The sequence below is a fragment of the Dasypus novemcinctus genome, chromosome 26, assembly GCF_030445035.2.
Source record: "Dasypus novemcinctus isolate mDasNov1 chromosome 26, mDasNov1.1.hap2, whole genome shotgun sequence".
Taxonomy (NCBI): domain Eukaryota; kingdom Metazoa; phylum Chordata; class Mammalia; order Cingulata; family Dasypodidae; genus Dasypus; species Dasypus novemcinctus.
Window position 1 is genome coordinate 9,323,373 of NC_080698.1, and position 66,361 is coordinate 9,389,733.

Consider the following 66,361-nt stretch of genomic DNA (forward strand, 5'->3'; position numbering starts at 1 on the left):
TCCTTCAGATTAAATTGCCGCATAGAAAAGTTATAGCACTCTGGAAAGAGTGAATGTGAGTTATTTTCTTATCCTGGTAAATGCAAATTGCTCTTGATCTTTCCTGATAGAGATGGAAAATTATTCATTTTTTTCAGATAACTGGCTGCATACCACTTGGCAGAGTCTGGGTTGACCTGTCCCTGTGAGGTTCACACCCCACACAGGGGCTGCTTGTGGGGCAGCCACATGGCTAAGGTTATGGCGGTGACTGTCATCTGCTATGTTCTATGCAAGGGCCACACTGGGGCCATCACGAGGACTACAACCCTTTATCTTAGGGCACAGACTTACCTAGATGCAGTATGAATATTTTGTTCACTCAAGGCAGTTTCAGGGACATACTGATGGTCCTTCTTATCCAGTGAACCTAACTTTACATGGCATAGATCTGTATGAGTGCCCTGCCAGCTGCTAGCTATGGCCCTTATAACTTTATAGTTACAGACCAGGGAAATGACCACAGGACAAGGCCACAGAACCATTGGACCCAACATAAGATGGACTTGGGCCATGCATCATCTGGTCTCCACATGCTAAAATTTAATATGGAGGCTGTGTGGGACTTTATGTCACCCTAATGTCAGGAAGAGCTCATTATCGATATGCAACAGCCCTCACCAGATCTGGGTATAATGCTTTCCCCAGGGAATAGTCACTTGGGTCTGTGGCCATAGGTCCCCCGGGCAAGGACAAGAGATATATGTCTTATATACCTGCAGGAGCTTTGTTGATTCCATTCTCGAGGGCGCCCAGATGCCTTTTCAAACGATGGGCTTTGTGTCTGAAAACTGGTTCAGATGTAAGAGTTGTTGGCAGGAGTCACAATTTTCTGCCTGAGGGCTGACGTGAGTCTTTGGTGCTCCCGCTCCTTTTCTTCCCGTGGTGTAGAAGACGAGCTACAGCATCACTGGCCACCCACCTAATCTCATCCCTAGGACAACAAGTTCTTTTTGCCACTGACACAAGTCCCTGTGGATCGAGGCCCCCAGGTTACAAATCCAGCCTTATTTCCCTTTGCAATTATGTATTTGTCAGTGAAATGTTCCCAGCTGGCCCTCTCATGTGGCATTCTGTCATTCCCAGGGACTCCAGGGAGCTGACCATTTTAGCAGCGCTCAGCTAAGACCTTCAGAGGACAGAGGCAAAATGCTGAGATTCTCAGTGACTCTGGGACTTCCTTACTAGTGCATTCCCTGTGGCTTTTGTGAGCAAAGTGCCCCCTGGGCCCCCTCCAGGAACACCATCAGCCGGTGGGTCCTCAAGAAGCACATGATAATTCAATTCTTAATGTCTCCTTTGCTGAAACTCCTGGTCGCTCCCTCAGTATTTGCCGAGGCAGCTCCAGCAGTGGCACAGCATTCACGGTGTCACCATCATGTCGAATCATCAGAGAACCTTCCTAGCCGGGCTCAGGGTCTGCTGCCCGTGTCTCTGCAGCAGGGTTTTTACCCTGTTTTGTCCCACAGACCCCTTTGCCAGTCAGGTGAAAACCACGGACCCCTCCCCAAGTCCACATTATACTGTGCATTATTTAATGAATAGATGACACCCGCACCAACACATTCCCCCAAGAATAATGTTTCTTTGAATTTCAATTCACGCTCACGGACCCCTTGTTAAGAACCCCTGCTTTACAGGACGCTAAATCCCCAGTCATCGAGAGTTGCCCCCATGTCAATAACCACGTCTCACCCAGCCCTATAGTGCACAGCAGATGAAACCCTCACAATCTGCTTCTGCACTTGTTCCCCCAATTCCCGAGAGCACAAACTAGCCACATCGTGCAGCTTGTTTGGTTTATCAGCTCTTTCCTCCCATGGTAGTGATTTACTTCCTCACCAAGTCTCTGTTGAGACCTGAACCTAGTTTTGGTCTAAAGGCCTTGAGGAAAGACTCAGGTGAAATTGAGGCAGATGAACATCATCGTGTGAAGCTACCACTTCAGATGGCCTCTCTATGACGGCAAGATGGTGGGAGCCGGCTCTCCTCTGGCCAAGAGAAGAGAATTGCTTCTACAGGCCTGAAGGATTTTTTTTAGGGTAACCTAGAGGCTCAAGTTCCCAGGAAAAGCCAAACAATTATGCCTTAGTTTTCTACAGCTGCCATAACAAAGCACCACAAAACAGGCGGCCTACGACAGAAGCGTTTGTCTCCTAGTTCTGAAGGGGAGAAGCCGGACATCTGTAGGGGAGAATCCTTCCTTGCCTCCTCCTAGTTTCCGGTTGTTTGTGAGGGCTTACTGCCAGCAAAGCAGTCCTCATCATCTGACTGACAGTTGGCCCCTCACTTCAGCAATAGCCTTAGGTTTGGTTCCCTCAAAGAAGAATCTCAGACGAAGACTTGAACGACATACTTTGTTTGGAAGATGGTTCCAAGAAACACAAGTGAGGTTGTGGGGGAATGGCACAAGGGAAGGCGAAAAGTCACCCAAGGTGGGTGCTGAGCAGGTCACGACTCACCCCCCAGGGGGCTCTCTGAGAAACCACGGGGAACAAGCTCCAGATCATCCCAGTTGAGCACTAGCTCCCATAGCCCGTTGTCTGAGGGGAGCCCCCGGAAGCGTTTAGCCCTGGTTCCTGTGCGTGTGCAGCCGAGCAAGCTCATGGGGTGCCAAAGACAGCCTCAGGCCGAGAAGAGGTTCCCAGACCTGGGGCGTGCAGAGGTGACAGCACCTGAGTGAACTTGGACGGACCACGCAGATGGAAAGGGGCATCCGCAGTGTCTGCTGCATGTCACGATACAGTTTGGTGAGCAAAACTGAGCTTCCGTCCCTAGAAGGATGACTGATGGAACCACTGTTCCTCTTAATTGTGCGCCTGAGAAATGTTACTTACGAGCCTGCCATATTACTTATAAATCTGTTTAAAGATCAGAGCAAGTTCAGAGAATCATATCTGTTCTAAATCTTATTCATTTCAGGAAAAAATCATTTTGTCCTTGAAAGGTATTTAACAGGGTTCTTTAAGATTAGGAGATCATATATGTCCGCCGTGGGTGATCTATACTCGCTTGGTTTAAGAGTTGCTTGTTTATTTCATTAGGAGTATGGGGCAGGCCAAACTGAGATGGACTGAAACATCTAATTATGGGGAGAAAGTATGGGTTCTCCTAAATTATTTTTTCTATAAGAGGGAAATTATATAGGCAATAAGTAGAAGTACAGTTTTTAGAAGGTCAGTATTAAGAAAAATACCTTGGATAACGATAGGTAGTTCCAAGGGACAAATTAAATACCAATTTGCAATAATTGAATAGAATTTTCCATCAGAATAACAACAAAATTAAATTTCAACAGTTGAGTGGATGTTATCTGGAGGAACATTGGCAAAATCATACTTCCCCTTCCATATTATAGAGACAGCATCACCAGAGCAGCTGCCCAGGCAGGAGTCACAGGTTTTCAAAGCCCCCTGCATTTAGATGGGGCCATCTGAAAAGCAATCACCCCTGGCTGGGAAACCAAGTCCTGTCCGACCCTGCTGGGCCAGAGTGGGTAAGGAATGGGTGTGTCTTCACCACCATTTCTTTCCATCCCTCCTGCACGGAGTGGAGGCTAGGTTCTTAACCTTTGTTGCTCCATGAACCCCTTTGCCAGTCAGGTGAAAACAACCGACCCCTTACTAAGTCCACACTCTACTGGCGGATTACTTAATAAATAGATGACACCTGCACCAACACATCCCCACAAGAATGTTTTTTTGAATTTCAATTCAAGCTCACAGAGCCCTTGTTAAGAACCCCTGCTATGTAGGAAGTTGGGGCCACCTCGGACTGCAAGTCAGAGGGAGATAAACTTCTCCTGTGTTAACTCACTGAAAATGTGGTGCTTCCTTTTTCAGGAACTAGAGTACCAGTTGCTGATATCAGAATTGTCAACCCTAAACCTAAATAACGGCTCTTGGGATATGACTTTGGCAGACAGTTCAACAAGGTCTCCATTCCCATCTCTCTCCTCAAATCCTCGTGGAAACGTGCAGGAGAGCAAAAGAAATGTCAGAATGATTATGCTTTAGATATGATGTAATTTTTCTGTCATTTTGCAGGTTTGTGTTTATCTTCACAATCCCGGCAGCAAAGGATAGTTTCTCTCTCCTTAAATTATGGATCTGCAAACTTTCAGGAAGTTTTTACTTTTCATGAAAATGGAATAGATTTTTGAAAAACAATTGTTTTAAAATCATGGTTGACTCCTGTCCCATGCTGGGGGGAAGGTAACGCTGAGTTTGGCTTAGAGAGAGGCCACAAGTGAGCAACAAGGAGGCCCTCAGGAGGTAACTCTCAGGAAACATATAATACTAGGCTAAGTTTGAATTTCACAAGAAAAGGTTCATAAGTACAATCATCAGTATCAAGCACAGGCGTAATGGTCTGTCCTTCACCAGGCACTGCCCGTGCACTCGGGGGATTCTGGCCATTCTATTAGAGCATGCAGCAGGACTCCCCAGGATGGGAATTCCATGTTCTTTCCGTTATTGTGTGGGTCTCCACCCACCGAGACGATGCCCCTTGAACACGTGAACACATTCATATGCCTTAGAGGCATGCCCCAGGTGAGCCCCTCCCCAGGCACCCCCCATCACCAACGCCCTCCAGCAGTGGTCCTCCCCTGCCTCGGTTGTGACCCTTCTGTGATCCAAAAGCTCTCCAAAAATGAAGCCAACAAAATAACCAAATAAAATTAGTAAGAAAATGAAATAATCATAGTTTCAAAAATAACGAAGAAAATACCAAAAAAAATTTTTTTAATTTGAAATCATAAAAATAATTGCTTAGACTTTGTGTCTTTCATCACTGTAAGGTCTGTTGTCTTGTATATACAGTAACATTCTCTTCCATCTATTCCCCTAGTGTCATGTTTTTCATTTTATCTTCAAAGAAGCTCTAGGTTCTTTGTCACATAGAGAAGATAAGGGATTCCCATTTTCCCAACGCCCTCCCCTTTTCCCCCTCTCCCCTATTAATAACATCTTACATGCGGATGGTACATTTGTTACAATTATGTACAAATATTGAAGCATTGCTACTAACCATGGTCAAAGGTTTATATTATGGTTTATATTTTGGACTGTACACTTTCATAGGTTTCGATGAAATTTAAAATGGCCTGTATCCATTAACACAAGGTCTTGTTGAACAATTCTAATGCCCTAAAAATGCCCTGTGTTCCATCTGTTCTCCTGGGGATGAGCCTCCCTGGCACCAAGAGATTATGACCAAGCATCAACTAGCAATGCATCTGGAAAAAGATCTTGACCAAAAGGGGGAACTATTAAATACAAATGAGCTGTTTTTTAAAAAATTTCGCTCCCCTTCCCCGCCCCCTGTTGTCTGCACTCTGTGTCCATTCGCTGTATGTTCTTCTGTGTCCACTTGCATTCTTGTCAGCGGCACCGGGAATCTGTCTCTTTTTGTTGCTCATCTTGCTGCATCAGTTCTCCGTGTGTGCAGTGCCACTCCAGGGAAGGCTGTGCTTTTCTCACGTGGAGCAGCTCTCCTTGCGAGGGTGCACTCCTTGCGTGCGGGGCTCCCCTATGCGGGGGACACCCTGCGTGGCACAGCACTCCTTGTGCACATCAGCACTGCGCGTGGGCCAGCTCCCCACACGGGTCAGGAGGCCCTGGGTTTGAACCCTGGACCTCCCATATGGTGGTGGACACTCTTATCAGTTGAGCCAAATCCACTTCCCTACAAATGAGATTTTATGGCTCAGAGATTTCAAAGTGAGTTGGGAGGTCATTCCAGCCATTACACTGGAATGCAAATCTCAGCAGGATCTCATTGACTGCCACCTAAACACTGCCTCAAATAGCAGGGCTCCTGGGGGCGCTAGAGGCATCCAGGCACTATAAGCCGGGTAGACAGCTCAGGAATTTGGCACTCTGTCAGCGGGCCTTATTTGGAATTTATGCTCCCCTGTGTAACAGACTTAGGCTCATTTATAGTTTCCTACACATGGCTCTTCTGCCCCTTTTATTTGAACACATAATTAGCACTATACTTGATATATATATATATATATGTCCCAGAGACTTAAAGCCTTGTTCCGTCCATGTGCCAGGTGAACTGAGCCTCAGCAGAGTTGCAACACCTACTCTCCAGTTCATTGGACTCACCCAGGACAACTAAGAAGGAGATGGTGATGGACAACTCCCATCCCAAGGAATGGAGAGTGTCTACAACTGCAAGCAAGATAGTTCCAGCCATCTGCCCCATGGGATCTAAGCCCCGTCTCAATTAGAAGCAGAGTGGGCATCTCCATTCCAAACTCCTCAAAATCGGGGAATGTACAACGGACTAAAGTAGCCTTATTCTAGTATAGATTTATTATTCTAGCAATGGAAGAACTCTTATCATTGATATAAAGTCTGTGACCACCAGAGGTTCTGAGGGATGGGAGAGGGAAGAATAGGTGTAATATGGGGGCATTTTCGGGACATTGTCCTGCAACATTGCAATGACAGATACAGGCCATGATATATTTTGTTATAACCTACAAAATTGTGCGGGACAGAGTGTAAACTATAATGTAAACTATAGTCCATGGTTAGTGGCAATGCTTCAATATGTATTCATCAATTGTTTTGGTTTTTTTAAAAGATTTATTCCCCTCTGTTCTCGGTGTCTATTTGCTGCGTGTTTGTTGTCCATGTCTGTTGTTGTCAGCGGCACGGGAATCTGTGTTTCTTTTTGTTGCGTCATGTTGTGTCAGCTCTCCGTGTGTGCAGCACCACTCCTGGGCAGGCTGCACTTTCTTTCGTGCTGGGCGGCTCTCCTTATGGGTGCACTCCTTGCGCATGGGGCTCCCCTACGCGGGGGACACCCCTGTGTGGCAGGGCACTCCTTGCGCGCATCAGCACTGCGCCTGGGCCAGCTGCACACGGGTCAAGGAGGCCCGGGGCTTGAACCGCGGACCTCCCATGTGGTAGGTGGACGCCCTAACCACTGGGCCAAGTCCGCTTCCCTGTGTTCATCAATTGTAAGAAATGTACCACATTAATGAAAGATGTTGTTAATGTGGGAAAGTGTGGGAGGGGACTCCCCTATATATTTTTATGTCACATTTATGTAGTCTAAAGCTCCTTTAAAAATTAAAAAATTAATTAAAAATATATATATTACTACAAAAAATTTTTAAAAGGTGAACATTTAAACAGAAGGCAAATTTGAATTTGAAGTTTATTCAAGAAGCATCCCTCTCTCCCCTCCCCTTCCTTCCCCTCCCTCCCCCTCCGTCCTCCTCCTCCCTCCCCCTCCCTCTCCCTCCTTCGCTCCCTTCCCCCTCCCCTGCCCCGATTCCGCGCGAGCCTGGCTGGGGCAGGCCGGGCGCGGGGCCGCGGGGCCGCGGGACAGCTCGGCCGTCATTGCTCGCATCAGCAAGGAAGAGGCGCGGCCCGGCTGAGGGGCAGAGGTGCTCCTGGCTGCGTGTGCCCGGGGCTGCGGGGCCCTGCCCGGCCACGGCGCGCCCTGCGGGTGGGGGAGAAGGGCACCGCGCCCCCGACCCCGGGCCAGCACGTGCCGCCCGAGGCCGGGACCCTGGCGGGGTCTGTGTGGTCGTCGCCGCGCACGTCCCCGCGGGGGCCGGCGGGCGGGCCACCAGCGAGCGCGCGGGAGCGGCCATGGGGCTGCCGCGTGCGTCGCGTGTCCTCCGGGGCGGGGACTCCGGGGAGGGGCCGCGCGGGCTGAGACCTCGGGCGGGGGCTCGTCCTGGCCACTTGCCCTGCGATGTCGTCCAGCCGCACAGCGCCGGGCCGGTGTCCATGTGGAGTGACCACGCGAGGGACGCGGAGCTGCGCGACCTCCATCCCTTCCTCGAGCACCTCGGCCGCGTGGACGATGCGCCCTCGGTGCTCCTGCGGACCAGCCTGGGAGCCAGTGAGGCGCGCGGGGCCAGGACCCGCCCCTGCCCCGCGCCCGCACCCCTTTCCGGGACCTGGAAATTGGGGGGAGGGAGGGAAAGGATTTTTACATTAAAAAAAAAATTACTATATTCTAAACGGAACAAGCTGAACAGAGGGGCCCCAGGCCCTTACACCCCTTTGGTAAATTCTTTCAACCACCATCTATTGAGCACCTTTTCTGCGCCCAGCTCTGTACTAGGCCCACCAGCCGAGGGGGTGGGGGTTGCCTCTATAACACCTGGTTGGTGCCTCCCCCACCCATCCCCCTCTTCACTGGTGCCTTTGGTGGATCTGCAGGAAGTGGGACCCTTTTTGTGGAGCTTGGGGGTCTCCAAGCTGCCCTCCTCCCCGGTGCCAGCTCCCACCCAGCAGCCCCTGCCACCTGGTGGCCGCTCCCCAGACATCCACTTTCTGGCTCCAACTCCTCTATCTGCTATCTGGCACCCTTCCCCCCCTGCGCTGTGTCTGGAGGTCACAGCCTTGGGTCTTCTCCAGGCCTAACAGTTAGGGAAACCCACAGACCAGCGCCAAGGGGGACATCAAGGGGAGATGTACCGTCCCCCAAGAGAAAGTTGGTGGGGGCGGGAGGAGGGATGGCCTGAGCCCGCAGTCCTCCGTTCTCTTACTGTAAGCCCCACGTGTGGTGAAAACTAAAGAGAAAGCCAGACCCCATCCGCCCCCTCCAGAAAAGAAGCATACCATTGTCTAAGGCATTGTTTTATCAGTTATACATTGCTCCATACAAACCACTCCGAAACTTTGCAGCTTAAAACAAATAAGTTTATTTAGCTCACTTTTTGTGGGTTGGCAGTTTGGGCTTGGCTCAGCTGAGCTGTTCTTCCGATCTGCTTATGGCCTAGCTCCATCTCAGCTGGACTCACTTATCTATCTGCAGCAAGGTGGCAGGTCACTTGGGTGGCGCTTTTCCTGAGTGGCCTCACTCATATGTCTGGAAGATGGACCATAGTCCACTCATTTAATGGGAGAAATGAGGTTAAGTGTCTCCATCATCCCAGGCTACCCTGTGTTCTTCACTTGGCATGGGCATGGTTGAGACAGAGAGAGAGTGAGCAAGCGAGAGAGAGACCTTTTGAGGTGTGAGCTCTGAGATGGCACAGTGTCACTTCTGCTGCTTTCAACTAGCCAAAGAAAATCACAAAGCCTGACCTGATTCGAAGGGTAGAGAAACAGACCTCCTCTTTCTTGATGGGAGGAGCTACAGTCTTGTAGAAGAGTTCAGTGCTTGGTACAGGAGTGCACTTACAAGTAGGCAAGGATAGTTGTACCTATTTTTGCGACCTACCCCAAGTCTAGATTTTCCTCTTTCTCTTCTTAGAAACAACCACCTGTGGGCTTTCATATATTTTCCATCCTCTATAAGTAAGCCTTTCCCTAATTTTCATATCTCCTCCTAGAACATCAAAAGCCCATTCCCTGTGTAGAGCTGTCCTGTGACTCTCCATAGTCACCTGAAAGAGCCCCATAGAGACCTCATCCTTAACTCCATGGACTTATCAACTATTTACCTGTGAAATGTAGTTCTGTTCGGAAGAAGGCAGGAGGTGGGTTGGGGTTGTGTAGCAATACATATTATATACTTTTGGATATTATATTGCCTTCTCTTGAGCAAAAATATCTAATTCTACAATACTACTGTATTTTTTTCCATAAAAGAATGGGAAAACAACAAACCCTCTTCAACTCATGTATCTGGATCCTTACTGTTACTTCATCTATATTTCTGTTGGGTGTGAGTTGTGTTTATCTTGCCCTTTGGAATATTGCTTCTAGGACAAATGAACATGCATAGAGAATGTTGAAAATTCATGTAACCTCAAGAGAAGTGATTTTTTTTCCCTGCCTTTGTCAGGCAGGAGCTCCTCTGTGGTAGCACTTCAATGCTTAGAGCATATGTCACTCTCCTTGGCTTAGAACATCTTCATTCATCTCTTCATTTGTCAGATCATAATTAAATCTTACGTGCCAGAAACAAGTCTGCACTATGTTGATCCAGAAGTGAACCTGAGAGACAGATTTCTTTCATCAAAGAAATTATATTTCATGGAAGGAAAGAGACAAACAGATAAATAAGTAAGCTTATTTAATAATTTATTCACAATTTAATTACACTTGCTATTAAGGGTTATGAGGACAATAAGACAGCATAGTGCACAGAGCCAAGCTTGATGGGGAGGGCTATTTAAGGAAAAAATTTATATGGAGATAGTATTTGAGATGGAATGTAAAGAAACGGAGGACTGCAGGAGAAGATGGGGAGGGGTAAGATTAGGGTTCCAGCAAAGGGAAATGAGAAAATCTAGATTTTTGGCTCAAGCAAGCAAATGAATGTAAGTAACATTTCCGAAGAGCAGGAGCACAGGGGAAATGTACATTTGTGGAACCATAAAGAATTCTGTTTTAAATGTGGAATTTGAGATGCCTTTTAAGCACCAAGTGTAGATGTTAAGGACCGCACAGGTTACCTCGTTTTTAACTCACATTCAAGGACAGAGAAGGATTTAGAGATATGGGAATCATCAGTATATAACTGGCTAAGACTTAAAGCCAGAACTCCAGACTTCCTTTCCTGGCTAGGATGAAGTGGTTTGTGGGGGACTTATGCTCCATGAAAAACAGATTAAAAGGGAAATAAGATTAAAAGTGAATCTGCGTGCCATCATCAGAGAGCTGCCTAGGCAACTCGGATTTGAGCAGGCAGGATGCTGAAAGGAAATGAACCAGGATGGTAAGCCAAAACTCTTTATCTGATTTTTCCCCCAGGAGCACTTAGCTGTTAATATCATGAGGTGGAAGCCTGAAAATCCAGACATGGGATCTGGAAGAATTGCTGCTAAGAGGCAGGGACGTGAGCAAAATGAAGTGGAAAACTTGAAGTTTGTGGAGGGCAAGAAAGCCAGGATTGGGTGGCCAATATTCCAGTAAAAGAAGGTGGAAGGACGTGACCCCTACATTTTGTTCTCCCCTTCCCCTTGAGGCATTTGCCAGATTCTCGGGGGATAAGAAGTTGAGCAGAAGGCCTCTGAAGGATGTAATGCAATTCCCACAATCTCTCAGTGCTGAAGAGGAAAGCATTGAATTTCAAGCAGCAGCAAAGTAGAGGGACCCCCTGGTAAACACACTACACCCGATTTGGGACAGCTCATGGTACACACCGGAAGTGATCCAGAAATAGATGGAGCCTTAGAACACTGCAAATCTTCCTCCCTTCTTCTCAGTCCCTTATCTTCTTAATATACCCTTCCCCTGTCTGGATGAAAAAGTTAATAAATTTATTACTTAAATAGGTTAATGGACCATAATAGAGTCCAGGACAGATCAACATATATACCATCACCTGATTTTTGACAAAGATGTCAGCAACATTTCATAGGGAGAGACTGGCCTTTTCAACTATGGTGCTATGCCAGTTGGAGATCTATGCACAGAAATTAATTCATGCTGAATCACAGATTTACATAGGAAAGTCAGCAATAAAGATTCAAGCACAGGGAAGTGGACTTGGCCCAATGGATAGGGCGTCTGCCTACCACATGGGAGGTCTGCGGTTCAAACCCCGGGCCTCCTTGACCCTTGTGGAGCTGGCCCACGTGCAGTGCTGATGCGCGCAAGGAGTGCCGAGCCATGCAGGGGTGTCCCCCGCGTAGGGGAGCCCCACGCGCAAGGAGCACGCCCCCTAAGGAGAGCCGCCCAGCGCAAAAAAAGCGCAGCCTGCCCAAGAATGGTGCTGCACACACAGAGAGCTGACACAACAAGATGATGCAATAAAAAGAAACACAGATTCCCAGTGCTGCTGATAAGGATAGAAGCGGTCGCAGAAGAACGCACAGGGAATGGACACAGAGAGCAGACAACTCGGGGAAGAGGGGAGAGCAATAAATAAATAAATCTTTTTTTAAAAAAAGATTCAAGCACAAAATAGAGAATTTTTTCTAAGCGACTAGGTAGTAGGCAAATGTATCTCAAAAAGCCCACTCCAGGTTGCTCATGTGGCTCAACAGTTGAGTGCTGGCTTCCCACGTATGAGATCCCAGGTTCAATCCCTGGCCCCTGTACCTAAAAAAAAAAAAAGCACACTCCATTCAGGAAAAAATTGATAAATTGGACTTCATTAAAATAAGAATTTGTTTATCAAAAGTTACCCCTGAATGAAGGGCAAGGGGGAATTTTAAAGGGTAATGGAATTGTTTTATAATTTTATTATGGTGGTGATGACACTACTGCATACGTGGCCAAAACTCACAGGCTGTCCAGTAAAAGGGTGGATATTGTCGTCTGAAGAGTGGCCTTAATAATGATACGGTCACCATGAAAACAGAGCAGCGGACGCCGTGCTTTCCAACCCAGAATCCCTTTCGGTGCTGAAGTTCCTATTCCCCAGCCGCCGGGAGCGCTGTCGGCAGCGGGATGCGGGATGCGCGCCCTCTTCCGGAAGTGCTCTCGGCTGAGTAGAGCTGCTTTGGCCAGGCCATGCTTCCCCTTCTCCCTCCTAAGTGCAGTCTGCATCTATCCCTAGTTGGTGCAAGAATATAAATCCCCACCCCTCCCTCAGCTGTTAACAAGTGTGAAGAGCCACCCCAGCTTCAGGCTCCCCCAGAGCTGGCCGAGGCCTCTGTGGGGACTGCCCACAGCCCAGCTCCTCCCTCTCTTCCATCCTGCTTCCTCTCCTCCTCCCAAAAGCGTTACCCCTGAGAGCGCTTCCCAACGCACTTCTTCCAAACGCTCCATCTCAGCGCCTGGTACCAAGGAGCCTGACAAGCAGCAGGTGGTATAGGGAGGTGAATCCAATCCTCACCCGGGGGCTGGTGCTGGCCTTACAAAGCCCTCCCTCCTGGCAGGTGGGGCTCTACCTGCCCTTAGCACAAGAGAAGCACAAGGATTAAAACTTTCAACCGTGGTCAACAGGGATGTACACCAGGGTAAGGAAAAGCTCCAGAAGGTCAGACATTTTTGAACTCCGGGAAAAATAGTAATCATGAAAACAGTCCAATTAGGTGGCCGTTGCTTGGGGCAAATGTTGCTTTGGAATAACGTAAGGAAAGGTGGAGAGTGCCTCGTACTCTAAGGTTCTTTTCTTACTCGCATAAAGTCCAGAGCAGGTTGAACCACATCCCTGGTTTGCTCCCCTCCATGTCATGACTCAGGGATCCAAGCTCCCTCCAGAGTGTGAGGCACATTTCCAGCACGTGCCTTCCTGGTTTACATTTGTAGAGAGAGCCTGGAGGACTCACCCTGCTCTTAAATTCTCCAGATCAGAAACTGATCCATGTCACTTCTGCTTCTGAGACCCTCGAGGGAAAGAGTCTAAAAATGGCACCCAATGCAGAATTATAATGATGATTTTGGTAATGGATGGTGGTGATGGTAGCACAATGATGTAAATATAATCAACAGCACTGTATTATATATGTAAATGTGGTTAAAAGGAGAAATTTTAGGTCATATATATGCTACTAGAAAAAAGTTTAAGGAAGCGGATTTGGCTTAATTGATAGAGCATCCACCTATCACATGGGAGGTCCAGGTTTCAAACCCAGGGCCTCCTGACCCATGTGGTGAGCTGGCCCATAGGCAGTGCTGATGTGTGCAAGGAGTGCCGTGCCATGCAGGGGTGTCCCTTGCATAGGGGAGCCCCACATGCAAGGAGTGCGCCCCACAAGGAGAGCCGCCCCATGCGAAAAAAGCGCAGCCTGCCCGGGAGTGGCGCCACACACACAGAGAGCTGACACAAGATGATGCAACAAAAAGAGACATAGATTCCCAGTGCCACTGACAAGAATGCAAGTGGACACAGAAGAACACAGAGCAAATGGACACAGAGCAGACAACGTGGGGGTGTAGGGGGGAGAAATTTTAAAAAATCTTTAAAAAATAATTTAAAAGAAAAAAATGGCTATACAACACAATGAATCTTATTGTAAATGATGGACTGCAGTTAATAGTAAAATTATAAAAATGTTCTTTGATGAATTATAACAAATGTACCTCACTAATGTAAAGCGTTAATAATAGGGTGGTGTGTGGGAGCTCTGTATTTTTATTTATATATATATTTATTTCTCCCCCCTCCCTCCCATTGTCTGCTCTGTGTCCATTCGCCATGTGTACTTTTTATATTTTATGCATGATATTTCTGTAAACCTACTTCTCTAAAAATTTATTAATAAAAATTTAGTTAGCCATAGAAGTGAGGGTTTATTTCTGAATTCTCAACTTTATAACATTGGTCTATAGTTGTCCTTGTGCCAGTACTACACTTGGATTACTGTAGCTTTGTAGTAAATTTTTTTATGTTTTATTTTGTTTGTTTTTTCCCCCTGCCCTCATTGTCTGTGCTCACTGTCTGCTCTCCGTGTCTGTTTGCTGTGTGCTCTCAGTGTCTGCTTGTCTTCTCTTTAGGAGGCACTGGGAACCGAACCTGGGACCTCACATGTGGAAGACAAGCACTCAATCATGCGAATCACCTCAGCTCCTTATAATAAGTTTTAAAATTGTGTGAGTCCTTATTCAAAATGTTTTTTGGTTATTTGGTAACCCTTGTTTTTTTCCCCTTCCTGCAAAGAGGCCTTTGGAATTTTGTGAATCCATGGACATGAAATGTGGTTCCATTTACTTAGTTTTTTAATTTCTTTCAGCAATATTTGGTGGTTTTCTATCCTTGGTTAAATTTATTCCTAGATATTTTATTATTTTAGGTGCTATTGTAGATGAATTTTTTTCTTGATTTTCTTTTCATGTAGTTTATTACTAGTAAATAGAAATACCACTCATGAAGGGGTATTTTTGTTTTGTTTTGGTTTTGGTTTTTGGTTTTTGGATGTAGATCTTATACCCTGCCACTCTGCTGAATTCATTTATTTGCTCCAGTAGCTCTGTTGTGAATTCTTTGGGATTTTCTATGTAGAGAATCATACCATCTTCAAACAGGGTAAGTTTTACTTCTTCCTTTACAAATTAGATGCCTTTTATTTCTTTTTCTTGCCTAATGACTCTGGCTAGAACTCTCCATGCAATGCTGGATAGCAGTGTTAAAAGTGGGATGGAATCCTGTTCTTGTTCCTGATCTTAGAGGGAAATCTTTCAGTCCTTCACTATTGAATATGACGTTAGCTATGAGTTTTTTAAAAATATGTGCCCTTTATCAGATTGAGGAAGTTTCCTTATATTCCTATTTTTTAGTGTTTTCATCAAAAAAAGGGTGTTGGATTTTGACAGATGACTTTTCTATACCAGTTGAGATGATCATGTGATTTTTATCCTTCATTCTATTAACGTAGTGTATTGCATGAATTGCTTTTCTTGTGTTGAAATGCCCTTGTAAGCCTGGGATAAATCCCAGTTGATCATAGTTTTTAATCCATTTATTGTAGTATCGAATTCAATTTGCTAGTATTTTGTTTAGGATTTTTACATCTATATTCATGAGTGATATTGGTCTGCAATTTTGTTTTCTGTGATGCCTTTATCTGACTTTGGTAAATAAAATAAATAAGGAAGTATTGCCTCCTCTCCAATTTTTTATAAGAGTTTGAGCAGGATTGATGTTAATTCTTCTTGGGGGGGTATATGGGGACTCATATTTTTTGAATGTAATATTAAAAAATGAATAAAGACAGAAAAAAATTCTTCTTGGAATGTATGGTAAATTCACTAGTGAAGCCACCTGGTCCTGAGTATTTTCTTTTTGGGGAGATTTTTGATTACTGATTCATCTCTTTATTCATCATTGGTCTAGTGATGTCTTCTTTTCCTATTTTTTTATTTAAAATTTGTATTAGAGAAGTGGTACAATTACAGAAAAATCATGCAGAAAATACAAAGTTCCCATACACCCCTCTATTAACACCTTGCATCAGTTGCTACAATTGATGAAAGAATATTATTAGAATTGTACTGTTGTACTATAATTGTACTGTTTTTACAGTCCATAGTTTACTTCAGGGTTCACTGTTTATGGCTAGTGATTTTGAGCATCTTTTTGAGGTGCTGGGGCTGAGGTAAAGCCTGGGACTTCATATGTGGGAGGCCAGTGCTCAACCACTAAACCACATCAGCTTCCCTGAATTGTTTTTCGTTTGTTTGTTTGCTTGTTGTTTGTTTTTATTTGTAGGAAGCACTAGGGATTGAATCAGGGACCTCCCATGTAGGACGCAGGTGCTCAACTGCTCAAACCACATCCAGTCCCCAACTTTGAGCATCTTTTCATGTGTTTTTCAGATATTTGTAAATCTTGTTTGGAGAAATGTCCATTTAAGTCTTTTGCCCATTGTCTTTTTTGTTGTTGAATTAAAGGATTTCTTTATATATTCTGGATATTAAATCCTTATCAGATTTGTGGTTTCCAAATTTTCTCCCATTGTGTAGGTTGTCCTTTTACCTTCATGATAAAGTCCTTTGAGGCACAAAAGTTTTTAATTTTGATGAGGTCTAATTTATCTGTTTTTTCTTTTGTTGCTTGTACCTAAGTGACCACAGTCTAATACAAGGTCCTGAAGATGCCTCCCTATGTTTTCTTCTAGGAGATTTATAGTGTTGGTTCTTATATTTAGGTGTCAGTCCATTTTGAGTTCATTTTGTATATGGTATGAGGTAGGGGTCAACCTTTATTCTTTTATATATGAATATTCAGTTTTCCAGCACCATTTCTTGAAGGGACTATTCTTTCCCAATTGAGTGGACATGGCACCCTTATCAAAATACATCTGGGCACAGATGTAAGGGTTTATTTCTGAACTCTCAACTCTATAGCATTGGTCTATGTGTCTGTCCTTGTGCTAGTACCATGCTGTTTTGATTACTTTGGCCTTGTAATAAGTTTAAAAATTGTAATGTATGAGTCCTCCAATTTTGATCTTCTTTTTCAAAATGGCTTTTGCTCTTCAGGGCCCCTTACTCTTCCATATGAACTTGATGATTAATTTTTCCATTTCTACAAAGAAGGTTGTTCAAATTTTCATTGAGATTGCATTGAATCTGCAAATAAATAACTTAGGGTAGAATTGACATCTTAACAATATTTAGTCATTCAATCCATGAACACAGAATGTCCTTCCTTATTTTAGGTCATCTTCAATTTTTTTTAGCAATAGTTTGTAGTTTTCTCCATACAGATACTTGGTTACATTTATTTATTTACTCATTTATTTATTCATTCAATGAATAAATTATTATTATTCTCTTAGTGCCTACTGTAAATGGATTTTTTTCACTTGATTTTTTCTTCAGATTGTTCACTACTTTATAGAAACACTACTGATTTTTGCGTGTTGATCTTGTACTCCAACACTTTGCTGAGTTTGTTTGTTAACACTATTAACTTTGTCATGGATTTTTTTTTAAAGATTTATTTATTTATTTCTCTCCCCTCCCTCCCCCTGGCCCAGTTGTCTGTTCTCTGTGTCTATTTGCTGCGTGTTCTTCTTTGTCTGCTTCTGTTGTTGTCAGCAGCATGGGAATCTGTTTCTTTTTGTTGCATCATCTTGTGTCAGCTCTCCGTGTGTGCAGTGCCATTCCTGGGCAGGCTGCACTTTCTTTCACGCTGGGCGGCTCTCCTTACAGGGTGCATTCCTTGCATGTGGGGCTCCCCTACACGGGGACACCCCTGCGTGGTATGGCACTCCTTGTGTGCATCAGCACTGTGCTTGGGCCAGCTCCACATGGGTCAAGGAGGCCCAGGGTTTGAACCGCAGAACTCCCACACGGTAGGCGGATGCCCTAACCACTGGGCCAAGTCCGCTTCCCTGTTGTGGATTTTTAAAGTATTTTCTACATATAGAATTTGTGGCATTTACAAATAGGGGAATTTTTGCTTCTTCCTTTTCAATATGGATATCTTTTTTTTTTCTTGCTTAATTGCTCTGGCTAGAACTTCTGGCACACTGCTGAATAATAGTTGTGACAGTAGGTTTCCTTGTCTTCTTTCTGTGCTTAGAGGGAGAATTTCAAACTTTCACCATTGAGTATGATGTTATCCATGGTTTTTTTTCATATATGCCCTTTATTGTATTGAGGAAATTTCTTTCTATTCCTAGTTTTCTAAGTGTTTTTTTGCCAAGAAGAGGGTGCTGGATTTTGTTAAATGCCTTTTGTACATCAATTAAGAGGATCATGTGGTTTTTTCACCTTCATTCTGTTAATATGGTAATTAAATTAATTAATTTTCTTATGTTGAACCACCCTTGCAAACCTGGATAAATCCCACTTGATCACAATGTGTAATTCTTTTAATGTGCTATTGGATATGACTTGCTAACATCTTGTTGAGGATTTTTACATCTATATTCCTAAGAGATATTGGCCTGGAATTTTCTTTTGTGGTAGCTTATCTGGCTATGGTATTGTAGTGCTGTTTGACTTCATACAATGAGTTAGGAGTATTCCCACCTCTTCAGTTTTTTGGAAATTTGAGCAGGATTGGTGTTAGTTCTTCTTGGGATGTTTGGTATTATCAGTGAAATCATCTGGTCCTGGACTTTTCTTTGTTAGGAGGCTTTTGATGACTGATTCAATTTCCTATTATTTTGAGATCTTCTATTTCTTCACAAGTCAGTTTAGGTAGTTTGTGTATTTCTAGGAATCTGTTTGTTTCATCTAAGTTTTCTAATTTGTTGGAATACAGTTGTTCATAGTGTCTTCTAATAATCCTTTTGAAATCTGTAAAGTCTCTAGTAATGTCCCCCTTTCATTTCTAATTTTTGGTACTTGCACTGTCTCTTATTTAACTTGTCTGTCTAGCTAAAGGTTTGTCAATTTTATTGATCTTTTCAAAGAACCAACTTTTGGTTTCACTGATTCTACTTTTTTTCCCTCTATTTCATTTACCACCACTCTAATCTTTTTTATTTCTTCCTTTCTGCTCTTTTTGTGTTTAGTTTGCTCTTTTTTTTTTTTAATACATCCTCCAGTTGTGAGATTAGGTCTCTGATTTGAGATCTTTTTCCTTTTTTTTTTTAAAGATTTATTTTTTATTTATTTCTCTTCCCTCCCTGCCCCCCCCCCCCCCAGTTGTCTGCTTTTCTGTGTCCATTTGCTGTGTGATCTTCTGTGTACACTTGTATTCTTGTCAGCAGCACCCGGAATCTGTGTCTCGTTTTGTTGTGTCATCTTGCTATGTCAGCTCTCCATGTGTGCAGCACCATTCCTGGGCAGGCTGCACTTTTTTTCGTGCTGGGTGGCTCTCCTTATGGGGCACGCTCCTTGTGCATGGGGCTCCCCTACGTGGGGGACACCCCTGCATGGCACAGCACTCCTTATGCGCATCAGCACTGCACGTGGGCCATCTCATCACATGGGTCAGGAGGCCCCGAGTTTGAACCTTAGACCTCCCATGTGGTAGGCAGATGCCCTATCCATTGGGCCAAATCCACTTCCCTTTTTTCCTTTTCAGTGTAAGTATTTATAGCTATAAATTTATCTCCCAGCACTGACTTTCTTTTTTTTTTAAAGATTTATTTTATTTATTTCTCTCCCTTTTCCTCTCCTCCCCTCCCCCCAGCTGTCCACTCTCTGTGTCCACTCACTGCGTGCTCTTCCCTGTTCGCCTCTGTTGTTGTCAGCGGCATGGGAATCTGTGTTTCCTTCTGTTGCATCATCCTGTTGTGTCAGCTCTCCGTGTGTGCGGCACCACTCCTGGGCAGGCTACACTTTCTTTTGTGCTGGGCGACTCTCCTTTATGGGACGCACTCCTTGTGAATGGGGCTCCCCTACACGGGGACACCCCTGCATGGCACGGCACTCCTTGCATGCATCAGCACTGCGCATGGGCCAGCTCCACACGGGTCAAGAAGGCCCGGGGTTTGAACCGCGGACCTCCCATGTGGTAGACGGACTCCCTATCCATTGGTCCAAGTCCACTTCCCTGACTTTCCATCATACCAGATATTGGTATCTTGTGTTTTCATTTTCATTCACCTCAAGCTATTTACTAATTTCACTTAGGATCTTCTTTGGTCCTTTGGTTGTTTGAGGGTATATTGTTAAATTTCCACATATTTGTGAATTTTCTAGTACTCTTTTTTGTATTGATTTCTAAATTCATTCCATTATGGTAAAAAAGATACATTGTGGGATGTCAATATTTTTAAACCTATTGAGACGTGTTCTATGACCTAGCATATGGCTTATTCTGGAGAATGATCCATGTGCACTCAAAAAGAATGTGTATCCTATTGATATGGTGTGAAATCTATTAGATCTAATTGGTTTATAGCATCATTCAAGTCTTCTATTTCCTTTTTGATCTTCTATCTAGTTGTTATATCTATTATTGAAAGTGGTGTGTTGGAGTCTCCTGCTATTAATAAAGAATTATCTATTTCTCCCTTCAAATCTTCAATATTTGTCTCATATTTTTTGGGTTCTGTGTTAGTTGTATATGTTTTTGTAATTGCTATATCTTTTGTTGAATTAACCCCTTTATCAATATATAATGCCCTTCTTTATCCCATATAACAGATTTTTAAAAAATGTAAACTCTATTTTATCAGATATTGGTGTAGATCCCCAGCTCTCTTTTGGTTATTATTTGTGTGGTATATATTTTTTCCATCCTTTCACTTTCAACCTACTTATGTCTTGAATTTAAGATGAGTTTCTTATCTTAAATAAGCATATAGTTGGGACATGCTTTTATTTCCACTCTGCCAATCTCTGCCCTTTGACTGGAGAATTTAATCCATTTACACTTAAACGAACTATGGATAACATAGGACTTTCTTCTGTCATCTTGCTTTTTGGTCTTTGTAAGTCTTATACTTTTTTACCCTGAATTCTTCCATTAATGCCTACTTTCATATTTATATGATTTTTTGTAGTGAACTATTTTGTGTCCCTTCTCATTTTCTTCTGTTATATTTTTCATATATTTCCTTTGTGGTTACCATGGGTCTTAAATTTAATATCCTAAACCTAAAACAATGTTTGATTTAATGCCAACTTAATTTCTATAGTATTCACAAACACTATTCCATCCCCTCCACCTTTTTGTTGTGCTTGTAACAAATTATATCTTTATGTACTATATGTCCCAAACCATAGATTTAGCATTACTTTTATGCATTTGTATTTTAGATCTATAAGAAGTAAAAGTGGAGTTACATACCAAAGAATACAACACATTACTAATGGTGTTTATGTTTATCCAGATATTTACCTTTACCAGAGATCTTTATTTCTTTATGCCACTCTTATTCACTGTCTAGTTTCCTTTCCTTTCAATTTTAAGAACTCTTTTTAATATTGCTTGGAGGGCAGGCCAAGTAGTGATGAACTCATTCAGCTTTTTTTTTTTTTTTCCAATCTGGGACTGTCTTGGTATCTCCCTCATTTTTGAAATAGTCTTGTCAGATATAAAATTCTTGGTTGGCAATTGTTTTTTTTTTTTTCAGCACTTTATCTATTTTGTCCCAGTGCCTTCTTTCTTCCGTGGTTTCTGATGAGAAGTCAGCACTTATTTTTATTGGCGCTCCCTTGAACATAACACATTGCTTTTCCCTTGCAGCTTTTAGAATTCTCCTTGTCCTTGGCATTGGACAGTCTGACTACTATGTGTCTGGGCATGGTTCTTTTTAAAATTCATCCTTTTGGGGGTTCATTAGGTTTTTAAAATTTATAAATTCATGTCTTTCATTAACGTTGGGGAGTTTTCTGTCATTATTTATTTGAATATTCCTTCTGCCCCTTTTTCTCTTTCTTCTCCTTCTGAGGCTCACATAATGTGTATATTGGTATGCTTGCTGGTATCCCACAGGTCTCTGTTCACTTTTTCCATTCTTTTTTCTTTCTGCTCCTCAGCCTGAATCATTTCAGTAGCCTCGTCTTCACATTCACTGATTCTTTCTTCTGCCATCTCCCTCTAGGGAATTTTTCATTTTAGTTATCATTGACTGCAATTCCATTGGCTCCTTTTAAAATTTTTTCTTCATTGAGATTTTCATATTGTTCATTCATCATTTCCCTGATATCCTTTAGTTCTTTCTCCATGTTTTCCTTTATCTCCTTGAGCATATTGAAGACTATTTTAAAAAGTTTTGTCCAGTATGTCCAAAGTCTTATATTCTTCATTGATGGTTTCTTATGTTTTTTTTTTTATCTTCTTCCTTTGGATGGGCTATCATTTCCCCTTTCTTTTTCTGTCTTGTAATCTTTTGTTGCACACTGTACATTTTAATGTTTTAAGGTGTTAACTCTGGGATTTAGTCCCTAAGCTGTCTCTTCTTTATACTTGTATCTAGCTAGTGATATGACAGAGATTTCCTTGCATGTCAGGCACTAATAAAAACAAATCCTAGGAAGAAGATAGCTTTCACCATCTTTGCAAATTGGCCCTGCATTGGCTGGTGCTCTTCTTTAGAGGTTAGCCTTCCTATCAATGAATCTGATGAAAAACCCAAGGGGAAAGCACACGGCCTTCTCAGAAATTTTCTGTGCTTACATCTTGTCCTGGACATGTGCTCATGGCTTTAGGAATTTCCTGTTTATAGAATTCCAAATGATCCCTTATCTCTCATGAAATAGACTCTCTCTACCCCTCTCTGTACTGTTTGTCCTAAAGCCAGTAGTATTTTGCCCCAGGGAACTGAACTCTGTGTCTTACACTGATTTAGCTATCTGCAAGTTGCGTCTGTGTACAAGCAAGTTCTGGGTTGGCAAAGCAGAGATGAAAGTCCTGGTTCAATCCTTTAGGCTTCCACCAGAAAGACTGTCACAGACTAATGTACACCCCAGTATGTGCAGAGGGGTCACTCCGTACCCTCAGGAATAATACCGGAGACTCTCACTGAGAGCCTAAGTGGGCTACAAACTGAGCCAGGGAGGGATGGAAGAGGAACCATCAAGGGTGATCATGAGCTTTTCCTATGAGTTTTTTATTTTCTAATTTTTATTTTTACAAACAAACACTTCTTCCATGTGGTTGCAATCAGAAGGTGGCTGGGGCTGGGATCATCTCAAAGTCTTCTTTATTTACATGTCTGCTCCTGCACTGGAGTCTCTGAGACTCCTTGGGCATCTTTCTCCCTATGTCTATGGGGTCTCTCAATGTGGTCTCTAACCATGGCAGCCTCAGGATAACCACACTTCTTACATGGTGGCTGAATACTATGAGAGCAAATGTCCCAAAATAATCTAACACAAAATGACCAATATTGTATAATCTCACTTATATGAAATAATTAGAACATGCAAATTCATAGAGTCAGAAATCCCAGAGGCCAGGGTAAGGGTAGGGAATGGTGAGTTAAAGCTCAATTGGTACAGAGTTTCTGTTTGTGGTGATGAAAAAGTTTGGATAACAGATGGTAATGATAGTAGCACATTGTAAAAGTAATTTTACCATTTAACTGTATATTTGAAAATGGTTAAAATGGGAATTTTTAGGTTCTATATATATTACCAGAATAAAAAATTTCTTAAACCATAGAACTGTACAACACAACGAACTGTAAACTACGGGCTATAGCCAGTAGTATAATTATAATAATATTGTTTCATCAATTGTAACAAAAGTAGCACAGTAATGCAAGGTGTTACTAATAAGGAAAAGTGTGTGGGGAGGGGGTATAAGGAACCTCTGTACTTTGCATGATTTTTCTGTAACCCTCTAGCAAGAAAGAAAGGGAGGGAGGGAGAGAGGAAGGAAGGAAGGAATAAAGGTAGGAAGGAAGGGAGGGAGGGAGGAAGGGAGGGAGGAAGGGAGGAAGGGAGGAAGGGAGGGAGGGAGGGAGGGAGGAAGGAAGGAAGGAAGGAAGGAAGGAAGGAAGGAAGGAAGGAAGGAAGGAAGGAAGGAAGGAAGGAATTATAAAATAATAATAAAATAAGAAACTTCCAGAATCTTCATGGCCATTTTAACCTACCCTCAGTCATCATAGAGAGTCATTCAGGCTGCATTCCACTAATATAGAATTACTTTCCAGTATGGGTTGATTAAGAATCTTGGTGTGCTTTTGTTCTGAGTTCCTTGATGAAGTTGCTAAAGTAATTATTCTAGAATTTAAAGCCAAAGTGGATATGGAAATTTATCCATTTGATGAGTGTGGTGGGTTACTGGTGGTCCTCAAGGAGAGCTATCCATGTCCTAATCTCCAGAAACTATAAATATCAACTTATATGGAAAAAAAAAAAAGGATATTACCTTATATGGCAAAAGATAAGATTAAATTAAGGATCTTGAAAGGAGAGGAGGAGCTTATCCAGGATTATCCAGCAGGCCCTAAATACAATCTCCGTATCCCGTAAGGAAGACACAGAGGGGAAAGCCCTGTGGAGACACAGGCAGGCGCTGGAGGGAGGCACCGCTAAGGGACCCAGGGTGGCCGCCAGAGGCTGGAAGAGGCGAGGAGCTGCTGGAGGGCACACAGCCCCGCCAGATGTTAGACTTTTAGCCTCCAAGACTGTAAGAGGAGAAATCTGTTGTTGAGGTCACCCACTTCGTGGTAGTTTGTTACGACAGTCCTAGGAAGCTAATACTGTTACAGCAAGCCAGGAGTTCTGAACTGTAGAAACTCACAACCAGCACTCCAGAAAGGTGGGTGGACAGTTCTAGTATGCGCGGGCCCAGAGGAGAGTCAATCTCCAAATGCTGAGCCCCGTTTTTCAGTTTTCATAGTTTTATATAGGATTTCAGGTGGGATCAGCATAACGTTTTGCTCATTGGCTAATGCGTTGCTAGGCGAAATTTTGCAAGCAGGGAGGTTACAGGGACAGAATGCAGCTGCAAGGTTGTGGGCTGATTTACAGAAGCGGGAGGGGGGGCGGGGGGGGGGTGAAGTCACTCATTTGATTTCTTTCTAGTAGGCCGTGTTTTCACAGGCTGGTTTACAGAAACAGGAGTAGGAGTTATTTGATATTCTCCTGCAAGGCCATGCCCTCACAGGCCGATCCACAGAAGAGGGGGGCAGGAGAGACTTGTTAGATATTTTGCAAGGTTATGCTTTTTATTCCTCAGCAATATGATGACAGTTTTTCATTCATGATCCATGTTGAATATCAGGCCTCAGAATACTTAAAAAAATTTTTTTAAAAATCTCCATTCCTTTGATTGTCATTTTGTCATATGACTCTCTAGGGAAACCACTGGTTATTGTTGGGAGCATTTGTTTAAATGTAGTTGAAACTAATTTTCTCCCAAATCTGTTGAACTGGGGAGAATATGAGTGTATTCTGTAATCATACAAATCTTTTCTCACCCCTTTTAAAATTCAGGGAACTAAGCAATAAACATAGCAAAACAATCGCAAAACCTCCAAGTCATCCCCATGGACGGGAAATGTCCAGGGTGGCGAGGGTTTGGGCTCGCAGTGGGGCTCGTGTGCACCCGGGACTGTGTTGAACACCTCCTCACGTGGAGCACCTCAGTGGATCCGTCAGAGGGGGCTGGTGCCAGTCTCAGGTTTGCCGAAGATTCCGAAGGACAGAAGAAAACCACACAAGGGGTCCCGGCTCTCTGCAGAGCTCGTGCTGTGGACTGTGCTCTTTTCTTCAGGCCTGCCTCAGTTTCCTCCTGCATTTCCTTTTCTCTCTGACTTTGAGCTTTGTGGTAGCAAAATCAGCATTTAACTATTGCCTGCAGTCCTGGTCCTTAAACCATTTTTCCACCTGAAGCTTTCACAGGCCTTAGTAAAAAAAATACAAGGGCACCAGGTTTTTTGACTGTGAATTATTGGCTTAAGTGTTTTAAAAGGAGGGGAGGGGAGTGGGGAGACAAACTTTAGTCCATGGATGCATGGGAGAATATAAATTTGAAAGTTTGACCTGATTTCTTGAATCAGTTATTAATGTTTAAATAAAATTAGTTGGCAGCCATACATTAAAATTCCAAAATTTATTAGTATTCAAGGTAAAATATTCCAGCAATAAGGATAAAATGACTCTCACTCCCTCTTATGTCAGTTGCCAGTCCTTCCCAGATGTCAACACAGTATTGCAAATCATCAGATTTTGCATATGTAACTCCGGACACTGCAAATACCTTTACCCTTGCCCCATTTATTTTCTTTTTTTTTTTTTTAAGATTTATTTTTATTTCTCTTCCCCCCCACCCCATTGTCTGCTCTGTGTCCATTCACTGTGTGTTCTCTGCTTGCATTCTTGTCTGTGGCACCAGAAATCTGTGTCTTTTTGTTGCGTCATCTTGCTGCATCAGCTCTTCATATGTGCAGTGCCACTCCTGGGCAGACTGCACTTTTTTTGTGTGGGGCAGCTCTCCTTGAGGGGCGCACACCTTTACATGGGGCTCCCCTATGCTGGGATCACCCCTGTGTGGCATGGCATTCCTTGTGCACGTCAGCACTGCATGTGGGCCAGCTCCACATGGGTCAGGAGGTCTTGGGTTTGAACCCTGGACCTCCCATGTGGTAGGTAGATGCCCTATCAGTTGAGCCAAATCCACTTCCCCCCCATTTATTTTCAATGTTAATTTAGCTCATATATGTTGTATGGACAGGCTGGAGGCAGGTAAAGAACCCTGTTGGAGATTTGGGCCCTATGGGTATTAGGAATGAAAGAAAGAAAGGAGAATGAAAGAAAGAGAGCTGGGGTCAGGGATCTGTGAGTAGAGACTCATCAGACAACTTTATTGTTTACAAGGGGCTCTATATATACCCCAGTCTACATGCGGAAAAGCAGCAACATGCAGTTAACTATAAGCATTACTCATAGTCTAAGGAATTCAAAAAATCTTACCGTAAGGTAGAAAGTCTAAGTGTTTTATTTACTACAAAATGTTATCTGCTCATCTTTACTTTCAGCCTTTAACAGCTTCATCCTGTTTGCTGGGAACTCTTAATTATCACATTCCTTATGTTGCAAGCATAGCCATGGAAACAGCACAGAGACCACTGTGCCTCAGTTTCCAGCATTTCCCCCTTTTTGTTTTAGTCAAGGTGACTGTGCCTGTCTTAGGTTCTTTCCTCTGAGAGTCTTACCCATCATTGACTACCAGCCAAGCTCTTTGGCTTGGGAAAATTATTGAAGTGCTTTTGCTAGCACCAGATTATTCACATGTTCCAGGGCTGTTACACTTTGCAATTTTCTTAAATAGCACTGTTCAGCACAGGCGAGAATCATGAGCAACAGAACAAATATGATTAGCTCTATTCCTAAAGCTGACAGGAAATGCTGTCATTTCCACCAATTAACTGGGTTAAATTTTGTAATATGTGAAATCACATCTGGGAAAATATCCTTATCATTTGCTACGTGAATTTGATTATGAGACACATCCAATATTTTCCTTTGTAACGCTATTATTTCTAGAGAGATATTACTTTTATGGCCTAATAAATGATTTTGAATTTTTTCCATACTATATCTGATGAATTACATGCAAGCGGAGTTATACAGAAATTACTTTCATTCCAATCACACCTCAACCCCCTTAACACAATTATACAATTGATCTCCAATATGTAACACAGCTGATTCCAAATCATTCACTCTATTATTTAACTGCTTGCCTATGCTCTTGACTATGCCACAAATCACTAGCATTTATGTCAATCATGTATTGTTGTGTTTGTACTTTCATGTAAAGCTACCGCAGCAGTAGCAGCAGCTGTAATGATTCCAATCAGTCCCAAAATGCTTATAATAAGCAGTCCAATAAAGCACCTAGTCTGTTTCAAGAATTCTTATGTAGCAATAACTGACTTTCAGAAGACAACTACCAAATCTGCACCATTCTCACAGGTATCCAGATGCCTTTTCTTCTTCTGGCCATCGCTATTGTTTCTTCATCCTGCAACACACTTTCTGATAGACATGTATACAAGGCACCATGTTCATAAACAGGGAGTCATTCTAAATAGATATCTTACCAGTTATGAAAACAAATGGATCTCTAACACAGGCTTTAAAATGATATGTTTGATTAAGGGTCAAATACTGTCCTTATTTATATTTCCCAACCATTCATAAGTAGGGGCAATTCCAAGAAATATTTTCCACAAATTCTTTTGTAGGTTATGACTAGGAGTGTCATTAGCCCAAGGGGCCAGTATCCATTTTCCTTTGTAATGTTAACAGTTCTGCCACAACAGCATAAGGAGAGAGCACACAGGCCCAAAGTCCATAGGCAGACACAAACTGCAAGTTCACAGTTCCACAATTTGTAAAGTTAATGTGATGCATGGCAGCAATTGCCACAAGTCTCAGTGAAGTATTTTAACCTCCAGCCATATTTCCGCTTTCCTCCCTTTTTGTTTTTGTAAAGTAATGAATACAACTTGGGTGGTCTTTTGTTGTACTACTCCCCAGAGGGTTTGAATCGTGCATCTGAGGGCTCATTTTTCTCAAGAGCAGAAGGGATCTGATGTCACAGTCATTGGAGTGAGCATGGAGGAAATTATGGGGGATGTCTATGAGCTGTTGATAAGTAACAGGCAGCCGGAACTGCTGGGCTAGGCACCACAAGGTTTGGTATTCACGATGTTTGCCTTTTCAGCCACTTTGCCTTTTCTCAGGTTTCAGTGGTAGGGCCCTGGATCTTCACAAAGGCATCTGTGTCAACAGTCCTAAAAAGAATGTTAGTGGAGTGGGCAGGGACATGACAGACAGTCACCTGTTACTACTAATGGTATTTTGGATGTTTTCTCATAATCTGAGGGTGATTTACAATAGTTCATCATTTCTGCCTTGCTTTTAGTATTTGCAATCCACCCCTGGATAGGGATGGCAGTCTTTAGAGTGACCAGACACTATTGGGTTAAGTCTTTCACTTTTAGCAGGACCTCCCATGCTGCACACAATTGCTTTTTTATATTTTGCTTTTGGCCTCTTTTCAGAATTGTAATTAAAACCCAAGAGGTACTTGTTTAGAATTTCGCTTTGCCACAAACTCCACCCAAAGCCAATATTGGTGCTTCCCACATCCAATTCATAGGCTAAGTTAATATCCACAATCTACCGTCCTTTTCTTATTATTTAAAGCAGCTTGCTGGAGGTTTTCCTACTTCCATGAAGGACTTTTCCCAATTAATACATGCAATGGTTTTAATATTTGAGCTAAATGAGGGATGAAAGATTTTCAGCACTTCAACAATGTTACAAACTCTATTAACATGAGAAAACATTGCACTTTATCAATTAAAACAGAGGGCATAGTTTTATCCCACCCAACCAAACAACATTTAGGAATTTAACAGAGCAGCAGGGACTTTGCAGTGGGTCCCAATTGTTTGCCTAGTTCAGGCTCTTAAGATAAGATACTATTGCTTCCCATGTTTCTTTTCATTCAGAAAAAAGGATTACTGGTTAATGTAATTTCATCAGTAGAGTTTTAGCCACAGATTTCTTCTACACAGCCAGATTCTTTGCCACAAGGCCAGGGCAGATGGTTGGGCTATACACACAGCCTTGGGGAGGCACTGCAAAAGCCTATTGTTAACTTTTCTACAGGTAGGAGAATGCAGGTTGGCTTGACTTGCCTAAGGAAATACTAAAGAAAGTCTTAGCACTTTTAAAACAAAGCGATAGTGACATAGTTGGGTATTAATTTTTTGCAGCAAACTAGCAATATTTGGGACTGCTGCATACTACATTGTTGTTACTTTAATTTATGATAAGAGGTTTTTTCTGTGACACATGCCTTTTTATAATAATTAAAACCATAATTAACCATATTGTATGTTTGTTTAATGTTATGTTGAAATACTGGTAAAATTATATACTCTTTAGCATTCATATGAACCTTTTACTCATACAACTTTAATTAACAGAGGGTTAAAGAATCCTATTAATTTTATAACATCTTTAAACACCTTCCATTCAACTTATAACAAATTAAATGAACTCAACTATTTTATTACCTTAATTTTTCTTTCAAGGTAAAAGAACAAATCTCTTGTAACTAGTTTGAAATAGTTTCAGGATTTGATTTGATTTTGAGAAAGCAGGTTTGAACATGATTTTCCTTTAGAAGAGATAAGTCCTTTTCTTTTTTGAACATTGAGGAAACTATGAGGTTAAAGGACAAGAAAATATTTGATAAAACAGACTTTCTTTGTGTACTGATTATTTAGGATAAAAACTTTTCATAAACTTTTACCAAAACAGACTAATGACTTGAGAAACTGGGAAAGAACAAAAATTTTAACTTTGCATTAGTATATTACTTGATACTAAAGCTTTTAAAACTTTATAGATAAATCATCAAATTTTATTTAACTTTAACCATAAAAATTCTTTTTTCATGAACCTTTTGCACTTTCTATATTTATTCTGGTTTAGTCCCACATTTTACCTTTTCTTAGTAATCAATCATTTTATCTTAGGACAAAATTATTTTTTGTTTCTTTAATAAAAACACATTCTCATAAGTTACCAAAACAACTTTGGAAACTGTTCCCAGGCAAACTTCTTGTAACATATAATTACCATCAACACTAAACAAAATTTTTAAATAATGAACTTCTCTTCACTTTAAATACTTTGTAGCATGCAATACCAGAAACAGTCTTTTAGAAGCAAGTTGGCAAGGGAGGCTGGCCACCAACAAGTTTTCCTGTTATAAAATTACCTTTTATTATTATTATCAATTCAGGTTTTGTTAAAAATGACTTTTTGGAATTAGCCATTTAAATATCTTAATTTAAACAATGCTTCGTTAAACTTCTTATAATTATTTATAACCATACAGACTATAATTATGTTATTTTAAGACAAATTTTACCTCCACAGAACACTTTCCCTTACCCAAAGTTACTACAATACCCTTTATAACTTACCACATGCATTCAAGTTCCGTTCTGCATCTGTTCTTTCTGATTTTATGAACACCAGCTGTCTTATTTTAGGACAAAATACACTTTTTTAAACAAACTTATCAACTTTTAGTTAGCACTTCTACAGAATTTTACCTTTCAAAATATTTATTCAAGTTTCATGTCTTTATTTTGTGAAGAAAAATAAACTATTCATTCCAATTTAGGCAAGAACCATTTTTTATGAAAAGACATAGTAATTTCATTAATTAAGACTTAAATTTTTATCATTGTAGAGATCCCATTAACATTTAAACTTAAATATTAATATAAGCGCTTATTTAATTTTTGGCCATTTGAATAGAGCTCTTTTAGAAATTTTTATTTATTAATTTAAATTACCATCCAGAGGTATCAAAATATACACTGACATTGAACAAACAGACAAAGACAAAACAATTACAACACATTAACAGAAACATACAGTTTACAATTGACTCATAATTCCTACTTTCTTATTTTTTTGGTATAGCTGCTTTTACGTTCTCCATCATATCACATCTTAGATTTTACTGTTTTTAAGATGTTTTCTGGAATCCATGTTGCCTGTAACATGCAAGCTTGTGCTTGGAAACATTTTTATTAGTTATCAGCAATCAGTTAAGATAACTTAAGCAGCATAAATGTAGTTAAGTTCTTATTTAGCAGTTAAGACAGACTGTTAACACACATTTTTGGATTACTACTCTGTAAGACTATACCGACACTTGAAGCTCAGGAGTAAACTATTGATTTAAAACCAAAAATTCCTTTTAACACCTTGATAAAAATTTGTACTAATTTTATTATCTTGGTTAAATAGGCCCAATCAGAAATAGCATGGAAACAAAACAGAACACCAACATTGCTATGTTTATCTCCTTTTCCAGCAGTTTAATTCTATTAACCCCCACCTGCCCACAGCTACATTGTCATGTAGACAGCAGGGGGTTTACAGAGTTGCTGCCAGAATAATTTTTTTATCTTAGTTAACACTTTAACAGAGAGTTTTAGCCTCATTTCACTAACAAGGACTTTATTTAGTATTTTTGCCTGTTTTAAATCTTTCAGTAGTTAAAAGGTATTGGTTGATGATGGAACTCAGCACCTCCCTGAGGATTATTAGCATCTGATGGGGTTGGTCGTGATATAACCAGAAAAGCTGAGAAGAATTACATAGCCTCCGGATCCCCTTGTCTAGATCCTTGCAATAAACAGCGCATCAAGGGTGCTTGAGGAGTGGGGTTGGAAACAACTATCTTTTTAACATAGGGTAAAGCATCTGCCGCATCTGAAAAAATTCCATGTGCTGAGGTTGGGGCAGCCGTAAGCGGCAGCTCATCAGGCGCAGTAGGTTGAACTGGATATAAGCTAGGATAAGCACCTGGATGAGATATACAGAGAGTGGATATTTCATTAGAGCAGACCATTGTCTTCTTATTGATAAAAGGATTAGTACTAAGATTAGGCATAAAGCCAGGAAACTCTCCTCTGATTTTTGGCTCAGAATTTAGTTCTTTCAAATGACCCTCCATTTTCTGTTTGTCTATGGGTTTTGAAAATATAGTAATTTTCTTCTTTGTCATCTTCCTCTGATTGTAAAGGATCTAAGGTGGCAGCAATTTGCTGGCACAAAGCTCATACAAATAAAAGAAATGGATTCCCCTCTTTGATATGCTCTCCATAAAGCTTTCATTACATGTTTCCACTATTTCAAATTTAAAACATTATGCCCCTGAGGCTGAAACCAACCACAACACTTTTGTATTAAAGCAAACAATTCTATTAATTCACAACTTTTTACAGGCACCCCACTAGCTTTCAACAAAGTTTTTAACACTTGTGAAAATTCTTCCACATATCACGTTTGATTACCCATCACCCTGATGACTTCATGGAAATGTTACTTACCAAAAAGAAGACTCAAGTCACACTTCTTTGGACATCATTCACGACCCTCGTAGGAGTCCTTTCCGTGGTTCCTGATACTGTTTTGGAAGACTCACTTCTCTGGGCCCCACGTTGGGTGTCATTTGTTGGAGATTTGGGCCCGAAGGGTATCGGGAATGAAAGAAAGAGAGAAAGGAGAATGAAAGAAAGAGAGAGAGAGAGCTGGGATCAGGGAGTCTGCAAGTAGAGACTCATCAGACAACTTTATTGTTTACAAGGGGCTCTATATATACCCCAGTCTATATGAGAGTAAGCAGCAACATGCAGTTAACTATCAGCATTACTCATAGTCTGAGGAATTAAAAAAATCTCATCTTAAGGTAGAAAGTCTAAGTGTTCTATTTACTACAAAGTGTTATCTGCCCATCTTTTCTTTCAGCCTTTAATAGCTTCATCCTGTTTGCCAGAAACTCTTAATTACCACATTCCTTAGGTTGCAAGCGTAGCCATGGAACCAGCACATCTCTCCTTGTGAGACCACTGTGCCTCAGTTTCCAGCAGCACCCTGAAGTAATTAAGGGAATGCTTAGTCAACAATAGAGAGACAGAGCCTGAGACCCAGCTGGTTCTGAAATCACCCTTCTCTCACCTCTTGAAAATCAGTTCTAACATTCAATATCCTGGACCATGAGAGCTGGAAGGAAGCCTATCACCAATGCATTTCAATCCACTGTTTTTTGTCCATATATGAGTACATTTGAAGAAAAGTTCAAGATGTAGATCATGGCAAATAAACTCTAATGTGAAATTTTCACCGGCATTAAAGGTAGTGAAAAGTCAAGAGATGTTCATTAGTTTGGACTGGGTAAACCAAAAACAAAGATTTAATTTTATTAGTGGTAAATTGGCCTAGTTCAGGGAAACAGACTTAGCAAGGACTAGAATTACTGATATAAAAGATACCATCAAGATTTCTTTATTTCTCTTCAAGTCAGGTGGTGCTTTTTTCTTTATGCTACATTCTCTTCTTAAGCCACACTCGCTTCAAACCATTTTCCTCTGAACCCAGTTCCACAAAGTGAAAAGGTGGTCTCTCCAAAGTTGTCAGGTTTGTGCTTTACAGGCCTATCCATATGAAAAGAGAGTCACAAAAGAGCTAACAAAATAGAAAGCAGACAGAGGTTCTGAGAGCCACCTACTGTGTGGGTCAGATTGGAGGTGACTCTTGCATGGAGGGGCCGTCGCCACTGAGCCCCACAGATGGACCACTATAGAAAATACTGGAAAGTGTTGTCAAGTTCTTGGGGACTCACAACCGTAGAGTTGGGTCACAGGGGAAAGGCAACGACTGTAAAAGCCATGTCAGCCACGGCCTGGGCCCTGAGCCTTGACTTCTCTGGAAGAACGTTTGGCTTATATTTCCCCCTCTCTCTCTGGAAAGTGACATGCTCAAGGCTGGAAACCAGGAGCTCTGTGGATGCTGAGAGGTGGGACCCGCTGACCAGATTTGATGCCCAAAGTAGACAGATTCCCTACCCCAGTAATTTGGAACTTCAAAAAGGTCACATAGAGGCTTGACTCTGATGAAGGAAAGTTGTATTAGTTGAGGTTTTCTAGAGTGTCCTGGAAAGCCCTGGGCTCCCCCCTCTGGTTCACAGTACAGGGAGAGTGCTTTTAAGGAGATGCTAACAGGCCGAGTTTAGCCAGGGATACTTCAGCTGTGTGGCTCTGGCCCCAAGAGAAGGGGCTGAGGTCAGGCTACAAGTCTACACACCTGCAGCCTGTTTCTATCAGAGCCAGATGGACAGGGGGTGGAAACCCTGCCAAGTGCTTAGGCTTTGGCCAAGCCTTTAAATTCAGAGTAACCTATAGAGCTGAAAGGAGCCCGAGCTGGGCTGAGGCCGCAGAAGATGGAGCTCCAATTGCCTGACCTGCCGCTGCAGCGGATCTTCTCCTTTCTGGACCCATTCACCTTGCTGAGTGTTTCCCAAGTGAGCAAGGTAAAATCTCTCCGCCCTCAGCTGCTCTCTCTGAATTGACCAGCTCCCTACCCATGGCCCTCCCACCTTCCCTTTTGCCAGTCCTTGCAGAAGACCCCTCTCACCTCCCCCTTGGCCCTGGGAGCTTAGCAAACCCAGCACGACCTCCTCACAACCTTCCTTCATTCCTTAAATTTACCTGGTTCTGAATCCAGACTCATCCATTCCTCTCTTGAGCTGAGAGGACTCAGCCCCTTCTCTTGACCAACTTGAGCACCAATTTGCAGACTGGCAGAGTGATGTGTAGAGTGTGTGTGGGTTAGCATTGCTCCCTTCATAGGCCTTATTTTCCATTACATGATGGTGACAAGCTGATATAAAGGAATTGCATTACTTGCTGACAAATTAGTCCTCAAGACTCCCCTTCCATGCCCTAGGAGGTCAACATTTCCTCCTGTGAACTCTCCGAGAACTACCCACGGCCTGTAGAGCAGCCACAGGTCTCGGCTGTTACGGGTCCCTGCCCCCCAGGCTGGGGGAGGGGGGGCTTTGAGAACATGGATCCTATCTGATTAAGCTGGGTGGGCCCAGCTCCCAGAACAAATGATCCCAGAGGGGGGAACAAGGTTTGGCTACTGATTGGTTGATGACCTCTTCCTACTCTCCCTTAGCAATGGCATCATGTTGCAGAGAATGACAACATGTGGAGGTGAGTGGGGGCAAGGTGGGGCAAAGTGGAGGGAAGGCATCTCCCAGCCAACAGCAGGATGTCTGGCTGGGCACCCACCCTGGGTACCCAGCCCCCGTGCAGTTGTGTGGTGAGAGGCACGCAGCAAAGGTTAGGGTGATCCTGAGCAGGTGGACTGAGCAGGACAGGCTGATGGGAGTGTGGCTTTGTTTCCAGAAGGCTGTGTATAAACAGGTGGAGCAGCTGCAGCCTCGCCTTTGAGTGCCGGGGTACCCAGACGTGGAAGCAGTTTTTCCTCAGCCAAGCAAAGGAAGAGTATCGGATGGCGCTGGCACGGCTGGAGGACTTTAACTACAAAGAGGTGTTCAGGAACCACGGTACAGGGACAGGGTATCCTAGAGGAGCACGAGGAACTGGTTTCCAGGAGTCCACACTATTGTTTTTTTTTTTTCTTTCTGCATGCAGTTCTGTGTTCTCATTCAGTGAGGGAAAGGAAATTAAAATTTAACAGGGCTGAGTTGCCATGATAGATATGTGACTAGTCTCTGCTTCCTCTTATCCCATTAGTCCATGCTGAAAGTAGAAGCCAGAACGATCTTTTCACAGTGGAAAACCAGGCCCTGTTCCTACCTTCTCCAAAGGCTTCCCATCCCTCCCAGAATAAAAATCTGGGGGGAAAAAAGTGGAAAACTTTTAAGTAACAAAGGCTTTCCTTGCTCACTTTGTTCCTGATAACTCTTTAAACACCCAGAACCACTCTCTGATGGAGAGCTTTTATCCCCATTTTTTATCTATGGAAAAGAGTCTAAAGAGGGAAAATAAGGTGGCCAGTATCTCCCAAATGACCAGTCTGCAATGGAAACCCATGTTTGGCTACCTCTGGAGCCTAATTTCTACTTAATTACCCTAATTGTGACTCCAAAGAGAGAAAAGGAAAACAGTGATTTTTTTTTTTTTTTTCTCCAGAATTTTCTTTATTAAACTGTGAGTATCCCTCATCTATCTGGTGGCCAAGTGTTGTCTGTTTCCTTTCAGGAATCTTGGGACCTATGGCTTATCTCTCAGGAACTAGCCCCACGATGGATGGACAAGGAAGGTCAATCATTTGTACTGTGTCTTCAAAACGCAGACTTTGTGCCTGGGATGTGCAAGTGGTGAGTCTAGCCAAGGATGAGCAAAAGTAATGCATACCTGTATCCATCCTCTTATACACATGAAACAGAAATGCTGAGAGGAAAATTATACTGGGAGTTGAGGACAGAAACAAATTTTCCAGTCAGTTCTAACGTCATTTATGACCTTTTCAGTTAGACTGTAGATGCATAAAAACTTCACTTTTTAATATGTTGCTAAACTTGTACAAGGATTTATTTTTCTAATGGTGCCTTGGAGTGACTTTGTGAAATTACCTATCTTACTGCCTCTTTGTCAGCTATTGGCATTTGTAATATTGGCTTTTTCAGAAAGTGGTTTCTAACTCCGATTACCTCCAAGAGGCATAAATGTTGTCTTACATCTCAGGACTGATGCATGTAGTGCACAGAGCACTCGGCAGGGAGTTGGAAGACCCCAAGTGGGTCTCAAATTATTGTATTTTCTTGACATTTCCTGTTAGTATTTCTTTCTCCATCCCTGTAAAAAAAAGGGGGGGCTCTTTTCCACTCCGTGTCTTCTGGAGTGTAATAAATACCATTAAAAGAACATGTGAAATGGCAGGGAAAAGATAAGATAAATCTAGAAGGGTACTCTTGGATAACTTTATGTAGGAAAAACCAGTCACCATGTTCCTGAGGATACTCAAGCAGCCTAATGGATGGGTCCATGTGGCAAAGATTTCAGCCCCCTGCCTACGGCCAAACCCAACTTGGTAGTCGTGTGAGTGACCCATCTTGAAAGGAGATCTTTCAGTCTTGGTCAAGCATTCAGATGGTTGCAACCCAAGCTAATGCCTCTCTGCAACCTCTTTAGAGATCCTAAGTCACTTAGTTAATTCACTCTTGACATTTTGACTCTCAGAAACTGTGTGAGATGGTGTTTATTGCTCTAAGTTGTGATGTTCTAGGGTAAATTGTCATGTAGTAATAGATAACTAATGGGAGTGGGGTGCTGACTTAACAAAAACCTAAAATGTAGAAGAAGCTTTGGAACCAGGCAGTGGGCAGAAGCTGGAGAGACTCTGAGGAGAGTGTTGGGCCTTGAAGATACTGTTAGCTTCATGGCAGACCACTAGGTTTTTGCTAACAGTGACAGCAAAAAGAAAATTGTGAAAAGTGTTATTGGAAACTGGATAGAAGGGAATTCTTATTAAATAGAGGAAAAAAGTTTAGCAACACTGTCACCTGTGGTAATATGAAAATTATTAAAATGTACCTAATAAATTGAGTTGATCTTAGGAGATTTCCAAGCAGAATGCTGAATACTGACTATTGGCTGCTTCTTGTTGCAAGGACTGTCAAACAAAAGGGAGCCAGAAAGTGCTGGTTTTGAAGATTCCCACCCTCTCTGTATGACAAATGATCTTAAGTTTTAAGAAATGAATTCCAAGTAAAGATCAACATATGGTTTACTGTCAGTAAGCCATGGTATAAAGACAAAGTCAAAAGAGTTACTGCAAAAATTCTTTGTTAGAACTCAGAGAGCTCTAAGTAGATGTGTCAGAAAACTGTTAAGTCAAGCAATAGGACTCCTAAGAACCTTAAGGCATTGTCTCAGAAGCTCCAGCAGAAGCCCAAGTTACAGAAGCACTTATCTTCAAGACTTGTGGGTGTGGTTCTTATCTAAAGGTGTGAATGCAAATGAGGTACTTGGAAGACCCACAAAGTTTTTAAGAGAATTATATTGGCAGGAATGTTTCCAGCTTAGATTTAAAGAGGCTAAGACATTACAAAAGGAAAAGAGACCTATGCATCCCCAAACCTTTACAAGCAGTAAGTAGGCTGAGAAAACTAACTCACCTGAAAAGTTGAAGGTAAATCAGAGGGCAGAACCAAGAGCATAATGAATGAGGCTAAGAGTCATGAAGAATCATTCCCAAGCCTTGACTCCTAATCAACCAATGTGAATAATCCACATTCTCTATTGAGTTTTAGGATTTCTGTGTACCAGTGGCTTCTTGGTGCTTCTCATTCCACCATCCCTCCATTTCCTCCCCCATTCCCCCCTTCTTTGAATGAGAGTGTCTATAGTATTATCCTATGCTACCCCTACCCTTGTATTTTTAATATGTAGAAGGCAGATAACTTGTGAAAACCTTTGAACTAAATATACATCAAGAGGAACTGGACTAAATAGCTTCTTCTATACCCGTACCTAATGAAATAAGATCCTGGATTTTGAGATGATGCTGTAATGGTATAAGACATTGGAGGGCATTGGGAGGTAGTGAGTGTATATTTCATGTGGAAAAGAAGTAAATCTTAAGGGGACACAGGCTTTGCTCCATAATAGTCATGATCTTATATAATCCCCCCCTACACTGAATGAGGTTGACCTGTGTAACAAATAGGGTATTGTAGAAAAGATAGAATGTAGCTTCTGAGGTCACTTGCTCTCTCTTGGGTCATTGCTTCTTGGGAAAGGAGGGTTAGGACATACAAGCGGCCCAATGGAGATGTCCCTGTGGTGAGGTACTAAGGACTTCTACCAATAGGCAGTGCCAACTTGCCAATCATGTGAGTGACCATCTTGAAAGAAGGCTTCATGAGAGACCCCGAGCCAGAACTTCCCAGCCAAGCTGCATCTGAATTCCTGACCCATAGAAACTACGAAAACAAAACCAGGCAACCAGTTATTGTGTTAGAAATCAGAATATTGGTTAAAATTTGGGAGGATGGAAGAACTGGCAAATAGAGCAAGTGCAAGGTGACTTTGGGCTTAGCAGAGGTTCCATTGGTGTTCATTTTGTAATAATTCGTTAAACTTTGTTTTGTGCTCTCTTCTATTTGCATGATATACTTCACAAAACAAAAGGTGAAAGAAATCTAGAAGGAAATCTACTTATTTGCCATGTACAACCTTGTGTACATGATAGCTAATGTCTTGAGCTCCTGCTGTATATTAGGCAGAAGTCTAAGAATATTTTGTGTATTATGAAATATAACATTCACATGTTATAAAATGTAACACAACACCCTGTATGAACAGTATTACTCTCATCCTTGTTTTACAGACAAGGAAACTTGATGATAAGTAACTTACTGAACGTTGCACTATCGTAGGAGGCAGAGCTGATTTGAGCCCAGGCAGTCTGATCATCTTTATGCCTATTAGGTAGTGAGTTTCTGCCACTAAGCATATTGCATAGATCCTGTTATATGTTAACTCCCTCAAATAATTGAAATCTCATATCTCAGAAGCTAGAAGTGGGTCTGGTTTGGAAGTGGCTTCCAAATAAATGTCAGCACAGTAGGCTTAAAGAGTTCCTTGAACACAGATAGTTTTGCTCTCATTCTCCAGGGCAACATGATCTGGTCAAGCCCAGTCCAGCGGACCCGTATCACAAATGTGGCAACCCTCCCTCAGATGGGTCTCGCCTTCACTGTGGATTTGGAGGGAACTGTCAAGGTGTGGAATTGTGGGGCTGGAGATGCTCTGGCTGCTTTCACTGTGTCGAAGGCTTGTTTTTCCTTGGAAGCCTTTCTCTCCAAGGATGGCCCCTTTCTCATGGTAAGTGGGCCCCTGTGTTATTTCATGGGAGGGGACCCACAAAACAAAATGCCTGCTTCTTTCCCAGGCATTGAGAGGCCATTACTGTCACACCACAATCTGTCTTCTCAGATTCATCCCTTCCTCACACCCCGAGAGTCCTTCACAATACACTAGTGAATGTTGCCCACACAAACCTCCACATCGTCTTGGCCTCCGGCCTGTTTCAAGTACACTTCCCTAGCCATTCTTTAAAACAAAAACAAAGTTCATTCCTGTGACTCTTCTTTCAAATGTGTATTGTCATACAGTACATGGACCTGATCAGTGATGGCAGAGAGAGATGCGGGTTTGGGGACACTGAGAAGGTAGAATAACGCCAATGAGCTAGTGAAGAACAATCCTTAGAAGAGCCCTTCACCGCTTGGAAAGCCTTAGTCCGGAGGATTATCCCAACATCTGTGTGAGACAGCTGGTCGGAGGTCTTGATCTCCATTATGCAATAGAAGAAACGGTGTCATATCCTACAGCTGACAGTGTCGCTTCCTGTGTACCTTAGGACTTCAAGTCTCTTCCCATTAACATTGTGATGATGCTTTGGTTTCAGGTGGGCAATTCCGAAGGTGACATCTACACACTTACCGTGCCTGAGTTAAGATACGTTTCTAAAGTTAATGCATTTAGGTATAGTGTTGATCTTCTAGTCATCTCTCCGGAAAAGAAATGGATCTTTGTATCTGGAAACCATCAACATATCTTGCCAAAGGTAAGTGCTGCTTTGTGTGCTTTAACTTCAAGGTGGGCGCAGGAAGGGGGAGTGAGGGTTGGGGTCAAACATTAGGAAAGTCAAGTTAAGTGTTAGAGAAACCACAGAGCTCAGTAAGGACGACATAGTGCTCCCTCCTCTCTAAGGCCGTATCACAAGTGGAATCCATCCCATAGCCAGGAAAAATGTCCTTTGAAATGATAACATCCAGTGGTGAAAGCAAATATTTACTAAGAAAAATTTGCCCATAAAGCCTAAATCAGCCAAAGAGACAGAGGAGGGCAAGAGAAGTATCAAGAAATGAGGCTCTTTAGTGACCTTGTTCGTTTTTGCTTCCCTTTCCTTTCATCTACCTTAATTAGAAGGTATGGATGTAGAAGTTCAGAAGTAAATGAAAATGCATCAGCCTCTGAATGTCACTCTGAGAACATTCTGGGCCTTTGGGCAGGCCATTCTTAGCATGGCACATATGGACTAGGCACCAGAGAGCAAAGAGTTCAGAGGTTGGCAGCAAAAGCAAAACAGCCCTTGGATAGTTCCCCGAGAAGGGAAAGTCTGTGCCAGTGTTAACTTGATCGGGGGTCCAGTGTGGCAAAAAAGATGTCATAAGCCCTTGGGATGCTAGAAGAAAGCCTCGGGGACTGCTGTGCTAACTGTGAACGGGACAGGCCGTTAGAAGCCAGTGAGTTCCCTGCATGTGGGCAGCACCCAAGACGCAGGATCAGCTTTAGCTTTCCAGTCTCCTTCCGTGCTGAGATGCTAAGCCTCCCCCTTCACCTGACTGCACGTGCGGCCATCTCTCTTTAGGTGTATTTCGCAGAGTGCTTGCTGAGACCTTCAGAAGGCGAAACCCCTCTGTCCCAGGCTCTGTCATTCGCAAATTGCTGCAGAGCCTGCTGGACCCCGAGGAAGAAAAACAGGGTAATAATGATGGTCCGAAAAGGGTCCAACAAAAAGACAGGATTTATCACCTTTGATATAGCAACTGAAAGGACTGGGGGCAGAACAGTCCTCAAAGGTAGGCTGTGCACGTCAGAGCCCCGTTTCTCCTTCTCGCACCTGCATTCACCTCAAGCTATAAACTATGTAAACGAGTCAATCTGTGTAAAGGGGGCAGGTGATTTCGGGAGCTGGGGCTAGCCCGTGCCTGCTTGACTCTAACGCCCATCCTTCTGCTCTCTTCCTCTGCCATGTTTCGGGCAGACGGGATTAGATGCCCTTGTGCTTTAGGACCTGCACCCAGTGCCCATTCCTGCCACCAGCCTCCCTCAAAGCTTGAGCTATTATTTATCATCCACCTCCTACTTCTTATGGTCTTCTGTTCCCATGGAAGTAGGATTATGTTTTCTCCTTCAGTATAAGGATTTTTTTTTTTAAAGATTTATTTCTCTCCCCTTCCCCACACCCTGTTGTCTGCTCTCTGTATCCATTCACTGTGCATTCTTCTGTGTCTGCTTGCACTCTTGTCAGGCACCGGGAATCCATGTCTCTTATTTATTTATTTATTTATTTATTTATTTCTCTCCCCTTCCCCCCCACCCAGGTTGTCCATTCTCTGGGTCTATTTGCTGCGTCTTCTTTGTCCATTTCTGTTGTTGTCAGCGGCACGGGAATCTGTTTCTTTTTGTTGCATCATTTTGTTGTGTTAGCTCTCTGTGTGTGTGGTGCCATTCCTGGGCAGGCTGTGCTTTCTTTCGCGCTGGGCAGCTCTCCTTATGGGGTGCACTCCTTATGGGGTGCACTCCTTGCGCGTGGGGCTCCCCTAGGCGGGGGATATCCCTGCATAACAGGGCATTCCTTGCGTGCATCAGCACTGCGCATGGGCCAGCTGCACACGGGTCAAGGAGGCCTGGGGCTTGAACCGCGGACCTCCCATGTGGCAGACGGGCGGCCTAACCACTGGGCCAAGTCCGCCGCCCCATGTCTCTTTTTGTTGCATCATCTTGTTGCATCAGCTCTCAGTGTGTGCGGCACCACTCCTGGGCGGGCTGCATTTTTTTTTTCTTCCATGCGGGGCGGCCCTCCTTGGGGTGCACGCTCCTTGTGGTGCGCGCTCCTTGTGCATGGGGCAACCCTACACAGGGGGAAGCCCTACACAGGGGAGTCCCTGCATGGCACAGCACTCCTTGCATACGGCAGCTCTGCATGTGGGTCAGCTCACTACACCGGTCAGGAGGCCCTGGGCATTGAACCCTGGACCCTCCATATGGGAGACGGGTGCTCTACCAGTTGAGCCACGTCTGCTTCCCCCAGAATAAGGATATTGTTCTGACTAAAGTTTCCAAAATTTGCCTGCATTTATGTATTTTGCACAAACAAAGCAATGCAGATGGCCAGCTTCCTGTTACCAGATCACATGGAGCCTCCCATTTGGATGGGCGCCCACGATCAATGCATCATCGTCTTTGAGAGTGGGCCAACCCTGTTCCTCTTCAGCATCAATGGGCACCAGCTGCGACGCCTTGACAACCACCAGACGACCATCAGCACCTTGTGGGTGGTGAGTAGGACCCTTCACTCCTGCTGCTCTGTTCTGCTCTTTGACTCCTCAGCCACTCACTCCCAGGTCTTTCTTTTTTTTTTCAAATTTCTTTAATAATTTATTTAAGCCACTATATCTCAAATATCATCATGTCAACATGGCACTGGTAAAAAGTTATTGAGCAAGTTTGCTTTTTTTTTTTCAGGATTCTGTCCATGTCCTTACCACATCCATGGACGACTCTATGCATTTGTACCAGTGGGAGGAAGAAGGCCGTTATCCATACGTCAAGAGCTGTTGTCACCTGGACTTCATGTCCCCTGATCAGGCACCGAGCTGGTGAGCCCTGCTTTGTGACTTAAACTTTCCCTGAAGTTTTTAGATTTCTGCATAAAAATAAATGAAAGGCTAGAGGGGTTTGTTGTTGTTGTTTTTCGTTGGTGGTGGTGGTTTGTGTTTTTTCAAGATTCTCTGAGGGTAGAAATAAATCACTGTACGCCTAAAAGGAGAATTGCTGGTTCTTGGAGTATCACCACAGCCATTTCGATAAATGTCAGAAAGTGTTCCAAAATGGCTGTCGGTTTATAATCCCACACACAGTGAGTGGAGGACTTACAATTTCAAGAACCTGTCTTGGCTTTTAAGGTTTGTACCTCTCATGAGTTCACTTGTTCGGTTTGCTTCTGTAATGAGTTGCCTTTACCTCCATTTTGCCAATTGTTCTTCTGGATCGTTTGTGGTCATCTTAAGTTGGTTTTCTTGAGATTTTACATAAGATGCATATAAAGCGTGTCTTTTATATACTTCCCAAATATTTTTTTCCAGATTGTTGCTTGTCCTTATAATGTTTGTAGTGCTTTTTGGCAATATCTAACAAAAACTGCATAAACATAGAGGTACTGAACTAGCAATGCCATTAAAGGGAATCAATCCCGAAGGTACACCTCCATTGACCAAGTGTATAGAGGTTGTTCATTCCACTATTATTTGAAATTGTCCAAAGTTGGAAACTACCTAACTGCTCTATTACTATGATACATTCATACAATGGAGTATTGTGTAGCTATTATTTTTACAAATGGGAGAAACTCTAAATTCAGATAGGATATTTTCAGTGCTTTTTGAGGCAAAAAAAATTGAAATTATTTAGAATAACTTTTCATTTTTGCTTTCTATATTATACCTAATAAATATTAGCCTGCTCTAAATTGTAAATATGTATTTCTTTTCAGTAATTTTAAATACTTTCCATCTATATCAGGTGTCCCATATAGCATTTCCACCAGTAATGTAACAGAGTGCCTCTTTCCACATAGCTTTGTTTCTTCTAGCAATCTGATTTTTTTTTTCCTCATAAGGCAGGGAAACTATGTCTTTCTCCCACAATCCAATTGTCCAGTTTGCAACACACAGTTTGAGTTTTGACAAAAATATAAAGTCCTGTAACCAGAAGCACAATCAAACCACAGAACATTTCCAGCAACCTCAGTTTCTTCTTGCGCCACTGTGGTCTGTTCCTTCCATCCCCAGCTCTAGGCAACCACTGACCTGTTTTCTGCCCCAGATAAATTAGTTCTATTTATTTTGTAAAGCTCTATGTTAATAGGATTATATAACATTCCGTTGTGTCTGGCTTCTTTTGGAAAGCATAATGTTTTTGAGATTCACCCATGTTGCTGTGTGTATCAGTAGTTCACTAATTTTTATCTTTCTTAATTCACTAATTTTTATTGCTGAATAGTTCCACTGTATAGTTTGTATTTCAGTTTATCAGTTCTCCAGTTGATGAACATTTATGTTTCCATTTTGGAACAATTATGAACACACTGCTATAAACATTTACAAACAGGTTTTTGGGTGTATTTACCTAAGAGTGGAACTATGGAGTCATGAGGTAAATATATGGTTAACTTTATAAGAAATTGCAAAATTCTCTCCTAAAAGGAGGAATATCATTTTGCATTCCCATCAGCAATATATGACAGTAACAGTTACTCCACTTGGTAATTCCTTTTTGTTTAGATTCTAATAGGTATGTAGTGATTTTTAATCACATTATTTCCTTAATGATGTACAAATTTTTATTTGCCCATCCAGATATTCTTTGAAACATTTGTTCAAAAGTTTTGTCCCTTTTTAATTGGGTTGTTTATTTTCTTATTGTGTTTTGGTAGTTATTTATATATTTGGAATATGACATTTATCAGATAAATATTTGCAAAAATTTTCTCCCACTCTGTAGCTTATCTTCTTTCCATTCTCTTAAGTGTCTTTTTTTTTTTTAAGATTTATTTTTTATTTATTTCTCTCCCCTCCCCCGCCCAGTTGTCTCTCTCTGTGTCCATTAGCTGTGTGTTCTTCTGTGACCGCTTCTATCCTTATCAGCGGCACCGGGAATCTGTTTTTTTGTTGTTGTTGTGTCATCTTGTTGCGTCAGCTCTCCTTGTGTGTGGCACCACTCTTGGGCAGGCTGCACTTTCTTTCACACCAGGCAGCTCTCCTTATGGGGCGCACTCCTTGCACGTGGGGTCCCCTACGCGGGGGACACCGCTGCGTGGCACGGCACTCCTTGAACGCATCGGCACTGCATATGGGCCAGCTCCACGTGGGTCAAGGAGGCCCAGAGTTTGAAATGCAGAACTCCTATGTAGTAGGTGGACACCCTATCCACTGGGTCAAGTCTGCTTCCCAACAGTGTCTTTTAAAGACCAGACATTCTTAATTGTGATAAGGTTCAATTTTTCTTCTAAAAGCATTGGGTTTTGGGTGGCCTTTGCCAAACCCAGAGTCACAAAAACTTTCTATGTTTTCCTCCAAAAGCTTATAATTTTAGGCTTTACATTTAGTTCTATGATCTGAGTTCAGTTTTGAATAGGGGCAAGGTAGAGATAAAAATTTAATTTTTTGCAAATATTGATATTCAATTTTTCTAGAACCATTTCTTCAGGGAAAAACTATTTTCTCCATTGAATTGCTTTTACACCTTTATCAAAAATTAATTGACCAATTATGGGTCTATTTCAAGACTCTTGTCCATTCACATATGTCTAGCCTTTCTTTAACACACTATCTTGAAATTTTAACTATAGAAATCTTGAAATCAGATTTGTGTGTTGCTTTTTTTAAAAAATTATTTTGGTTATTATAGTTCCCTTGTTTTCCACATAAATTTTAGAATCTACTTGTAAATTTCTATAAAATGTCTGATGGGATTTATATTGGAATTCTATTGGATATATCCCTCAATTTGGGGAAAACTGACATCTTCACACTGAGTCTTTAAATCCATGAACGTGTCATATCTCAATTTATTTAGGTCTTTGAGGGAGCAGGTGTAGCTCAGTGGCTGAGCGATTTCTTTCATTAGTGTTTTGTAATTTTTAGGATACAGGTCTTATACATCTTTTGTAAGACTTATACCTAAATATGTTTTTGGTGCTATTATAAGCAGTGCTGTCTGATTTCAATTTCCAAATGTTCATTACTACTATGTAGAAATAGGATTGGCTTTTTTTTTTTAATTGTCTTTTTTTTTTAAAGATAAATCACACAAAATATAACATTAAAAAACATAAGAGGTTCCCATATACCCCACTCCCCACTGCACCCCACTCCTGATGTTGATGTGTGATTGGCTTTCGAATGTTGATCTTGTATCCTGCAACCTTGCTAAACTTATTTATCCTATTCACTGTTTTCATAGATTGTAGATACTTTGTGTGTTTTTTTATGTAGACAATCATGTCATTTATGAATAGATGTTTTTTATTCTTCCTTTCAAATATGCATGCATTTTACTCCTTGTTCTTAGCTTAATCCATGGGCTATTACCTCTAGTATGACATTGAATAGGAGCGGAGAGCACACATCCTTGCCTTAGAAAGTATTCAGTCTTTCACCATTATTTATGATATTTTTGTGGATATTCTTTATCAGACTTATTTAGTCCTTGTTAGCTAAGGGCTTTTGATCAAGTGGGTTTTAGATTTTAAGTACTTTTTCTTCATCAGTTGATATGGTCATATGATTTTTCTTCTTTAAGTAGATAATAAGGTGGTTTACCTTGATTGATTTCTAAATATTGGTCCAGCCTTGAATTTCTGGAATAAAATTCATGAGATAGATGTATTATTCTTTTAATGTATGCTGGATTCAGTTTCATATTTTGTTGAAGATTTTTGCTTCTGTGTTCATGAGGGAAACTGGTCTATAGTTTTCTTTTTGATACTGTCTTTGTCTGATTTTGGAATTAGGGTAATGCTGGCCCCATAAAATGAGTTGGAAAGTATTCCATCATCTTCTATTTCCTGGAAAAGATTGGATAGAATTGGTTTTTCTTCTTAAGTGGTTTGGTGGAATTCCCTAGGTGAACCAGCTGGGTCTGGAGATTAATTTTTAGGAAAGTCTTTACCTATAAATTCTTTAATTGTAATAGCACTGTTCAAATTATCTAGTTCATGCTGAGTGAATTTTGTCAGTTTGTAGTTCTCCAAAAATTAGTCCATTGCATCTAACTTGTCAAATTTATGCACGTATTTTCTTCCTTTCAATCCCTTTAATGTTTGAAGGATCTGTAGAGATATCAGTTCCTTCAATCCTGATATTGGTAATTTGTGTCTTTTCTTTTTTACTTTTATCATTCTTTCTAGAGGTATGTCAATTTTAATGATATTTCCAAAGAAGCAGCTTTTGGTTTGATTTTTTTTCTATTTTTCTGTTCTCCATTTTATTGATATCTGTTCTCCATTTTATTGATACCTGCTCTTATCTTTTATTTTGTTCCTTCTCCCTGCCTTGAATTTGCTTTTTTCTTTTTCTAGTTTCTCAAGGCACAGAAGCCTAGATTATTTGAGACCGTTCCTTTTTTTAAATATTTGTATTTGTTGCGCTTGATTTGCTTTTTTTCCTTTTATTTTAAAAGAAGTTTTAGATTACATAAAATTTACATTAAAAATATAGGGGATTTCTATATAGCCCATCCCCTCCCTCCTCACACTTACCCCCATTAACATCTTTCATTAGTATGGTACATGTGTTATAATTGACAAACAAATATTGAAGCAGTGCTACTAATTGTGGTCTATAGTTTACATTATGGTTTATACTTTGCACTTCACAATTTTATAGGTTTTGACAAAATGTGTTATGGCCTGTATTTATTGCAATATCAGACAGAATGATTCCAATGTCCTGGAAATGCCCCATATTATACTTATTTTTCCCTCTCCCTCCCCTCAGAACCACTGTCTTTACATCAGTGTTACAAGTTCTTCCGTTATTAGAATAATAAGTCTACTTTGGTCCATAGGTGCAGTCCCCCCTTATGTTTGTTCATTCTTCAATCTTGAGTATCTGAGGATGGTGATGCCCACTCTACTTCTGATTGAGAGGGGGCTTAGATTCCACAGGGCAGATGGATGGAATTGTCTTGCTTGCAGTTGTAGATATTATTTTTGGGGATGGGCATTGTCCGTCATCATCCTTTTGTTAGTTGTCCTAGGTGAACCTGATGAACTGGAGAGTAGTTGTTGGTTGCAACTCTGCTGAAATTCAGGGCTCAACCTGCATATGAACAGATCAAAGATTTAAGTCTCTAGGACATATATTTAACAGGTATAATGTTAATTATAGGTCCAAATAAATGGGACAGAAGGACCATGTGTAGGAAAATTATAAATGAGTCTAACTCTGATACATTGGCGAGATAGGTTATCATATATTCTAAGGTAAGGCCCACCGATGGGGTGCTGATTTCCTTGGATTGTCTGCCCTGCCTATAATGTCCAGATGCCTCTAGAGCCCCCAGGAGCACCCCTGCTTAAGGCTTTGTTTACTGTGGCAGTCAGTGAGATCCTCCTGAGACTGGCCTAAGTGTAACCTCTAGAATGACCTCCTGACTGAAATCTCAGCCATAAAAACCCATTTGTATTTAATATTTCCCCCTTTTGGTGAAGGTCTTTTTCTAAGTGCATCACTAGTTGGCACTTGGTAATGATCCCTCAGTGCCAGGGAGGCCCATCCCCAGAAGTCATGTCCCATGCCTGGAGGGTATGGTGGGCAGAAGGAAGGGAGTGTATTTGCTGAGTTGGCTTAAAGAGAGGTCACATTTGAGCAAGAAGGAGGTTGGAGGAAATAACTCTTAGGCAATATATATTACTAGGCTAAGTTTCAATTTTATAAGAATAAGGTTAGTGAGTATAAGCATTAATATCAAGGGCCTAGAGTATTGGTCTGTCTTTCACTAGGGACTGCCTATGTACTGTAGGGATTCCTGCCACTCAATTAGAGTAAATTCCCTTCTAAGCACTGCTCTAGCTGAGTCTCACAGATTTTGATTATTGTATTATTTTCATTAGTTCTTATACTTGTATATTTCTTTTCCTCTTTGACCCATAGATTATTTAGAAGTGTACTGTTTTATTTCCAAGTGTTTGGAGATTTTATTATCTTTCTATTATTGATTTCTAGTTTAAATCAATTATGGCCAGAGAGACTACTCTGTATGTTTTCCATTCTTTTAGATTTATTATACTTTGGTTTTGGAACCAGAATATGGACTATCATCGTGAATATTCCATGTTTACTTGTAAAGAATGTATAATCTTTTCTTGTTTGTTGGAGCGTTCTATAAGATGAGTTTGGTTGATCTTCAGTTCTTCTGTATTCTTTCTGATATTCTGTCTAGCAGTTCTATCAACTATTGAGATTGTTGAATTTCCTGACTATAATTTTGAATTTTTCTATTTCTCCTTTTAGTTTTATCAGGTTTTGTTTCATATATTTTACAACTCTGTTATTTGGTGCATACACATTTAGAGCTATTGTCCTCTTGATTAATTGTCACATTTACCGTTTTGTAATAGCCCTCCTTATTCCTAGTAATTTTCCTTGCTTTGAAGTCTATTTTACCTGATCGAATATAGCCGCTCCTACTGTCTTTTGATTAATGTTTGCATGGTATGTCATTTTCCATTCTTTTACTTCCAACTTACATATATTATTATATTTGAAATGAGTTTCTTGTAATAAAAATAGAGTTGGGTCATTTTTTTAATCCAGTGTGCCAAGCTCTATCTTTTACTTGATATATTATTAAGTTCTTTTCTTTCTGCATTTGAAAAGTGCTACTTCTTTCTGGCCTCCGCAGTATCTAAAGAGAAATCCACTACCATTCAAGTCATTGTTCCCCTATAGATAATGTGTCATTTTTCTCTGGCTGATTTCAAGTTATTTTTCTGTCTTAGTTTTCAAAAAGCTGATTATCATGTATCTTAGTGTAGATTTCTTTGAGTTTAAATTGTTTGGGGTTTGATCAGCTTTTTTAATCTGCAGGTTTATGTCTTTCATCAAATTTGGGGAGTTTTTTCAGCCATTATTTCTTCAATATTTTTTTCAGCCCTGAATTCTTCCTTCTTTGCTTCCAGGACTCCAAAGACAGGAATATTAGATCTTCTTTCATCTTTTTTTTTTTTACAGATTCCTGAGACTCTGATCTTAAAAAAAAAAAAAAAACTACTTTATTTCAGATTGGATCTTTTTAATTTATCTATCTCAAGTTCACTGATTCTTGCCTCTGTCATCTCTATTGTAGTTGAGGCCACTCAGTGAGTTGGGTTTTTTAAAATTTCAACTATTATATTTTTAAGTTCTAAATTTTCCATTTGTTCTCTCTATACATTCCTTTTTAATAACAGACTTTCTATTTTTCCGTTGCTTTCCAGAGTACTTGTAATTACTGGTTAAAGCATTTTTATAATAGCTGCTTTAAAATCCTTGTCAGATAATCCCAACATCTATATTATCTGGCATTGGCATCTAGTAATTGTCTTTTCTCATTCAAGCGGAGATTTTCCTGGTTCTTGGTATGAGAGTAATCTTAGATTGAATCCTAGATATTTTGAGTATTATTTTATGAGATTCTGATACTAATCTAAAACTTCTATTTTAGCAAGCATCAACCTGTAAGTTTATAATGCACATCCTGGCCCAGTCTTGACTTTTTTCCCTTGTAAAAACTTAATTTTTGTATCAATGTTACATGTTACTCAGCCAACATAAGACAAGACAATTACAATAACAATAAATCTGCTTTAGTCAGCAGCTATACCCCCTTATTTTGATGCATTTCTTAAGTTTATGGGATTTAGGTTGATGTCTACCCTGACTACTTCGGGCTGAGAAGTGTCATAGATATTATAGGGCAAAGGAATGGAATTGTTTTGCTTGTAGATGAAGATACCACCTTCCTTCTGGGTTGGAGCTAGTCCATCATCATAGTTTTGTTAGTTGTCCAGGGTAGCCCTGAAGGACTCGAGAGTAGGAGCTGCCATGTGTCTGCTGGGTTTCAGGGTGCCACTGGCATGGGAATAGTCTGAAGGCGTCAAGTCTCTGAGAAATGTGTTTAATGAGTAAATTGAAAATTATAGGTTCAAATAAAAGAAGTACACGAATCATGATTAGGGGATTTATACCTAAGTATCACTATGATACATTGGGGAAATAGTTTTTCAGTTATTCCCAGATGAGCCCACGAAGGGGTGTTGATTTCACGTGGCCGTGTGGCTTGCCTGTGCTATCCAGATGTACCTAGAGACCTCATAAGCATTTGTGCTTTGTTTCCAATGGCATTTTGTAGAGTCTGGCTGAGGCCTGTAGAAATATAACCTCCAGAATGACCTTCTGACTCACTTTGAAATTTCTTTGCCATAAAAACTCTATTTTATTTAATATTTCCCCCTTTTGATTGAGGTCTTCCTTCAAATCCATTGCTGGTTAACGCTTGGTAATCATCCCTTGGTGCCAGGGATTCTCATCCCTGGGAGTCATGTCCCACATCGGGGGAAAGGTGGTGAGTTTATTTGCAGTTTGGCTTAGAGGTCACATTTGAGTAACAGGAGGTTTTCAGGAGGAAATTCTTAGGCATTCATGATAATTAGACTTAGTTTCATCATTACAGGAATAAAGTTCACCAGTACATTAAAAAAAAGGCCTTGGCTTATTAGCCTATTTTCCTTTATTAGACTAGGCTTACATATTCCAGAGCTTTGGGTCATCTTATGTGAGAAAGTAGTAGGACTTCCCCAGGAGGGAAGTTTAATATTTTGTTAACTACTATACAGGCCTCTATCTATCCAGAAAACATACCTATGGCAACCAGGCTGCATTTATATTCCATAGAAGTATGGAGGTATATAATGTTCAATCTATTTAAAAGGCCCTGTCTGTCTAGACAATGTAAAACAATATAACTTACAGAGAATTTTGGTTGTTTCTGTGACATATAACATTTTTCTAAATAATAAAACATTCCCCAGCCCCCCCCCCCCATTGCTGACACTTAACATTGGAATGGTACCTCAGTTATGTTTGACGAATAATGTTACTGTTAACTATGGTCCATATTTCGCTTTATATGCATTTTCCCCACCTATTATAAACACCTTATGGTAGTGATGTAGTTTTATTTTAGATCCTGAAAGAATATTCTAAGAATATTCTTCTATTTATATTATTAACCCCAATCCTCACCCACCACATGATTGACTGTGTTAGGCAATCCCATGTTTTATCCTCTATTTCTTTCTAGTACAACCCAAAACCTCCCCCTTCAACCACACTCACAATATCACACTAAGATCACCTCTGCCCACCCACAAACCGCTGTAATCAATCTAACTATAAATTCTGCGCAGATTAAGCATTAGCTCCCCATTCTATCTTCTCATAATATATCTTCTAGATCAGGGGTTCTTAACCTTTTTTGTTCCATGGACTCCTTTGCTAGTCAGGTGAAAAACACAGACCCCTTACTAAGTCTACACTGTACTGTGTATTAATATATCACACCTGCACCAACACATCCCCACAAGAATAAAGTTTTTTGATTTTCAATTTAAGCTCACAGACCCCTTGTTAAGAACCCCTGTTCTAGAGTCTACCTCTGTGAGTTTGCTTATTATAATTAGTTCATATTAGTGAGATCATACAATATTTATTATTCCCATCTCTGTGCCTGGCTTATCTCACTCATCATAAGGTCCTCTATACCCATTCACATTGTCACAGGCATCAATGTTTCATTCCTTCTTACAGTTGAATAATATTCCATTTTATGTATATACCACATTTTGTTTATCCATTTGGGTTTCATCCATCTTTTAGCAACTGAATAGTGCCATATGAACATGGGTCCTCATTCATAGAATGAGTTAGGTAATGTTACCTCCTCTATTTTTTTAAAGAGTTTGAGCAGGATTGACATTAGTTCACTTTGGAATGCTTAGTAGAATCTACCTCTGAGGCCATCTGATCCTCAGCCTTTCCTTGGCAAGTTTTTGATGACTGGTTCAGTCTCTTTACCGGTCTACTGAGATCTTCTATTTCTTCTAGAGTCAGTAAGGTTATTCATGTGTTTTAGGAATTTATCTTTCATCTAAATTGTCTAATTTTTTTGGCATTCAGTTGTTCATAGTATCCTCACGTTCATTCTTATTTCTATGGGGTGATGACCCCTCTCTTGTTTCTGAATTATTTCCATCTTTTCTCTTTTTTTCTTTGTTAGTCTAGTTAAGGGTTTGTTGATTTTATTAATCTTCTCAATGAACCAGGTTTTGGTTTTGTTAATGCTATTTTTTTTTTCAATTTCATTTGTATTGTTCTAATCTTTATTTATGTCCTTCTGATTCCTTTGGGATTAGTTTGCTGTTATTTTTCTAATTCCTCCAGGTATGCAGTTAGGTCTTTGATTTTAGCTCTTTCTTTTTTTAATGTAAATGTTTAGAGTTATAAATTTTTCCTCTCTGTACTGCCTTTGCTGCATGCCATAGATTTTAATATGCTGTGTTCTCATTTCTTTCCTCTCAAGATATTTACTGATTACTCTTGCAATTTCTACGTTGAACCACTCATTGTTTATAAGTGTGTTGTTTAATCTCCATTTATTTGACTTTTCCAATTCTCTGCCCTTTAATATTTTTTTTGGCCTCATTCCATTGTGGTCAGGGAAAGTGCTTTGTTTAATTTCCATCTTTCTAACTTCTTTGAGACTCGTTCAATGACCTAACATGTGGTCTATCCTGGAAAATGATCCATGAGCTCTCAAAGAATGTAGATCCTGCTGTTTGGGGGTGCAATGTTCTGTATATACCTGTTAAGTCTAGCTCCTTTATCATATTACTCAAGATCTCTGTTTCTTTATTGATCCTCTGTCTAGATGTTCTCTATATTGCTAAGAGTGATGTATTGAAATACCCCACTATTATTGTAGAGGCATCTATTTCTCCCCTTGGTTTTACCAGTGTTTGCCTCATGTATTTTGGGGTTAGCTGCATAAATATTAATAATTGCTCTTTCTTGGTAGATCACCCCTTTTGTTAATATATAGTGTCCTCCTTTGTCCCATATAACAGTTTTGCATTTAAAGTATATTTTGTCTGATATCATATAGCTACCCCAGCTCTTTTTTGGTTACTATTTGCATGGAATATGGTTTTCCATCCTTCCACTTTCAGCTTATTTGTGTCTGTGGGTCTAAGGTGAGTCTCTTGTAAATAACATATAGATGGATCATATTTCTTTTAATCCATCCTGCCTATCTGTGTCTCTTAATTGGGGGGTTTTATCCATTAACATAAAATGTTACTACTATAAAAGCATTATTTACTTCAACCATTTTATCCTTAGACTTTTTTATGTCATATCTTTATCTCCTTTTTACCCTTTGATCTTTACTAATAATCTTCACTTCTACACTCACCTTCACACCTCTCTCACCTGTCTTTTCCTTTCATCCTGCAGAACTCCCTTTAGTATTTCTTGTAGGGCAGGCCTCTTGTTTACTAATTCTGTTTCCGTTTATCTGTGAATATTTTGATCTCTCCCTCATTTTTGAAGGATATTTTTGCCAGATACAGAATTCTTGGCTGGCAGGTTTTATCTTTCAGTCCCTTAAATATGTCATACCACTGCCTTTTCGCCTTCATGGTTTCTGATGAGAAATCAGGACTTAATCCTATTGAGTTTATCTTGTATGTGATAGATAGCTTTGCTCTTGATACTTTCAGGATTGTCTCTTTATCTTTGGTATTTGACAATCTAATTAGTACGTGTCTCAGAATATTTGTTTGTTTGGAGCGTGCTGTGCTTCCTGGACATACACAACCACGCCCCTCGTAAGTTGGGACATTTTCAGGCATTATTTCCTCAAACACTTCTGCCCCTTTACCCTTCTCTTTTCTCTCTGGGACACCCAAAATACACATTTGTGTGCTTTGGGCTATTGTGCAATTCCCTGAGACCCTGTTCAATTTTTTTCAGTTTTTTTTCTGTATCTGTTCTTATATCTGAGCAATTTCAAATGTCCTATCTTCTAATCCATTAATTCTTCCCTATGCCTGTCCAATTCTGTGGTTGTGTGATTCTTGTATATTTTTAATCTCTTCTATTATGACTTTCGTTATCATAAGATGTTATTTTTCTATGTATGTTTTCAATTTCTTCTGTATGCTCACTCAGTGTCATCTTTTTTTTTTTTTAAGATTTATTTATTTTTATTTCTCTCCCCTTCCCCCCCCACCCTGGTTGTCTGTTCTCTCTGTCTATTTGCTGCAACTTCTTTGTCCACTTCTGTCGTTGTCAGCCGCACGGGAATCTGTTTCTTTTTGTTGCGTCATCTTGTTGTGTCAGCTCTCTGTGTGCATGGCACCATTCTTGGGCAGGCTGCACTTTCATTTGCGCTGGGCAGCTCTCCTTTCAGGGAGCACTCCTTGCACGTGGGACTCCCCTACATGGGGACACCCCTGTGTGGCAGGCACTCCTTGTGCGCATCAGTACTTTGCGTGGGCCAGCTGCACACAGGTCAAGGAGGCCCAGGGTTTGAACCTCGGACCTCCCATGTGGTAGACGGACGCCCTAACCACTGGGCCAAGTCTGCCGCCCCAGTGTCATCTTAATATCCTTTATCTCTTCCCTCATCTCCTTGAATTAAGAGATTTGTATGGACATCTTGGATTAGTTCTAAATTCTGCGTCTCTTCCAACTTATTAATTTGTTCTTTTAATTGGACCACATCTTCCAGTTTTAGTATAGCTTGTAATTTTTTGCTGATGTCTTGACATCTGCTTATCTTGATAAGTTTATTCTGGGTCAGTTTCTCTTTTTTTTTTATTTTTATTTTTTTTGTTTGTTTGGTTTTTATGAAAAGATTCTTCTTTGACGCTTGTTTCAGTTCATTCTAATTCTTTAGACTTGCCCAATTTTAACTGATCAAAACCAGGCCACAGACCTACAAAGAGGGCACAGACTGGTTCCAAAGAGCCAGTTCCTCTCCAGCAGCATCTCTCAATCTCCTCGGCCTGCTCCTTCCTTGATGTTATACCTTAGTCCAAGCACTGCCTTCTGACCTCCCCATGCACCCACCCTCACCCACCTACGCCCAGCCAGACCTCCCTCAGGGCAGTCCACACTGCTCCCCCCACCCCTGCTGCCTGCAAGGCCACCCTCACAGCTCCCCCGTCACCATCCTCCCCCCCCCGCCCCGTGCCCTGCAAGGCTGCTCTCACCATTCCACCCCTTCCTGCTCCCTAGCAAGACCACGCCACTGCTCCCCTCCCCTGCCACTATCAGTGGGCTGCCCACTCCTGCACAGCTCTCCAGCTGCTTCCCCAGCTGGTCTGGCCACCTTGCCGGCCATTTCGCACAATCACATAGGCCATCCACGTGGAGCCCATGTGAGGTGATAGGCAGGGCTCTCACCTACAGAGTTCTGGGTAAGCCTTTCTCTTGCTCCCGGTGGAGGAGGGTGGTCCACGGGGCTCCATCCAGTCTCTGCAGCACTGGCTGTGGAGAGGGAGGGGTGCCTCCTTAGCTTGAGCAAGTCAGGGATGGCCAGCAGGGCCCTGTTCCCACAATTTCCTGGAGCCTGGTGGGACGGGCAGGGGCGCTGCCTCCTTGGCGCAGGGGAGGGATGGTTGACACTCAGGAAAGAGGGCAGAGCTGGCTTCTTTTAAGGGGTTCAACTGGAATAGAACCAGGAGCAGAATGCGATTTAAAATGAAAATCCTCTGTCGTCATTTAGTAAGCCAGACAATCGATCAGATCAGAGTGAGAATTCTGGCAGGGATAACTTCACGACTGAGTCTCCCGAGGATGGTAATCAGGGTGCCATTGTCGGATCCAGGAGGTTATTCAAAGCCAGATCTGAGTATTCTCTACGATCCAGGGGCCAGTTAATTTGGGAAGAATATGTATGTATTTCTCAGGTTCTCAGTATCATCAGCAGTCGCTGTACCTACTTTCCCTTCTGTGCACTGATTTTGTTTTTTTTCCATTGGCAGCTATGTCTCCAAAGGAATATGTGATAACTTGAGCATAGTGTGTGTGGTGTCCAGAACTCGCGAAAACAGCATTCTGGTGATGTACTCTTTGGATGTGTAATCTGGCAACTAACGGAATTAGCTTTGCATTGTCCTTCTCAATGTAGTAAAGAGAATTCTATTTGCAAACCTAGAATGAAGCATTTTGTTATGTTAAGAAAGGAGTATTGCTTCTCAGCCTTTTGGCTAAGATCATGTGTAGTATCTGCTCTTATCAGTTTAATATCTGATACGTCCTCTATCTGAGGACAATATAGCAAATGGATTTTTGGAGCAGGGAGATGGAATAGGGGCTTGTCTGTCCACTCCACGCATCAATCTGGTTTTGCAGTAATTCTAGGAACAGTGAACCCCCTCAGGGGAATGAAAAAAGAAAAGAAAGAGAAAAACAATGAAAAGAAAGAAGTGATTGGGGAGCAGATGTAGCTCAGTGGTTGAGCATCTGCTTCCCATGTATGAGGTCCCGGTGCCTCCTGGAAAAAAAAAAATTGACATTTAAAGAAAGAAGTGGTGACTTAACCATCTACAGTAATTATGCAGTTAGAGGGGGAGCAACTTTCCCTTTGTCCCTGCCATCAGGGAGAGGATCGAATACTAAGGTATTAAATATGAATGGTCACACAAATACACAATTAAAAATAAAACAAGGAAATCATATTATGGGGGCAGTGGGAGGTGAAATTGAGGCAGGTTGTAAAGTGAAGGTATCTGTATCAGCTTCTTGACTATAAAATTTATAAAATTTTGACTACAAAATTTAAAGGAATTTACTAAAAAGACATAAGGGGCTAATATTTAGAGGTAGCTAGAAGAAGAGATTCAGGAAATAGATGGGCATAAAATATGCTCAAGAGAACTGGGAAATAGAAAACATATCAAAGGCTAAACCACGCAGATGTTTGCGAATCACCACAGCCACAATAATAGACAAAGAGCGGGTCCCTTCTTGTTACCACTAGCTCAGGACTCAAAGTTCTGGGAGAAAGTACCAATGAACCAAGCCCAAGAGACAGGCCTACTCTCCCTCTTTGGGGGGACTGAAAGAAAGGGGAACGGGGTAGAGATTGTACTCTCATGGGAAGGTCATCTCAATGGGAGATTTCCCCATAAGGCAGAGACGCCCTCACTACCCTTCAAGGCCCGCAGTCGCTTCTCTGTGGCAATAAAGGCGAAGTTGTGACCAGGAGGACAAAGCAAAAAAAGTCCTAGGAAGGACCTTTGGAGAAGAACAAGGGTAGGTGGAGAAGGTGTCACGTCTGGTGTCATAAACAGCACCTAGGAAAGGTTGGAGACAGCCAAGGGTTTGGTTTATTTTGGAAACAGAAAATCTGTTTTTTGAAGTCAGTGATGGGGAAGGGGTGTATAATGTACTGAGACCAGGGTGGAAAGTTGAGTATCAATGCATGCAGACATTTGTAGGATATAATCCAAATATTTAAAACACACTAAGTGCAATATTAAGACTGAGTTTTGGATTTTTTGTTTGATTGGGTTTGTCAAAGGGAAAAAACCCCATGGTATTTGTTTGTTTAGATACTGGGGATTGAACCCAGGACCTTATATGTGGGAAGCTGGTGCTCAACCACTGAGCCACTTTAGCTCCCCTGAGTTGGCTTTTCCATTTACTAGTTGTTTTGTCTGTTTGTTTGTTTGTTTGTTTTTAGGAAGCACTGGGAATCAAACCCAGGACCTCCCATGTAGGAAGCAGGCGCTTAACTGCTTGAGCCATATCTGCTCCCTTTTGTTGCTTTTAGAAACTGTTTTTAAAAGATCCTTCTCATTGCCCTTTGAAAAATTGACTTAAAAGTTATCATAGTAGGGAAGCAGCTGTGGCTCAACCAATTGGGCTCCCGTCTACCACATGGGAGGCCCTGGGTTTGTTTCCCAGAGCCTCCTTGTGAAGGCAAGCTGGCCTGCACCCGTGGAGAGTTGACGCAACGAAGGGAGACAAGGAGACACAGAAGAACATGTGGCAAATGGACACAGAGAGCAGACAGCAAGCAAGCGGGGGAATATATAAAATACATCTTTTTAAAAAATGTGACTGTCCCTGAGGAGAACCACTTAAGCTATTTTCCTGATTCTCTGCAACAGATAATATAAATAGGTGCTGAAGGGCAAATGTGACAGTGGAGATGGAGGTTGCAGTTAAGATAAAGGACGAAAGCTATGGACTCGTGCACAAGAAATAGTCATTTATCACTGGAAAACGGAAATATATAGGGTTCCACATGGGTCTATGTGGTTAAATGGAAGGATATTGAATTGCCGTTTGACTTTCCTTTTCCAGAAGTATGGTGTCCAGGTGTGCAGAGAGAACCTTCTACATATAGCACCTAAATGTTGTTCAAAATTGCAAATGCAAGACAAATTTTTAAAAATCCATGGTTAAGGTGGCTGGAATAGAAAAGAAATCCTCTAAGTTGGGGAATGAGACAAACAAAAAAAAGTAAATCCAAAAAAACAACCAATGCTGAAGTTAACGTTTTATGTCATAAAATTCTAAAGGACTACTCAAGAGAGAATAGATGGCCCTCTGCCACAGTGGAGGTCCAGTCGGACCTCTGTAAACTACTCATTGTACTACTTTGTACTCTACTCATTGGGGAAAGGTGATGACCATAGTTGCCTCTCAGCCTTGGATGTGGGTGGAACAAAACAGGGAAACAAATCGCTCCAGAGAATTCCTAACCAAAACAATGCTCTCTTGGAGCATTGAGTCAAGTTCCCAAGATGATATAGATGTTATATTCAAATAAGGTAATTTGCCAAAAGTTTAATAAAGGGGCTATTATCATTAGTGCCAGGGTTTAGAAAAACAAGGCAGATGGATTTGGAATGAAAAGATTTAGAGAAGCCACCGAAATAGCAAACCTAATGTTACTTTGTTTAATATAAATGACTACCAAGTTCATATTCTAATCAACAAATGAGCAAACTCTTAAAAACACTTTCTAGTGCTCAAACTGACTGAATTCAGGGTTTGGTAGTTTGTCCTCATATCTACAACATTATCATTGTGCTTCTTTATTTGTGGCCAAACATCTTCTAGGTTTTGCTGATACAAATATACTACAAGGTTATCAATTTGTAATATGTGCTTTCTTTTCCTTTGTTCCCTTGTCCACTGGGTTCTGGCTAAAATTATGGGGCTAGAGACAATGAGAAGGGGTAGGTGGGTAGTTGGAGAACCACCTTTCCTGTATATTACTCTCAGTTCAGCTCATTACAGAGCCTTCAAGTACAGGAAGGCTCCCTCAGAGAACACCCACATGATCACATCAATAAAGAAATACGAAACAGTTGACATAACTAAAAACCTATGATTTTTTTTAAAAATCACAAAACTAGGAATAGAAGGGAACTTCCATAACTTGATAGGTATAACTACATCAAACTATTTCATATGTGATACTTAAGTATGTGCAGATCTCTATGCAGGAAACTTAAACACTGTTGAAAGAAATTTTAACACATTTTAAAAATGGAGAGGGAAGTGGATGTGACTCGAGTGATTGAGCTCCCACCTACCACATGGGAAGTTGCAGGTTCAGTTCCCAACGCTCCTGGAGAAGATGAGCAGGACAGCAAGCTGATGCAACAAGATGACACAACAAAGAGACTCAACAAAGCAGAGAGCTAAGGTGGCTCAAGAGACTGAGTGCCTCTCTCCCATGTGGGAGGTGCCAGTTTGGTTCCCGGTGCCTCCTAAAAGATGAGCAGACACAGAGCACACAGCAAATGGACACAGAGCAGAAAGTGAGCTTAAAACAATGAGGGGGAGGGAATAAATAAAATCTTTGAAAAATCAAGAGATGAGAGCAGATGTAGCTCAAGTGCTTGAGTGCCAGCTTCCCATGTACAAGGTCCCAGGTTCAATCCCCAGCCCTGCTACCTCAAAAATAAGGGGAGTGGGGAAGCAGATTGGGCCCAATGGATAGGGCCACCTACCACATGGGCGGTCCAAGGTTCAAACCCAGGGCTTCCTGACCCATGTGGTGAGCTGGCCCACACACAGTGCTGATGCGCACAAGGAGTGCTGTGCCACACAGGGGTGTCCCCTGCATAGGGGAGTCCCACGTGAAAGGAATGTACCCTGTAAGGAGAGCTGCCCCATGCAAAAAAAGTGCAGCCTGCCCAGGAGTGGTGCCATACACGTGGAAAGCTGACACAGCAAGATGACGCAACAAATGAGACAGATTCTGGGTGACGCTGACAAGAATACAAGCGAACACAGAAGAACACACAGCGAATGGACACAGAGCAGATAACTGGGGAGAGAGGGTTGGGAAGGGGAGAGAAATTTTAAAAAATAGAAACAAAAATAAAAATAAAGCTTTAAAAAAAGGGGGGGAGTTGATGTGGCTCAAACGGTTGAGCACCTGCTTCCCACATGGGAGGTCCTGGGTTCCGTTTCTGGTGCCTCCTAAAAACAAAAAGTGAAAAAACCAACTCAGGGGAGCTGATGTAGCTCAGTAGTCGAGCGCTAGCTTCCCACATACAAAGTTCCAGTTTCAATTCCCAGCCCTGGCACAGAAAAAAATATATAGAAATAAAATTTTTTTAACAGATAGATATATCATGGAGTGGAAGACTCGATGTGATGTCAATTTTTCCCCCAAATTGACCTATGGAGTCAATATAATCCAATAAAAATCCCAGAGGTGTTTTTTGTAGATATAGAAAAGGAGATTCTAAAATTTATATGAAAAGGCCAAGAAAGTCACCAAAACAATTTTGAAAAAAATAAAGGAAGACTCACACTACCCAATTTTATGACTTACTTTAAAGCTGTAGTAGCTAAGGCACTATGGTATTGGTGGAGGTATAAAAACATAGATCAATGAAATAGAATAAAGAGTCCAAAAACAGAATCTCACATATCTGGTCAGTTTATTCCTGACAAAAGTCCAAAGGCAATTTAATGGAGAAAGAATAGTCTTCAACAAATCGTGCTGAAATAATTGAACATCCATGTTCAAAGAAGTGAACCTCGACCTATATTTTACACTTTGTGCAGAAGTTAGCTTAAACTGGATCAGACTTAAATATACAATGTAGAACTATAAAACTTTTAGAAGAAAACATCGAAAAAATCCATTAGTTTGGATTAGGCAAAGAGTTCTTAGATATATTTAAAACATGATTTATAATGAATAACTATAAATTGGACTTCATCAAAATTAATAACTTGTGTTTTTCAAAAGACCCATTTAAGAGAATGGAAAGCTACAAACTGGGAGAAAGTATTTGCAAATCACATATCTGATCAAGGACCTCTATCCCAAATATATAAAGAACTCTCAGCTCAACCATCAAAAACAATCCAATTAAAAATGCACAAATGAATTGAGCAGCTGCTTCACCAAAAAGATTGTTCTAGTGACAAATAAGTACATGAAAGATACTCAGCCTCACTAGTCATTAGGGAAATCCAAATTAAAACCACAATGAGTTATCGTTACCTGTTAGCTTGGGCAGGGGTGAGAGCTGACAGTGCTAAGTGTTGGGGAGAATGCGGAGTAACTAGAGCATTCAAACATTTCTGGTGGAAATGCAAAATCGTACAGCCATTTTCTTAAATGGCTTGACAATTTCTTATGAAATTAAGCATGCTATTACCGTATTACCCAGCAATCCCACTTTGGAATATTTACCCAAGAGAAATGAAAACTTGTGATCACACAGAAACCTATATCTGAATGTTTATAGTAACTTTATTCCCAATCACCTAAAACTGGAAACAACCTAAATGTCCTTCAACTGGTGAAAAGATGAACATCCATACCATGCAATACAACTCAGCAATTACCGTGAACTACTGACGCGCATAATCACATGGGTGGATCTCAAGGGCATGAACAGGATGAAGGAAGCCAGGATCGAAGGCTGTACGCCGTGATGTTTCCTTTTCTGTAATATCGCTACCAGTCAAAGTGGGGGGATTCTCTGCCTGATGCGCTCAAATGACCAATTCCTGAGACACCCAGATTTCAAAAAGAGTGTTTATTGCTAGGCACAAAATAGGAAACCAAATGACCTATTGACCTAAAATCTGTCTTCTTGAACTGTAGTAATTTCGATAGTTTTCGAGTATCGAAAGACAGGCAGGTTTATGCTAATGAGTACAGTGGCTTGCGGTGGTGAAGTTGGAGATCTTGTCATTGACCGTGCGCAGACTGAGCACGTGCCAAGTCAGAGAACGTGTGTAAGGAAACGGTGGCCTTCATGTGATGGGCGTGGCTTTTAATATCGTAATGAAGTATCAGCCACTTATAGGTTAAGGTTTAAGCTACTGTACATGCCAGGCAGACAGTTTTGGTTAGATCTAACTTCATCTAGTAAGAGAGCTTAGCAATTGCGGTGGATGGGTTCCTTCATTAATAAGCAAGAGAGGGCTGTCTAGTAATCATAAGACTTCAGTGTTAAAAAAACAACAATACAGGATAAGGGGGTGCAAGCAGGGGCAGTCACAAAGCTTTTATAATCACCAGATAAAGGTTATGTAGTTCTACAAGCATTATCAAAGACAAAGGCATCTAGGTTCTAGTTCATTGAATTTCAGTAATTTTATTTACTTTAGGATATTCGACAATGTATTAAAAGTTTCATAAAAAGACATCTATATATAATGATTCGGTAATCATAATTATTTGTTAATTGTTAAGTCTCAGTTACAATATTCTGAGATAAGCAAACCATAAGTTTGAATAGACCAGTGGATACCGGGAGTTAGGGGTGTGGGGAGGATTGGACCACAAAGGAACAGCATGATGGAACGTTTTGGGATGATGGAATTATTATGTATCCTGATTATGATGGTTACACAACTATACACAATTATAAAACCCATAAAATTATACAACGCACAAAAAAGTGAATTTTACTGTATATAAAATTTAAAATATATTTGAAAAAGGACAAATGGTCAGATTGGAGTTTTAAGTCATCAATGTGCTATTTCTTGTAAGGAAACCGTATATCGGTTAGAACGTGTGTGGCTTCAGGTAACAGAACCCCCAACTTCCAGTGGCTCTAGCAATGAAATTATTTAATTTTTTTAAAGATTTTATTTTTTTAATTTATTTCTCTCCCCTTCCTCCCCCCCCCCCAGTTGTCTGCTCTCTGTGTCTATTCACTGTGTGTTCTTCTGTGACCGCTTCTATCCTTATCAGCGGCACTGGGAATATGTTTCTTTTTGTTGCATCATCTAGTTGTGTCAGGTCTCCATGTATGCGGTTCCATTCTTGGGCAGGTTGCACTTCCTTTCACGCTGGGTGGTTCTCCTTACGGGGCGCACTCCTTGAATGTGGGGCTCCCCTACGTGGGGAAACACCCTTGCGTGGCACGGCACTCCTTGCATGCATCTACACCGCACGTGGGCCAGCTGTACACGGGTCAAGGAGGCCCGGGGTTTGAACCACGGACCTCCCATGTGGTAGATGGACACCCTATCCTCTGGGCCAAGTCTGCTTCCCTAATATTTTTGTATATCAGGATTCTGTGTGAAGATGGTTCCAGGTTTGTACTAGGAGCGCAATGACCCCACTAAGGACTCAGCCCTTCCCATCTTTATGTCTAGCCTATTTCAGCATTTTTTTTTTTCAGTTTTAGGATTGTTTGTATCTTATATCTTTATAGCCCAAAAATGGACACACCAGCCCCAAACTTCATTTTGCATACGATTGCATTTGGAGAAAAAAGGGAACGAGCAGTGGTGAGCTCTAAAGTTGCATCTTGCCTTTTTGTTAGGCTATAGCATTCTCATCAGAAGTCTACAAGGAGAGTTAAAAAGCTTTGAATTTTTTTCTGGAACTCTGTACCATAGTTACCCCTTAGATGTAGCAGAACCTGAGGCAATGAGTTAATGGGAAAATGGAAAGAAATTTTCAGGATTGGGTACAAAAAAACTTGATTCACTGCCTATAAGAGAAGGAAGGTTCCACTTCCATGAGCGTGTTGCCACATACTCAATATCTGAAAAGAAAAATTATGTCCCAGCAGGAGTAAAGCATGAAATAACTTGGGAATGACGTCAGGGAAGGAAAACAGTATAATCTCATCCCCTCCTCCATATCTAAAATACATACATAGAAAAGGTACAAATAAAAGAATGGAGAAAGATTTATGAGACATACTTACACACACATACACAAACACCCAAGAGAAAGTTCATTCACCTATGTTAATAGCAGACAATTTTTATTTCAAAGCAAAAAAACATTGTTAGAAATAAAGGGCTCATTACACAAAAAGTATAGTACACCAAAAAGACAAATCACCTCAAATTATATAAAACAAAACCTTACAAGAATTGCAAGGAGTGGGGGGATAAAAGCAGTTATCAGTGATTAGAAATTAATCAGAAATTAATAAATTTCTCTTGGTTATTGACCATTAAGGCAGAAACAAACCCACATTAGTGAGACTATGATACTGCCAAGAGGGCCCGTTTGCCCAGTGTGCACAGAAGCCAATACAGAGTCACCAGGATTTTGAGAAGAGTTTGTTGCATAGTCGACTAGCAAGGAGATGGGAGGCAAACCTTAGACCAGTCTCCCTGAACAAAACGGGTGCTGGGGTTTTCTATTATCTGGGGAAGATGGGCTTAAGGGAGTGACTAAAGATGATGAGATGACGTGGGCCAATCCAGTTTGGGAAAGGCAGCTGAGTCACATGCTTAAAGATGATGTGGGGTAACCCAGTCTGGGAAAGGTGGGATTAACTAGAGCATGCTCAGTTGTAAGTTATGCTTGGTCTGCAAATGGAGGCCTCGCACGCTGAGTGACTAGAACCAGTCGGAGCCAGTTTTAGGAGGTGCTGCAAGGGGGAGAAGAAACAGTGTCTTA

At 41.3% G+C, this 66,361-nt stretch overlaps 1 protein-coding gene and 1 non-coding gene across 2 annotated transcripts; both read left to right on the top strand.

Moving 5' to 3' along the window:
* Window positions 1–34,491: 34,491 nt before the first annotated feature.
* Window positions 34,492–43,483, top strand: FBXW12 (F-box and WD repeat domain containing 12). Its single transcript, XM_004451971.2, has 9 exons — window positions 34,492–34,581; window positions 35,232–35,269; window positions 35,483–35,625; window positions 36,284–36,402; window positions 39,704–39,913; window positions 40,500–40,658; window positions 41,466–41,676; window positions 42,980–43,158; window positions 43,346–43,483. Exons 1-9 carry the CDS (start codon window positions 34,492–34,494, stop codon window positions 43,481–43,483), a joined length of 1,287 nt encoding a protein of 428 aa, XP_004452028.1.
* A 14,195-nt stretch (window positions 43,484–57,678) lies between these two features.
* On the top strand, window positions 57,679–57,868 carry LOC111762638 (U2 spliceosomal RNA). Its single transcript, XR_002795709.1, has one exon. It is a non-coding gene; the product is annotated as a U2 spliceosomal RNA (small nuclear RNA).
* Window positions 57,869–66,361: the final 8,493 nt, after the last annotated feature.

Coding starts and splice junctions, on each gene's coding strand:
- FBXW12 (XM_004451971.2), top strand. CDS start 34,492: ATGGAGCTCCAATTGCCTGACCTGCCGCTGCAGCGGATCTTCTCCTTT. Junction 39,914..40,499: donor AGGATGGCCCCTTTCTCATG/GTAAGTGGGCCC, acceptor CTTTGGTTTCAG/GTGGGCAATTCCGAAGGTGA. Junction 41,677..42,979: donor GGGCAGAACAGTCCTCAAAG/GTAGGCTGTGCA, acceptor GCACAAACAAAG/CAATGCAGATGGCCAGCTTC.